This window comes from Microcebus murinus, chromosome 8 (genome assembly GCF_040939455.1).
Source record: "Microcebus murinus isolate Inina chromosome 8, M.murinus_Inina_mat1.0, whole genome shotgun sequence".
In the NCBI taxonomy this organism is placed as follows: Eukaryota; Metazoa; Chordata; class Mammalia; order Primates; family Cheirogaleidae; genus Microcebus; species Microcebus murinus.
This window is the reverse complement of record NC_134111.1, coordinates 105924202-105994789: the sequence shown is the minus strand read 5'-3', so window position 1 is coordinate 105994789 and position 70588 is coordinate 105924202.

Genomic DNA, 70588 nt, shown 5'->3' with positions numbered 1-70588 from the left:
GCTGCAGCCGGCCTGGACTGTCCGAAGCTGCCGGAGGGGCGGGAGGGGCGGGAGCCTCTGTCATTGTCACGCCTCACTGGCCCCTTACCCTGTGTAGGGCCGAGCCTCCGTCAGTCCCAGGACTCTAGGTCCCTGTGCAGTCCCCAACCCTCTCTGCTTCTGGTTGCACCCAGAGGGACGCACCATCAGGAGGCCCAGGGATGCCAGAGGGGCAGGGCTGTGCCTGCCATACGTATGCCACACGCGTGGCATGTGTGCCCCATATGTATGTCATATGTGTGTCATACGTGTATGCCATTCGTGAAGTCACAGCCGGGGCAGGAAGGTCTCAGGGCCTGGTCTGTCTGCTCCTGCAGCTGAGGAAGCCGGGCTCGGTGTGGACGCCCACCTCACAGCGACGTCACGTCAGCGGGGTGCTGTCACCGGTCACGGGCAGGTGGCGGTTACAGGTGTCACCAGCAGCACCTCTCCTAGGAAAGGCCCCCCTCTGAGGGCAGAATCACCTTGTTTTCCCCGCCCGCGCCAGGGCCACAGCCTGCCCCTCCAAGTCCCCCTGTGGGGTGTGACGTCAGAGCCCTGGCACCTGGACCCCACACTGCCCAGGAGCCCAGGCTGCAGAGCCCCCCCACCTTCCAGTGCACCCCAAGCCTTTGCTGAAATCCTTCAGGTGACGGGGAGCTCTCTGCCTGCCACGGCTCGTGGTTCACGCTGGAAACACCACCGGAACCTAGTTCCTCCCACCAGCTGCTCTGACTCGCTGACGCCGGCTCACAGCCCGCCCAGTGAGGATGCCGCACCGTGCCCCGCCCCCGCCGGCCTCCGAACCCTGCGTGGCTCGGAACAGGCGCTCCAGAAATAGCGGTTGATGATGCGCCCGGAAAAGCCATGGCGGTGCCCTCGCGGCTGCGATCCTGCCCCTCCCCAGCTCCCTGCAGCAGCCCAGCCTCCTTCCTGGTCGTGTCCCTGCCGGGCGGGCCCTCGGGAAGGTGTTCACCTGCCACCTCGACCCCGCAGACGTCGCTGGAGAGGCTGCCTGTTGGGGTCTGATGTGTTTTCCGCCCACCACCGCGCTTTCGGTCGGTCGACAGTGACTTCAGCGTCGACTCTGTTAAGACGAGCCCGGCCTGTTCCATGGGCCAGACACGGATCTCACTTCACTTCCATACCCAGGTGTTTCACACGTGCGGACAGGTGTGGGAGGCACGGCGTCCCTTGCGTGTGTGTGCCCATGACCAGGCCCGCAGTTTAGGGAGCACCCGGCCACCCCGTGCCATGGAGCTGCCAGGCCCTCCCAGGCGGTCAGTGGCGGGGTGACCGCGGGAACGTCCCTCCCAGCGCAGGCGCCCTCTGGGGCCAGACCAGGCTCCCGCAGCTGGCCCGTGTCCTTGCCACCTGCTCTGGCCATCAAGGGACACTGGGATCCGGCCCAAGGGACCCCTGAGTGCTCTTCCGCCTCCATGGTCTGGAACCTTCTGGAAGAACTGGGCCGAGCTGGGCGCGTCGCTCCCGCTCCTGCCTGTGCGCCCGGCTGGCGTGGCCGTCTGGGGCGAAGCTGTCGCCGTGGCTGCGGGAGAGGCTCCCCGGGCTGGGAGCCGCCACCGTGCGGGGCGGGGGCGGGGCAGTCGTTCCTCCTCCAGCAGCTGCACGTGGTTATGATCAATGGAGACAGATCCGCCCGAGAGAAGCTAAATTTAACAAAATCTGAGCCCCCGCTTCCGCGCTCCGCCCCCAGCCTCGCAGAGCGCGAGTTTCTGTTGGCCGGAGCTCAGATAACATCAAGAGGTGGAAAACAATCCCCAGGAATCTGAAACATGTTGAACAAGGAAAGAGAGTGTTCGATCTACCAAAACAAACGGAGATACAATCTCACCCCCCTTGGGTTTTGTACCCCTGGGTTTGGGGGGAAGAAAATGAGAGGCTGCGTCAGAAAACGTGCATTAAGAACACAAAACTGACTGCCGAAGACAGGAACAGCGAGAGTCAGTCACAGAAGCAGGGTGGGGCCTGGAGAGCCCCCCCTGCACACCCGTCTTGGGGGCAGGGCAGGGTGTCCCCAGTCCCTGGGGGAGGGGGGAGGGGGTGGGGGCAGCCAGCACACCCCCGCCCTATTCCTCGTGCTCACCGGTGCTCAGTCCGACCACTGCCGATTAAATAATCCCTGAGCGTTGAAATCACGTCCATTCTCCCGCCATTCCCCCCATAAAGCTGAGCTGTGCCGGGCACAGGCAGGGCCTGGACAGAGGAAGAGGAGTGAGATGGTTCCTCTAGGACTCAGGGTCCCTGGGTGGGTGGCCTGGGGGCAAGAGGGCCGGGGGCCGGAGTGGCATCAGGGCTGCTCTCGGGGTCTCTGTGAGTTGGGGGGCTCTGCCGGCCACTGCCCCTTGAGTGTTGTTTCTGGCGGGCTCCGTCTGGGTGGTGAGGGGCCACCGGGACCCACACTGTTGGCCCGTCTCACTCGTCTCGGGCCAGGCATGCTTAGGGAATGCTCCGGAAGCCGCTGAGCGGGCTACAGAGGAAGCACTTTGCCTTCACTAATCACCGATTGTGAATTTGGCATCCAGGAGCCCCCGGTGTAGCCCGTGCCCTCAAACTTTTTAAACAGGGGGCCAGTTCACTGTCGCTCAGACCGCTGGAGAGGGTCATGTGCACTGTGGGCCCAGGACGAGTCGGCTGCTAAGCAGGACGCGCAGCGGCGGCAAAAACACCCGGCGGGCCGGATGAATGTCCTCGGCGGGCGGTAGTTTGAGGACCCCTGGCTAGAGAGGCAGCATTGCGGACATGCTGGAGCGTGGAGCTTGTGCTCCAGGGCTCACCCTGTGCTGGCGGGCGCCGGGGAGTGACCCGTGAGCAGCAGGGGGGACAGCGAGGTGTGTCGGGCCACCGTCCCTCTCCAGGCCTCGGGTGGTGCGTCGTGATGGGTGGGAGCGCAGACCTGAGTCTCGGGTGGCCTGGGGGCTTGGGCGGTGGGGTCGCAGGCTCTCGGGCGTGGTTTTAAAGCTCGCTCTGGCTGCTGCAAGGTTGCCAAGGGAGACGGGCAGAGAGACGCAGGCGCCGGCGCACGTGGTCAAGCGGGAGCGAAGCGGGCTTTGTCGTGACAGCGTCCCCGGACTTTTCTCCTCAACCGAAGCTCAGTGAGCCGAGCGTGTTCATCTCACAGCCGGAGCAGGCCCGGCTCCCCGTCCACGGAAGAAAACTGTGCTTCCAAGCGTCTCCGGCTGTGAGCCGGCGCGCACGAAACCCCCGTGAAGTTGCTTTCTGGGGCGCGAAACAATCCCGCAGGACGGCACCTGCTGGGTCTCCCGTCCGTCCCCGCCCAGCTCCGGGGACGGGACGCGGCCACTCAAGACGTTTCCTTCCCAATGAGCTGCGTTTACAAACCACCATCCTGAGAGCCGGAATTCTGCCCACTTCAGTGAGAGCAATAGTGTCATCACTCGGCTACAGCGGTGAAATCGAATGGGAGAAAATTCAATATTAGCTCATAAGAGACACAAAAACTGGGTTTCCGGATCAATAAGAGACACTCTTTAAATCACAATGACAAAAACATTCTACTTGCACCGTCTGGAAATCAGATAGAAGATGTGATAATTTGGTAATGAGATTCGCGCATTTATACAGCACACATTTATAAAGCACTGCCCTAAAAACCATAATCTTATTGAGTCTCCATTTGAGATATGGTGTAATCACATACATAACAGCAATAAAACCAAAAGAGAAAAAAGAATCAAATTTATTTCAGAAGACAACATGCTCATGTATTTCTGGGTTATTTTAGTGAGCTTATTAGCAATAACAAAGATACTGTAATTACACTACTTATAAATAGGACGGATGTAACTAACATATGAGTTGCTTAAATATTGTGCAGTAATGGCACATTATCTAAGAATGATAATATAGGCAGTTTCCACTTGAGCCATTGAATAATCACTTAGTAATAAAGCTCGAAGAGAAAAAAAATTAAAGTTATTTTATTTATTTATTTTTTGAGACAATCTCACTCTGTTGCCCGGGCTAGAGTGCCGTGGCGTCAGCCTCGCTCACAGCAACCTCAAACTCCTGGGCTCAAGCGATCCTCCTGCCTCAGCCTCCCGAGTAGCTGGGACTACAGGCACGTGCCACCATGCCCGGCTAAGTTTTTTCTACATATTTTTAGTTGTACAGCTAATTTCTTTCTATTTTTAGTAAAAATGGGGTCTCACTCTTGCTCAGGCTGGTTTTGAACTCATAACCTCGAGCGATCCTCTTGCCTCAGCTTCCCAATCAAAGTTATTTTGTCAGGAAGAGAAAAAAGTGCCTTGCTGTGGGTCCAGACCTTCAGAAGGGGCTCACTGGAAGGTGGGGTTACTTGGAGGTGACTCATTTCTGCCGTCAGGCTGTGTGGACAGCGCCGGGTGTAGACACATTTCTCTGCTCCTCCGTGGAGGAGGTTCAGGGCAGGGCACCTCGGTGGGGAAGACTCCCAGGCAGTATCTTCCTCCCTTTCTGGAACCAGGGCAAGGACAGAGTCCCCTTCCCAGGAGCTGCCCCTGGGACCCTCGAGACCCTCTGATGTCTGACAAGGGGACGGGGAAAGGGTGGAGCTGGGACAGGACACCCTGCTCCCATGGGGGTGTTGGATGGAGGTGGCCCCAGGGCACCCTGCTCCCATGGGGGTGTTGGATGGAGGTGGCCCCAGGGCACCCTGTTCCCATGGGGGTGTTGGATCAAGGCGGCCCCAGGGCACCCTGCTCCCATGGGGGTGTTGGATCAAGGCGGCCCCAGGGCACCCTGCTCCCATGGGGGTGTTGGATCAAGGCGGCCCCAGGGCACCCTGCTCCCATGGGGGTGTTGGATCAAGGTGGCCCCAGGGCACCCTGCTCCCATGGGGGTGTTGGATCAAGGTGGCCCCAGGGCACCCTGTTCCCATGGGGGTGTTGGATGGAGGTGCCCCAGGGCACCCTGCTCCCATGGGGGTGTTGGATCAAGGTGGCCCCAGGGCACCCTGTTCCCATGGGGGTGTTGGATGGAGGTGGCCCCAGAGCACCCTGTTCCCATGGGGGTGTTGGATCAAGGTGGCCCCAGGGCACCCTGCTCCCATGGGGGTGTTGGATCAAGGTGGCCCCAGGGCACCCTATTCCCATGGGGGTGTTGGATCATGGCGGCCTCAGGGCACCCTGTTCCCATGGGGGTGTTGGATGGAGGTGGCCCCAGGGCACCCTGTTCCCATGGGGGTGTTGGATCAAGGTGGCCCCAGGGCACCCTGCTCCCATGGGGGGGTTGGATAGAGGTGGCCCCAGGGCACCCTGTTCCCATGGGGGTGTTGGATCGAGGTGGCCCCAGGGCACCCTGCTCCCATGGGGATGTTGGATGGAGGTGGCCCCAGGGCACCCTGTTCCCATGGGGGTGTTGGATCAAGGTGGCCCCAGGGCACCCTGCTCCCATGGGGATGTTGGATGGAGGTGGCCCCAGGGCACCCTGTTCCCATGGGGGTGTTGCATCAAGGCAGCCCCAGGGCACCCTGTTCCCATGGGGGTGTTGGATCAAGGTGGCCCCAGGGCACCTTGCTCCCATGGGGGTGTTGGATCAAGGTGGCCCCAGGGCACCCCATGCTTAGGGGAGGGTTGGATGGAGCTGACTGAGCCACAGGCAGCGCCAGGAGCACAGGGGGCTCGGCTCCGACTCCGGCACAACCAGTGGGGCACCTGGCAGAGGCTCTCACTACGGGGCCTGATCCTGGCGGGGCGTCTGTCCCCCCCAGGGACCCTGGACCCCCACCGGCCACGGCCTGGTGCCTTCGCTGGCCCGGTCACTCTGGAGGGCGTCTGCCCGATGGCCCCCAGCAGCAGCAGGGACACAGGACATCTCGGAAGCCCCTCCTCCCCCTCGGTGCCCAGTCCCGGTGCTTGCTCTTTCCCTGAGCTGCACGGGTGGCTCAGCCGGAAAGCCCAGCGCATTATCCCGAGCTTGTCCCACTCGGAAAACGAGCCGCCTTCCGGGACAGCCAGGGCCTCTTCCCAGAGTTTCTGGAAGAACTTCTCCGTGTGTCTTACGGGCGTCCAGCCTGGCCACGTGCTTGGTTAGGTTCTCCTCCACCTTTGCAGGGAAAACTCTAAACCAGGTATTGGCTGGACTCTCTTTTCCTTGATGCAGGTCGGGGGACGTGAGGTTTCCAGGGAGCTGTGTCCGCCCTTCTGACGGGGGATTTCAGATTTCAGCAAAGCGGTGGGAATCACGGGGACATCTCGTGTGATCTTTCAGGGCGTCGGTTTCATCTTCTGCAGCTAATTCTTTCTTCAAAAGCTCTAAAATGGGTATTCAACTCAGCCACGTCACCTGTGTCTTGGAACCCTTCTGATTCACTGTCCCTGTGGTCTCTGTGCCCATGAACTGGTTCCGTCCAGTCCCGAGCCCCCGGCCCCATCCACGCGGTCCCCATGCGGTCATCTTCCATAGGTGTCCACTCGGGGCCTCTCCCTCGCTTCCGAGGTTTCCGACGTCCTCCCTGGAGCAGAACGAGCTCGCTCCCTCTCACGCCCTCTCCCAGCCCTCTCGGAATCGGCCCGGGCTTCCGTGAAGGGGTTTCCTGCCACAGCGCCCCGCGGAGCTGCCTGGACCTGCTCTGCCCTGCTCAGCTGCGGGATTCCGACCAGCAGGTCGGGCAGGATCTCTGCATGGTGTCGGCCATCGGCGCCAGTCGTTCCAGATGTCCGGAACCGTCTCCTGCTCTTCCTTTTGGGAGAGCATCCCTGCTACGCCCAGGGGACAGGCTGCCCTGTCTGGCTTCCTGCTGGTGGCCTCAGTTTCACATTTCTGGCAGCGTGTGGCCTGCAAGCCTGGGCAGACCTCAGTGACAGACGGGCTGAGAGTGACCGTCAGTAGCGCCACCTCCCAAGGCGGTCGGCGTCCTGGGGTCCCCTGGTAGCTCCTCAGCCACCTGGCACCGCCTCCCCGGGACCGAGTGACGAGGACCATCAGGACACAAGGGGGCTTCCCACGGGGTGGCCGAGCTGCAGGTGTCAGAGACGGGAGGCTGTGGACAGACGTCGGGCCGATGTCACATGGGTGACGTTGCTCGTACATCAGTTCAGGTCTCTTATCTTTACTGAGTCTCCATGTGCTTGTTTTTACTAATTATTGCAAGAAAGTGTCAAATCTCTGACTAAAGTGTGCATTGGTCTGTTTTCCCTTCAGTTTTATCAGTTCTCAGCTGCTGTTTTGTGCATTTGAAGCTCTATTAGTCATATCCATATTTACCACTTTTCTCTCCTGTTCATGGTTTAATCCTTTTATGAGATTACGGTCGTGACATAGTCCTCTTTTTCTATGGCATTATTTAGTGCTCTAAAAATCTTCTTTGTGTGATAGCAACGTAGTCATTCGGCTTTCTTTGAAATGTTATTTACTTGGTATATCTTTCCCATCCTTCCACTTGTGTTGGAACATATTTGGGTATTTTTTAAATTCAATTTGGTAATCTCTGTTTTTTATTTTTATTTTATTTTTTTAAATTAAAGAACAATTTTTACTCCTTTTATAGGTGACAAGAGTATTGTAGTGTTATTAGTAGTGAATAATTCTACAATATATAAATAGTTCACTTTATAAAAATATTTTAGGTGATAGAGCCAGATCAGGATGGAAATTCAAACACTTAAAACAACTGAACTTCCCATCAGAAGTGAGTGGCCAAACTAGCCAGACGGGGACAATCTGATAATAAAACCTTTTTGACACTTGAGAAAAGTATCGGCCGGGCGCGGTGGCTCACGCCTGTAATCCTAGCACTCGGGGAGGCCGAGGCGGGCAGATTGCTCAAGGTCAGGAGTTCGAAATCTCTATTTTTTAAATAGAGTGTTTAGAGCATTTACAGTTAATGTGATTAGCAGCATGATTGGTCTACAATCTACCATCTTGCCATTTATTTTTTGTCTTTTCCCTTTTCCCTCTTTTTTGCCTTCATTTGAATTAATTTTTTTTTTACTTAAATCATTAGGGTTTAAATAAAATCTGTATTTGAATTATCACAGTCTACCATCAGACAGGGTTACCCACTTTTACGTGTACTGTGAGAACATTATAGAATATACTTCCATCTCCCCCTTCCCTTCTGTGCTACCATTGTTCTTCATTTTGCTTCTACAGATCTTATAAACCCCACACTATATTGTTATTAGTTTTGCTTTAAATTGTCAATTATATTTTAAAGAAAAATTTTAAAGGAGTTTTTTTTTTTTACATTTCCCAATTAGTCACCATTTTTGGTGCTCTTTATTGCTTTGTGTAGATTCAGATTACCAGCTGGACAATATTTTCTGTTTTCTGCTGTGACAAATGACCACAAGCTTAGTGACTTTAAGAGACCCAACAAATGTATCGTCTTACAGTCATGTAGGTCGGAAACCTAACGTGAACCTCACCGGGGTGAGATCAAAGTGTTGGCAGAATGCGCTTCTTTTTGGAAGTTCTAGGGGGGATCTGTTTCCTTCACTTCTCCAGCTTCTAGAAGTGCCCTGTGTCCCTCGGCTCACGGCGCCCTTCCTGCATTTTCAGAACCGGCGACTTTAGGCTAAGTCTTGCTCCCAATTCCAAATCCCTGGTTGGCTCTTCCAGTCGTGAGGGCTCCGGCGATTGCACTGGGCCCCCCGAGTGGTCCAGGGGAGTCTCCTGTCTTAAGGACGTCTGTGGGCAACCTCAGGTCCATCTGCAAACTTTGTTCCTCTCCACCACGCCCACTGGCATATTCACAGGCGTGGAGAATCGGGACACTAGCATCTCTGGGGCGGCATCACTCTGAGCATCACAGTCAGTCTTTCCAGAGGTTTGTCGTGCTTTTTGTCTTTCCAAACAAACATCTTTTTGATTGATTGATTTTTCTGTATTGTTTTTCTGTTTTCAATTTTATTGAATTCAGCTCTTCGTTGTTTTGTTCCTTCTTGTTAGGGTTTATTTTGCGTTCTCTCTCCCTCTCTCTTTAGGCCCTTAATGAAGGAGGTAGATCATTAATTCCAGTGCATGCATTTAGTGCTATACATTTCCCTCCCAGCACGGCTTTAGCCTGTCACACAGGTTTTGATGTGTTGTGTTTTCAGCTTCATTCAGTTCAACGTACTTTAAAATACTTTTACTTGAGACTCCTTTTGGGACCCATGGATTATTTTGGAGTGTGTTGTTTAGTTTACAGTTGTTTGGAGAGTTTCCTGGTTGTTGTTGTTGTTATTGATCTGTGGTTTGATTTTATTGTGGTCAGAGAACATACTCTGCATGACCAATTCTTTAAAATTTGGTGAGACTTGTTTCGTGGTGTTGTATATCTTGCTATGTGGTCCTTGGACACTTGAAAAGCACATGTCTTCTGCCGTGGTTGAGTGGAGTGTCCTGTGAGTATTAATAATATCTCATTGGCTAATGGTGTTGTGAGTTCTTCCATATTCTTACTGAATTTTTGTCTAATTTTTCTATCGATAGTTGAGAGAGAGGTTTTAAAGTCCCAGCTCTACTTGAGAGTTGTCTATTTCTTGTTTCACTTCTATCAGTTTTTGTTTCATGTATTTTACAGTTGTTTTTGTGCATACACATTTAGAATTACTATGTTTTATTGTTGAATTAACCTTTTACCATAATGTAATGTCCCTCTCTGTCTCTGGAAGTTTCTTTGTTCTGAAGTCCATGTTACCTAGTATTTACGTGGTAACTCCTACTTACCTTTGATTCAAGTTTGGATAACACATATTTTCCAATAGTTTACTTTCAAACTTTCTATCTCATTATATTAAAGTGAATTTTTATAATCAGCTTATAGTTGGATCTTGGCTTTTGATCCGCTCTTCCAGTCTCTGTCTTTTAATTGGCATATTGAGACTATGTGCATGGAATGAAATCACTGGCATGTGAAGGCTATGGTTTCATTTTAATATTTGTTTTCTGTCCTGTTTTTTGTTTCTCTGTTTTTTTTTCTTATATATTTCTTATACATTTTTTCTTATCTATTTCTATAGATTACTTGAACATTTTTAGCATTCCATTTTGATTTATCTATAGTGTTTTTGAGTGTATAATTTTTATTGATTTTTAGAGGCTGCTTTAGGTGTTATATATACAAACTCGTCACAGTCTACTTGTGTCATTATTTCAAGTAAAATATAGAAACCTCACCTTTTATGACTTCTCTTCAGCCTCCCCCATTTATAATATAGTTGTATTAAATATTCTCTCTGTATGCATTTAGAACCATATCAGGGAATTGTAACTTTTGCTTGAATTGCCAACATATTATAATGTAGAAAACTCAAGAAGAAGAGGAAAGTGTGTTTTATTTAACCACCCCCTTTTTTTTTTTTTACTTATCTATTGTTTCTTCACTCCTGATATCCTGAAATTTCTCCTTTACCTTTTTATTCCTGTTTAGAAAATTTTGTTTAGTCATTCTGTTAGGGCACTTCTGCTGGCCATAAATTCTCTTGTTTTTTCTTTGTCTGAGAATGTCTCGATTTCCCTGAAGGTTATTTTTACCAAATACAGGACTCTGGGTTGATGGTTCCTTTCTTTCAGTATATAAACATGCTTTGCCACTTTTTTCCTGGCCTCTGTAGTTTCTGATGATGAATTCACCTACACTTGACTTGCTTCCTTTCTGCCTGAAGCTTTCAAAAGCGTTTCCTTGCCTCTAGTTTTGACAAGTTTGACTATGATGTGTCTGTGTGGATTATTTTGGGTTTATTCTCTTTGAGATTAGTTCAGCCTTTTGAATCTGTGGGTTTATATCTTTTGCTAAATTTGGGAAATGTTTGGCCATTATTTCTTCAAGTATTTTTTTTTTTTTTTGTCCCATCGTCTTTCTCCTCTTTCTGGGATTCAGATGACACAATGGTGGATGTTTTGCTATAGTCTCGCAGGTTCCTGAGGCACTGTTAATTGTTATGGTCCACTTTTACTCTGTTGCTCAGATTAGCTGATTACTGTTGTCCTGTCTTCTAGTTCATTTATTTTTCTTGTTTCCTCCATTTTTTCTGTCAGGCCCATCCAACCGAATTCTGTACAATTTTGGTTGTTACATTTTAAAGTTCTAGAATTTCCATTGGGTTATTCTTTGTATCTTGTATTTTGTTGCTGGACTTTCTATTTTATTAAGTCAAACTATCTATTTTTTTAAAAATTTATTTCCAGCCTATTTATAATTGCTTGTGGAAATATGTTCATGATGGTTGCTTTGAAATCTTCGTCAGGTAGTTCAGACATTCTGTCTTAGTGTTAGCATATTTTGATTTTTCTTCATTCAGCTTGAGGTTTCCCTGGGTTTGGGCATGACAAGTGATTTTTAGTTGACATCCCCACATTTTATGCATTCTGCTAAAGCAACATTGGATCCTATTCAATCTTCAGTTATGCCCTACTTCCTGTGACATGTCTCTTGCAGGGGAAATGGGGAGATGCCTCATTGCTGCCAGGTGGGGGTCAAAGCCCAGTTTCCCTACTTGGCCTTTGTTGGCACCAGAGGTCAGGGAGGCTCCTTGTTCATGCTGGTGGGGAAGGGAGTTTCTGATGTGACCTCTATGTGCCAGTGGTAGTGTTTGGTGTGTAGAAATTTACTTTATAAATGATACATCAGTTAGAGTATTTGTGCCTGCAAGTAACAGAAAGTCCAATGACATGATTTGAATCATCAGGTTATTTATTATGATGTTGGCAAGAATTCCAAGGTTGGGTGGTCTCAGGAATCGTCCGTGAGCTCAGTGGTGCCATCAGGGATCAGCCGTGAAAGCTTCTCACCCTCACTTCTACGCCATACCTGTCCAGGAGCCACATCTCCATCCCACAGCAAAACAAAGGCAAGAGCAGCACCAGGGAACTCTGCTCTTGCTCCTGTGCTTCGTATTAGGAGGGAAAAGCCTTTTGCAGAAGTCTCTCTGCAGTCTTCTGCTCACATCTTATCCGGCATAGGGATAAGATGCCCAACCTTGCTGCAAGGAGGGCTGGGAGGATGAGTATCTGGGAAAGAAGATTAGGATTTCCAAGATCAGCTGAGAAGCAGAGTTTGTCACCAGAAATTAGCAGAAGAATGTGCTTTCCCTAAGAATATAGGATCTTCACCTGCCTCCTGACCCAGCAGGGCCTTGGCAGGAGGGAAGAATAAACAGGTTGGGTAAAACTCCTGGGAGATGGAAAACCATCTGCCCAGAAGAACTGTCAGCAATGCACACATTTTCCATTTGGAGTAATTTATGTGCCAAGTATCTCTTCTCCAAAATCAAAACCTACATACATGCCTCACTACCCTCCTAGTTAACCCCTCCCCCTGGGTGCCTGAGCACACCGTGTGTGCACCAGACAACCGTGCTTGCTCTGCTGGGGGCTTATGGACACCTCCAGTGGCTCCACGTGGGTCCAGGTGGGTCACCATGTGGACGTGTGTCCGACCCCAGCCAACAGTGATTCACATTCTAAGACTTGGAACAGCCCAGCCTGGATGAGGCACCCGGGGCTTGGGTGCAGGGACAGACACGGAAAGGCCCTGCTTCCCGCAGGTCAGTCTGGGGCACGCCACCCCTACAGGTCAGCCTGGGGCGCACTGCCCCAGGGGTCAGTCTGGGGCATGCCATCCCCGCAGATTTGCAGGAGCCAGTCCTGACGAGGAGACCGGAGAGCTGGGCCACCACTTCACTCCTCATTTGTCTCCCTACTGAGACTGACAAGGTCACAACCAGCACCTGTTTTCTCCAGCTACGTCCAGATGTCTCCCCACTCAGGACTCCGGAGAAGCCACACAGGCGCCCTCGCCACTCTCGCTGCTGGTGCCAAAGGAGGATCGTCAGCTGAGCTGGGGGACGATGTGCGAGGAAGAGGAAACAGATGGGAGACGAAAGGATACAGAGTCCAAGAGCAGCGCCAGGGAGATGTGCAGGGAGGAGGCGCTGGGACCCATGGCTGCCCCGTCTGGGGAAGGGAGATGAAGAAACAGACCACTCGGGAGAGGCCAGAGACCCGTCCACCCTTCCTCCTGTCCACCCTTCCTCCCGTCCACCCAGCTCTGCACACAAACTAATTTCCCATGTCGAAGTGCAGAAGTTTCAAGGGCCCAGGAAGAGATGAAAGAGGAGAGCTCAGGGACAGGGACAACAGCACAATTTTACTGTAAGTCGAGGTATAATTATAAGTGATATGGGAACATAAGAAAGGTACTGCTATTTGAAGGGACAGGACCATTTTGCCCATATTTTGTAGAGGAACACAGCACTTGGCCTGTGTCCGGTGGAACAGCCCCATCAAGGCTCCTGGAGTTATAACCTCCACCCCCAGAGGCAATGTCCCTAGAGGAGATGTCCCCTGGAGGTGATGTCCCCCTGGAGGTGATGTCCCCTGGATGTGATGTCCCCTGGATGTGATGTCCCCTGGATGTGATGTCCCCTGGAGGTGATGTCCCTAGAGGTGATGTCTACCTGGAGGAGATGTCCCCTGGAGGTGATGTCTCTGGAGGAGATGTCCCTGGAGATGTCCCCTGGAGGTGATGTCTCCCTGGAGGTGATGTCCCCCTGGAGGTGATGTCCCCCTGGAGGTGATGTCCCTGGAGGTGATGTCTTCTTGGAGGTGATGTCCCCTGGAGGTGATGTCCCTGGAGGTGATGTCCCTGGAGGTGATGTCCCTGGAGGTGATGGCCCCCTGGAGGTGATGGCCCCTGGAGGTGATGGCCCCCTGGAGGTGATGTCCCCTGGAGTTGATGTCCCCTGGAGGTGATGTCCCTGGAGGTGATGTCCCTGGAGGTGATGTCCCCTGGAGGTGATGTCCCCTGGAGGTGATGTCCCTGGAGGTGATGGCCCCCTGGAGGTGACGACCCCCACATGTGATGCCTCCTTGAGATGGTGCCTTTGACCAGCTACTGAGTAAGCCTGGGGCTGCAGCCCTCCGTGGGGCCACAGGCTCCGTGGAAGAGCAGCTTCTGGTCGGGCGTTAGCACTACTGGAGTCACTGCCCAGGCAGCCAGGTCCTCTCTCTGGTCGCCTGTCCTCCTCTGGAACATGGTGGCTGGGTGCTTGCAGGTGACCCTGGCTACTCTTTCCAGCAGGCGCTCCGCCCACTCCCTGCAGTGCAGACCTCCTGGCTGACATCCCTGTCTGGACCCTGCCCACCCACACAGCCCTCCCCAGGCAGGGAGTCTCACCTGTTCAAGGCCACTGAGCCTCTTGTGGGGCCCCCAGCTGAGTCCACCCTGGGGCACCTCCTTACCTGGAGCTAAGCCCCTCCTGCCCAGGCCTGAGCATGGGCTCCGCTTCTCTCGCCGGTGGTCTTGGGTCTTTGGAGGCCATGGGACCTGGAGCAGAGAGGACCCAAGTGAGACCTCTCAGCCCTCACGCAGCCACTAGACTAAATAAACACCTTATATAACATCAGCGCAGTACTTGGATGGAGAAGCTAAGGAAGCTGGACATTCCTTCCCTTTTCCTCTAAACCGCAGGGTCAAACAGGAAAGCTAGAGCTGATCAGAGTGTCGGGGACACCCTGGCCTCACAGATGCAGGAAACCCAGCCACCAGGGCTGGGACCAGCCAGAGCCTCCTGGGTTCCTGAAGCCACAGGGTGGGCACTCTGGAGCTCCAGGCCCGAGTCCAGGTCCCACCCCTGCTGGCAGACAGGGCAGTCGTGGGAGGAGCCCACTGCTCTCGCACCAGGATGGAACGTCCCCCGTGATCCTTAGCAGCCCTGGAGGCCCGTGCTTTCCCCACGTTATAGACCACGCGGGCTTGAACTGTGCCCCCAAATCTGTATGTCGAAGTCCTAACCCCCAGCTCCTGTGAACGTGACCTTTTTTGGAAATGGGATCTTTGCAGATGATCAAGTTGACGACCTAAACAACAGACTGAGAGATGCTCTAAAAGAAAATGGTATTTATTCAGGAGTGGCCACATTCAGGAAGGGAAGTAGACAAGGGTTTTAAAGGGAAGATGAGGACGATTACGTAATTGTTTGAAGCAATTATCCTTGGATGCGGGGATCAATAACAGGGAGGTGTCATTAGTCTGACATGGGACAGGCAGTGACTGGGTAGACGTGCTTGCCAAGTATTTTTCTGCGTGAGGTTGCAGTGGTCTGTGTGCTGGGCTGTGGTTTTTGCGGTCGTTTGTGACCATTCTTGTTATCAGGTACACAAGCTTCACCGCCTTGCCTGGCTCCATTTGTCAGGGCTCCACACAGCGATGCGTCTTGAAGCTGACAACTTTTACAACGGTAGGACGAGGTCATTAGGGTGGTCCGAAATCCCATACGACTGGCGTCCGTATAAAATGAAAAGTGTGGACGCAGATGCACTCCCCCAGGGAGATGCCGCGTGAAGGTGGAAACAGAATGTGGGGAGAGGCTTCTACGAGCCGGGGAAATGCCAACGATGGCAGGGAAACCCCCAGAACTGGAGAGGAGCCTGTAGCAGATTGCCCCCCACAGCTCCGGAAGGAACCCACCCGGCCGACACCCTGATCTCGGACGTCCAGCCTCCAGAACCGTGAGACATAACTGTTGTGTCAGACGCCTGGAGTGTGGACCTCTGTCACGTGAACCCAGGACTCTGACACACACGCCTGGCAGCACAGGGCCACGGTTCGACCCGGGCGGCAGAGTGCAGGGGACAGGCAGCTGCCACCCACCCCAACCCTCCAGGCCTGTCTCCTGAGTGAGCTCTAGACCCCACGGACACGGCCCCGGGCGGGGTGGGGGGCTCCTGAGAGCCGGACCTGGGCCTCTCACCTGTGTCTGCAGCATCTTTGTGAAACGGTAACTCTTAGAGCTGGAGACACCGGGTGCTCTCACGGCCCCTTTGCCCAGGCAGGTCAGCGATCGCACGCGCACGGCCGGTTGCTATGGACGCTGCTGAGCCTGCCCAGGAGCGAGCGAAGCTGGGGCTCCGCTCAGGTGTGCGGGGGTTGGAGCAGCCGGGCCACGCTGGCTCGCGGGGCTTGGGTACCCGAAGGAGAGCGGAGGGAGCGCCTCCCCGTACCTAGATGGGCACGTGGTGGAGCTGACTCTGCAACAAGCTCTCTGGGGTCTGGGTTGAAGGCGTTGTTCACTGTACTCTCCAGATGCTCTGCGGAGAGATGCGCAGGGACAGACATGGCCCTGGACCGCAGTGGGCGAGCGCAGAGGCCACGCCCAGCACCACGGGCACCCCTGCAAGATGCCTGGAGGCCCCAACACGGGCGCATGCGCACCCCGGGAGGTCCTAACACTGACGCACATGCGCACCCCGGGAGGTCCTAACACTGACGCACACGCACCCTGGGAGGCCCTAACACGGGCACATGCGCACCCCGGGATGCCCCAACATGGGCGCACGCGCACCCTGGAGGCCCCCGCTGGCAGGCGGTCGCAGGGCGAGGCGGAGCGTGGCCCCGTGTGGACTGTGTCAGACCCCAGGGCAGCGGGGACGGCAGCAGATGCATTCTGTGGACAGCGCGGAGCGTGCGGCCTGTCTGCTCGGCCAGGTTCCTTCCCGCAGGCGAGGGGAGCGGCCGGCTGTGGCCCCACAGTGGGAAACGCCACTGCTGCGGCACCAGCACAGTTTGTCCCCAGCCCCAGGACTCAGTGTGGGCCCAGGTTGCAAAGAAGACGTTGGCAATCCCCGTTGCCAGCCAGACCCTGTTGGGAGCAGGGGGCACGTCGTCATGGACAGCGGTGAGATTATCCCAGATCAAAGCGCAGTGTGAGCAGAGACCTCGCGTCTTTAAGGAACAGCCAGCCGGACCAGACTGGCAGCCGCGACGCCCGCTCTGGAAGGACACTCAGGCCGCGGCCCCGAGGGGGTGGCAGGGCCAGTGCCCCCCAGCCCGTCCTGCTGCAGCGGGGCCCCACAGGGCACGGGTCACACACCTGGCTGCTGTCCCTTAGGCGGGGGCTCAGGAAATCGGGAGGCCGTTCGCGAAGTGTGTTGAGGTGACCCCCCAAGACAGCTGAGACTTGCGAGCAGCGTCCTTCCCTGACTCCCTGGAGAGGCGGCGCGCGGCGGCAGCAAAGTGAAGCCAAGATCTCCGCGGCCTGTGTCCGGTGCGGCCACTGCGCCTCACTCACAGCTGAGACAGAGCCACGGCCCGAAGCGCGTCCCTGGGAAGCCTGGCCAAGGACAGAGGAACCCAGCGCGGGGGACACGCAGGACAGAAAGGTCGGCCGGGGTCAGGAAGAGGCAGGATTCTATGCTCAGGTCACCTTGCAGGCATCTAAGCCTCCGTTCCAGGCTTTGAAAGGATGGCGGGGAGAAGCAGAGGCGCAGCAGCCCTCGGGGGTGCCCAAGAGCAAGTCCTGCCCTGCCAGCCCCGCCCCGCGCAGAGGGGAGCCAAGTGCTGGCGGGCAGGTGGGCAACTTCCATGTCTTAAAATGAAATTTCAGTGCATACGTGGACATTTTTCGTGACTCCCCCGTGGTGTTTCTGAGCAGCCAGGACCCATCCCCGACTGGCCGTGTCCCCGTCACGGAGCCGTCAGGATCCGGCAGAACGGTGGCCGGGGGTGCCCAGGCGGCGAGTGCACTCACTGAGAACCCAGCGAGCCCCCCTGTCTGGGGTGAAGGTTCCCCGGGGAACTCGGGGAGGCCCCGGCTACGCCAAAGGGACTGGCAGGGAATGAGGGGTTCCGTTGGGGGACCAGGCCCAGGCTGCGCCCCCTCCCCCACCTTCCCCCAGCCCTGAAGGGCCCCGAGGAACGTGTCACACTTGCCATCAGCCCGGGGCAGCAATCCGAGCCCTGACCGTGGCTTCCTTGGGCCACTGACCTCTGACACCCCCGGCTCAGCCCCCTGCTGCCTTTCCAGGCACTGGGCGCTAGAAAGATTTTACGTTGTCAGAATACCAGCAAGAAAATAGGACATGGCCTGGAGCACAGGGACACGCAAAACCATGGTGTGAGGAGCGTGAGGCTCGGATGGCAGTCCTGGCCGTCCTTGGAATCTGTCGGTTTAGACACGGGCGGGAATGTGCGTTCTGTGTCGTGGGAGGGACACAGCGGGGGTCTGCTCTGAGTCCCTGGGTTCTCTACGAGAGAGACTTCTGTGGTTTTCTATAGGACTGGGGGATTTTAGGGCTGGCTTTACAGACACACTTACCCGCGGAGTGAGATACGCTGGAATTAGCCGTGGGCGTTTTGGTGATGAGAGTCGGGCATGGCCTGGGCAGCTGGGGCGGAAGGTGACCCGGACTCGATAAGACGTCAGTGTCCCTGGGAACAGCGGGGGGCTGAGCCCTGACCGGCCGGGTCGCCACAGGACGGGGCCTGAGACCCCTGTGCTCAGAGCAAGGAGTGGGGGTCCCCAGACCCCAGCAGAGGACGGAAGAGGAGGGTTGGGGAAAGCACAGAGGCATGTGCAGAAAGACAGTTTTTAAGGAGCCGTGGATGGGGAGCTGCTCTGCAGAACTTTGGCCCCAGACGGTTCGAGCTCTCTGCAGGTGGGCACGCCCACCAGGGCCCGTGTCCTGCCGTCCGGCCTGCTGTTCCTCCCCTGCGTGCTACGTATGTCAGTCTCTCTGCTCCCTGCGTTTCAGGACGTGATTCAGGTGCCGCCTTACCCGAGAGCCTTTCCCGACAGACCTCACAGCCCCTACCCTCTCCCACCCCAGTTCCATGTTCCCCACTGACCTGCGACACAGCCTGGCATGGGAATATTTGCTTCTTTTCTTGCCGTCTCTCCTCCTGCCCTGGGCCAGAGCTACACACTGGGTGCCTCAGATGACAGGCACCTGTTGTCTCAGTCTGGAGGCCGAAGCCCGAGGTCGGGTGTCAGCGGGGCTGGTTCCTTCTGAGCTGCCAGGCTTTGCTCCCTACCGTTGGTGCCCGTGCCCTGCGGCAGCACCACCCGTTCTCTGCCTCCACCTCTCCCGTCTGCCTGTGTGCAAATGTCCCTTTCCAAGGACCCCAGGACTCCTCCCTCCAGTGAGACCCCATCTTAACCAGCAGTACTGGCGGCGGCCCTGTCTCCAAATAAGGTCACATCCCAGGACGGGAGGACAGGACCTCAACACGAAATTCCACTCTTGGCAGCTGGACATTGACGTTGGGCTTTGTCACACTGTGACAGTGAGTTTCGGGACACGGCCTTGCTCTGTTCTGAGGCTGCTCACACCCAAGTGTGCAAGATGTCCCACCTGTGGGTCTCCCTCCCACGTCCCAGGAGCTCCGGGACCTGGCCCACCACCTTCCCACCCGAGTCTGGACACCACTCCCGATCGTTCGGGAGCCCCGTGGGCCACAGGCTCAGCGTTTTAGCCCCAGGTCCCTCGACCTGCTCAAAGCCACTGGCTCATCGTTGCTCAACCAGACCTGCTGTGACCAGGACCAGTGCCTGGGCACCCCCAGGACGGCTCCATCTCTGTAGGGTTGGTCTCCACCGTCTGTCCCTGTCCCCAAGCTCCCAGCTCCCTCACCCTTTGCCCTGTGACACCAGCTCCATGACCTCAGTAAGAGGTCGACTCCCGAAGTCTTCAGGCTCTGGTCACAGGTAACAGTGGCCCGATCTCAGTACCCCTGGGCTCCCCGACCCAGCAACACCCAGTGCCGACGGCTTAGGCACAGCTGAGGGCTCCAGGGACGCAGTCAGGTTTCTCTACCTTCCCTCGTCTCTCCAGCCCAGTTGGGATCGGGTTGTTCTCCACACGGGCACCTCCACCTGCCCGGCGTTTCGTTTTTGTTTCCAAGGTGAGTGCTACAGACCCCTGTGGCTGGGGACGCAGAAGGAAGAAAGTCCTCTTTCTCGCAGGGTCCGAATAGTAAACCCCACGGAGGGGCTCTGACGGGCGCAGGTGGACAGTGGCCGGGGATGTGGCGCGGTGACACCCCCCCAGCGCAGGGGCAAGGCTGGGCCCCCGATGATGGGGCCGCACCGTTGTGACCACTGACGTTTTTGTCCTTAGGGATTTTTCGAGTCCAAGTTCATGAGCCATCGTGTTAATCAGTGTTGTACCAACAGCCATTGGCGTTTGTCAGGGAAGCGTTTTCTGAAAGTAACTTCATCTATCCAGTTGCCTCCGGATCCATTTCTGCACGGCGCAGTTCACCGACTTGTTTCCATTTTCATTTTCCAGTGATGGCTTGACTCATGCTCTTGTGGGGGTTTTGTTTTTGACTCACGTCTAGTTTCAATAAGTCAATCTTTGCTCTAATGAGGTTTTTTCTTTTTTGTACGTGTGTTGACGTTATTTTCACAAAGCCAAATTTCTTGAATAATTCACACAGATCTAAATTTCGTTAAGAATTTATTACTCTTCTGTCAATATAGATCATAAATTTAACATGTATATTTTTACATACCATCAGTTTCGTTTTCTATTGATAATCTCTAATTTTTCCTAGTTCAATTTTAATGACTTTCAATAACAATGACATTTCATTCAATTTTTTATCTATAACAACTTCTGCTATGTGCAGCTTCAGTTTTTATTGGTTTCCTTTTGTGTTATCTCTGCTGCAATATTAATTTTGGATTGAAAAGAAATCGATAGTTTGTATTTCCTTGCTCATCCTGAGAAAATGGCGTGTAAGTACTCTTGGTTGTGATGACGCTTGTCCCCGGCTGCTCTGCTTTGGGCTGACCCAGTTGTCCCCTAAGTGTGTAACAACCCCAAGGGCTCCCGAGCAACCGTCTGTTCCTCCACAAAAGGCGGAGTCCTCCCCAGAGCCGACACACCTTACAGGTACAGGTGGCAAGGTCACAGGTGACGAGGTTGCACACTCCCCTACGCGCCAGGGCCGTGGGGAGGGGGCGGAGAGCCGGTGTTGATCCTGCAGGAAGGGCCAAGAGAAATGACGCCGGGGAACGAAGTGACAGGCCACGCGGTCTCGCCACCCACCTCCCAAGAGCTCCGGTCGTCGCTGCGGGCTTTGCGCCTCCCGGCCATGGCCACCTCCTCACCTGCCGGTTCACGGCGCACCCAGCCTGCCCGCCCCCAGGCAAGGCTCTCGGGCAGGTGCTCGGCTGCCACCACTGGGGTAGGGCGCTCGGGGTAGGCGGGGCCCAGGGTGCTGCAGCCCTGTGCTGCCGGGCCCCCGTCCGGTCTTGAGTCCTCAATGGAGACAAGTCTCCTTCCCTGCACGCCGAGCTGACGCCCTGGCGCCCCGCTCCTCTGCGCACACAGAAGCTGCCCCCAAGATCCCCGCTCACCCTCCTGGGACCCCTAAGCCCCGCCGGCATCCACACTCCACCCTGTCCCCTGCGCCCTGGTTATTGGGGACCGTCCTCCACGCTTTTCCCTTCCTCCTCTGTCGTCTCCGGGCTTCCTGTGTGAGGGGTGCGGCCCCCTAAGGTGCTCCCTGGTCCTGCCCCCCAGGGACATGGCCGGGCTCTTTCCAAACGCCCCTCGCTCCCCCCCCCCGGGCTCCCCCCTCCAGGGGCTCACAGGGAGAGAGGGGCCAGCCCTTCCCAGGCCCCAGGGCAACGCCTCACGATCCTCAGGCGGCCACACGGAGGGCCAGCGCCTGCCCCGGAAGGGCGTGGGCACCAGCAGGAGCCCAGGCTGCCCTGGGAGCAGCCGAGGTCCAGGCGGGGCCCTGGGGCAGGAGGACGGGAGGTGAGGTGCTCCCACCCCTCCGGCCGTGCCTGGTTGTCGGTGCTCTCTGCGGGAGGCTGCCAGCTGCTTGCTGCGTGCCCGTCTGCAGTCGACACGGCTCGTGCCGGCTTCTTCAGCCACGGGGAGTGAACGCAGGAAAGCCGGTGGCCAGGGGCTCCTGGGCGGGGCCTGGCGGGAGGGCTGCGGCGGGAGGCAGGCCCGGGGAATTTAGGGTCCAGGTCAGCAGCTGGGGACGACGCCACAAGGGACCGGGGCAGTTGGCATCTTGGTGCCTCCGTTCCGTCACCAGCACGGCTGCAGGACGAGGAAATGGGACACCCTCTGCAGCGTTACCCCAGGACACGGACACGCGTGTGCCTGGGAACACGGGAAACACCACAGGAGGGAAAGGAAAGGCCCAGGACAAGCCCGCACGCCTCCTGTGCCAGTCCTGGGTCTCGAGGCCGAGTGCGTCCAGCTGCTGCCTCCCGGCACGGGACCACCATGCGGGCTCAGACATCCCTGCAGCTGCTGAGTCCGGGGGTCACGTGCTGACCGCGGGGGTCACGTGCTGACCTCGGGGGTCCAGTGCTGACCGTGGGGGTCACAGGCACCTCGGGGTTAACTACCTTCGTTTTCCCAGGCCAGGCCTGGGGGTGGGTCTGGGACCAGGCTGGGGACCCCGGGCCCCTCTGTCCTCTCTGCTCCCAGACGAAGCTGCCCCTTCTCCCTGTCCCGCCCCGCCACCGCCCCACCCAGACTGGATCCCAAGCCAGGGAGCACCGCATCATACCCAGTTAGCGTGATCGAGGGCCCACTGACACGGGGCTCTAGAAATCAGCTGTCCTGATGGGCAGTGGCCTGGCCACTGGGGGACCTTCAGAAACAAGGGGAAGCTCCGGGAGCACAGACATCCCGTGTGTGGCCAGGCCAGGCCAGGCCACACACCTGTGACCCCGCATCCCCGAGCCTGTTCTCCCGTGTGGACGGCGGGCCTCACGCGCGGGGGCTTTAGCGTGTGTGTGGAGGTCTGCGCCGGCGTGTGCTCTCACGCTGGATTTCACATTAGATTTTTTTTTGTTTGTTTAATTCTTATTATAACTGAAAGTGGAAAATAACACACCTCTGGAATGGCATTAGCTGAACCTTCCACCGCAATAAATCTGCGCGCCGATGGTTTGTTTTCGTGCTGTTTGGTTGTTATGGCGACGGGTTGCATTAACTCATACGTGAGTTTGTTTTGAGAGTTTAAACGCCGGTTTGCCAAATGTTCTCTTTCTGCTGCGGCGGCTTAAGCTTTTCCAGTTCTCACTGATGAGACTTGACGTGGGTTCTGTGTCCTCCCAGCCCTGGAAACGGCCAGAACCTTCGACAAACACTGATCGAAAAGCCCGAGAAGAGGTGTCTGCAAACACACGTGAGGGCACCAGGGCCCTAGAGATGCTATGGGGGAATAACCAGCCCGCTGTAATCCTATAATTTGGACACAGACCCGGGAGGAGGACTTCCACGGAGACTTGAGGGTGGCCACCTCCTCCCGGCCACCTGGGTCACCTCCCTGTTCGGCTCTGTTCAGAGTTTCCTGAATTTCATGAAGAGCGCAGAGCAGATGCTTTGTAAAAACCGCCTGTTCTCCCGTGGTGCGCAGCGGCTCTGCGCCATTCACATCCGTGTGTAAACACACGGATGTGCAGACAAGGACCCTGCAGCTCCGGGCGCTCGCTTGCCCGAGCCTGTGTAGGATGTAGTGTTCCCGGGCAGAGGGGGTGGCCCTCTGGTTCTTTTCCCTGTCCACCCGGCGACAGCGAGGGCCTTGCCCGTAGCTCACCTGTGGAAGGCGTTTACCTGCCCAGCCTGAGACCGGGGTCTGGGCCTCCACCGCAGCCCCCCGGCGGGACTGAGCTCCCCCCCATCAGCGGTCCCACGGGGGAGAGTGGAACCTGCTTCCAGGTGACTCGAGAGCTTATCCTGACTCTCTTGCCAGGAAGAAGGAAGAAGGTGCTAGAAGCCCCGGGGTGCCGGGCTCAAGAGTCCTTCCCGGCTCAGCCCTGTCTTCGGCCAGCTGCAGGTTCCCAGGTGAGGTGGGACAGAGGATGGTGTCGGTACAGGTGTCGGCACAGCCGGGCTGCGGCCGGGTCTCACGGTCAAGGCCCTCTCTGACTTGGGACACGCAGGTGAGGAGCTTGACAACGACTCCCACCCCTTTACTCCCCTCGTGGCTGTACCACTGTCCCACGCCAATGACCACACTGTGGACGGCGAACTCCACTGGCAGAACGCCAGCCGGCCTTGCTTCTGAGGCTTTTCCAGCGTGTTCCATCTGGGAGATGGTGGGGGCCATGGGCAGAACGGGGTCGAGCAGAACGCAGGTGCCTCCTCCGAGCCGCTTCCCGGCGGTCCCGCTCCAGGGTGGAGGGCCGTGGAGCGGGTCGTCCGGGCATTTCACTTCCGATGTGCAGCGCGCCCGGTGGGCGTGTGGCCGGTCGCAGGACCAGCAGCCCCGCTGTGGGGGGGCCCTGGCCTCGGGGAGCAGGTGCGTTTTCGCCCGGCCCTTTGCCGAGCCTGCTCCGGGCGGGTGGGGGCGGCAGTCCACAGGGCGGGGGCGTCATCGCCGGCGCAGAGAACACAGGGAGGGGCCGCACACCGGATCTGCTGAGCAGTTCGCCTCTCGGGCGTGCCCCACCTGCGGCTTGTCCTGGCACAGTTGCTCGAAGAGGTGCCGAGACCGGAAGCCGGAACACCGCGTCGGCTCGCAAGCTGTCCGGCTACAGAGTCGAGGGAAGCATCTGACCCGCAGGGACAAGTTTCAACGACGTCTATTTTCTAAACACTTTCCCGGTCCTTGACTGCTTGACCTCAGCTCTCTGGGGTCAAAGGCGCAGAGCCCTTGCTTTGTTCTCTAGGTGAGGAGGTGGAAGCTCCCACAGACCCCACCCTTTTAACCCTTTCCCGTGTCCGCGAGTGCGTGTCTGGGGGTGGGTGGCAGGGAGAGGGCTGGGGCTCGGGGAGCAGCTCTGCAGCCCGGACTCTGACTCCAGGCCTGCGTAGGGTTTGCATCCTGGCCCTGCTCCCCGCAGGCTTGGGGGCATCTCGGCCGACCTCCATGTCTGGCACAAGCCCCCCTGGTCGGGACGCCGTGGTGAGACCTGGAGACCCGGCGGACCCTGCAGGCCTGTCCTCCTTGGCGAAGGCACGAGCTGCTCGCGTCTCCCCCCGACTTCCGAGGTGCTGGGAAGCTGCTGAGACGGAGACTTATTCTCTTGATGAGAAAAGGAAACGAAACGAGGGCTCTGAGGACGTGCTGCTCGCCTCAGCGGGGGTGGGGGGGGTGGGCGCAGGAGTTAATTGCTCACTCAGGAAACTTAAAGAGTGAAAAGAGGTCAGGTGCGGTGGCTCACACCTGTAATCTTAGCACTCTGGGAGGTCGAGGCGGGCGGATTGCTCCAGGTCAGGAGTTCGAAACCAGCCTGAGCAAGAGCAAGACCCCATCTCTGCTATAAATAGAAAAAGATTAATTGGCCAACTAATATATATAGAAAAAATTAGCCAGGCATGGTGGTGCATGCCTGTAGTCTCAGCTACTCGGGAGGCTGAGGCAGGAGGATTGCTTGAGCCCAGGAGTTTGAGGTTGCTGTGAGCTAGGCTGACGCCACGGCACTCGCTCTAGCCTGGGCAGCAAAGCGAGACTCTGTCTCAAAAAAGACAAAAAAAAGAGTGAAAAGAGAAGAAACGAGGCCGAGCGGTGGCTGACCCGGAGACAGGAGTCCTGGCAATGCTCTTTTATTCTTGCACATTTTAAACTCTGTGCTGTGTAGGATTTGAAGCATGCACAAAAACGAGCGGAATGTGGCCCCGTGTTTTCTCGTTCCGACGCCAGCTTCGGGCTGCCCCGTGGACAGTCTTCGTTTTGCTCCAAACTCCCTCATGCCTCCTCCTTCCTCCCTGTTCTTTAGAAGCAAACCGAGACGTCGCAAAACATCTCACGTAAATGCTTCTGCACGTATTTCCGAAAGACCGGGGCTCATATTTTTCAAGCAAGATAACGGTTTTGAGGTCAGGACAAGAGAATGTGTAATGTCAAATGTCAAGTCACCGTTCAAGCTTTCCCTGTCTTGTAAAAACGTCCCCGTCACCCTTTTTATATTCCCTTCTCTGGGGTGGGAATCCGAGCAGGGCCGACGCTGGATGGGCGGGTGCTGTCCTGGTCTCTTTCTCCCTGCAGACTCCCTTTCACGTGATTTCCTGCACATCCCGCCCTGCGGTGCATTGTCACACTTCTCACCGAGGAGGACGGCAGAGAGAGGGTCCCTGGGGCCAGTGTCGCTCTCCGGGGTTCCCCATAAATGTGGCTCCTGATGACTCCTTTCAAAATGGGGACACACAAGAGCAGTTTGGGGCGTGCGTCCTGTTCTTCCTTTGTTCCTGCTTAGAGCTTGTATTTCACCTCTCTCCTACGCTCTGCAGAAAGGGTTGGGATGCAGGCAGTCCCCACCTTTCCAGAAGGACTTCGGAAGATGAAGGACCCAGTGCAAAGGAGGGGGCGGCGGCCGGGGAGGTGTGTGGAGACGTCACCAGCAGGGAGGAGTCGAGCGAACCCGGAACCGGGGCTGCGTCAGGAACCGGGTCGACCTCGACCACCGTCGCCGCTGCTTTCTGTCTGACAAAACTAAACGCTGCCACCTGAAGCTGCCTAGAAGTTGCCGGAAAGCACCGCAGCTTCTGCGTGACAATCCGGACGCTCCGAGGGAAAGGCGGGCAGTGAGCCGTGTGCCCCACCTCCCGCCCCGCGCAGCCCGCGGGCTCCTCCCGGGGGGCCGGCGAATGTCCTCCGCCCGCGGCCTGTGACCACGACAGTCTGGGAAGAAAGGAAAGAAAGACGTGAAGTGTGTTTTTATCACTCAGCTGTGCCACAAAGGGCGTGACACGCCACACACGCCAGCAGGACAGCTGGCGGACACGGCGGGAGCAGGAGACGTCCGGGCCCGAGAAAACGCGAGGCACCGTCCACTCCCACGGCTGCCCGCGGGCAGAGCGCACGGCGCAGGCCGGGAGGGGTTCTGGGCGGGGAGGCCCGGAAACCCGGGGTGCGGGAGCTCTGTCTGTCTGCGCGGGGACGCAGGTGCCGTGAGACCCAACACGCCACGCACGCACTCACCGCTGGGCACGTTTCCGTGCGGAGGTTCGGCTTCGATCAGAGGATTTATTTAGACAGATGAAAGAGGCCAGGGCTGTTTGGGGTCGTGGCTATGTAATTGCAGATGTTGCAGGAAGCTCCTATCACAACCGCGGTCTAGAGAAAAGACGCTGTGTTTCCACCCAGACGCCACGCTGGGGCAGGCGGCGGTGTCCGCAACCGGAATGCAGCTGGCCAGAGCCTGGTGTGGGGCACAGGGGGCCAGGGTGCTCGCCTTGGTGGCCCCCACCGGGCCTGGGTGGGTGTGGGGCAGCCGCAGACCCCAACTCCCTTCATGGCGGCCTGGCCGGCACGCGCTCCCAGCTGGGGTGGGGGTAGGCGAGAACGGCCCCTCCTTGTCCTTGAGGAGCCAGATGGTGACAGCGGGACACGGTCCACATGCTGGGCTGGACTCCGGCCACGGCAGCGCCCTGGGCACATGGCCTCACCCCCTCATGTGTGTGCTCGGGGCTGCCGGGTGGGCTGATGGCGCTTTTCCCAGATTCGCTGACTCAGTGGGTCCTAGAAGCCCACTGGGGGCCTGGGCTCCTACAGGAAGGGGGTGCCGGGCTGGGCACACGCGGTCTCTGCTCCCGGACTCGCCTCCCAGATACGTCCCCCCGTCCCCCCACAAAGGAGCATGGGGACAGAGAGAGGCCAGGATGCCCACGAGCAGGGCTGCAACGCTGCGGACAGGGGCGGCTCCCTCCCCCCAGCATCCCGGGCCCCACCCCCCTCCCCCTGCAAGGAGAGGCCGGACCATTGCTGCAGGGACACCCAGGGGAGCAGCAAGGAATCTGGTGGCACCAGGGCCGTGTCCTGGGGACCCCAGTGAGCCCCTCAGCCTCCACTTAAGGGGGCTGGATGCCTGGCCCCCATTCCCGCTCTACGTGCTTGATGCCCGGCAGCCGCCCGGTCCCACGTCCCCGCCTCCCCACCCCGTGGGGGCCCCGCTGCTCGTAAGTTCTGTCCCCGTCCACACAAGGGCAGCAGCCACAGTGGCGAGGACAGGCAGACCCTGCGTGGCCGTGTGCGTCGCGGAGCTCCGGAAATTGCTAGAACAGGGGTGCGGGCCCTGGCCGGGTTCATGGCCCGGGTCGCGTTCCCGAGAAGCTGCTGCAACCGTGACAGCCTCCCCGGTAAAGGCGCTCCCGGGCGGAGGGGGGGGGGTGGCGGTTTTAACGGCGCCGTTTAGGAAAGAGCTTTAATTAGGCGGCGTCCCCTCGCCCGCAGTGCTCTGCCGGGTCCCGTCCTTTGGACTAAGCGGCTAACGGTGAAAATCGCCTCTCGCTGCTCTCCGTGATGGTTTTGCTCCTGGGGCGCAAGCTGCCGCGGCGGCCGATGGAGTTGCGGCGATGACGGGCCTGCGCCCCGAGTCGGCCGCTTCTCTTCGCCAGGACCGTCCCGTTTCAGAAAGCAGCCCGGCTCGAGTCGTGTCAGACCCACGTGGACACGCGGCTCGGTGTTTTCTAGGGTTGGAGGAGGGGTGCACGGGGAGAACGTGGCTCTGGTTCAGGCGAGGAAACTGAGGCACAGAGGAATCACTTGCTCGGGACGCGTGGCATTTTAGTCCAGTTCCTCCGGCTCCGTGGAACCTCTCGTGGGCTGGGAGGAAACGCGTTTGCGGGGAGCGCGGCCTCGGGCATGACTCGGCTCCCAGGCCGCCTCCATTGCCAAACCTTTTGACGGGTCGATGCTCCACCCACCCCGGGAGCCCATGAGGGTGCTGGAATCCCACAAGCTGGGGCTGCGCGGCGGAGAGTACTCACCGAGGAGAAGCCACGGAATTAAGGGTGAGCTGGACCACAGTCCGAGAGGATCCCGTGCTGCTTTCCTTCCCTTCCTTTCCTTTCCTTCCCTTCCTTTCCTTTCCTTCCCTTCCCTTCCTTTCCTTTCCTTCCCTGCTGGCGGCCCGAGCTGCCGTGGCCATAGTTCTTGGCAAGAATGCGTGTCTGAGCGTGGGCGGGCAGAGGCCTGGGGTCTCGCCTGGGGGGAGCGGCGCCCGGCAGACCCCCACAGTCCGTGAGCCCGAGACGGCCCTGGTCCAACTTCCGTGACCTCTCCGAGTTTTATGTGTCTCCTACCGGGGTGTGGCGGATGTCACCACGCTGGGGCCACAGCCAGCCCTCGGCTCAGCCCAGGAACGTGGAGGGTGCCGGGCTGCTCACTGTGCGTGGCAGACCCTGCCGGACACGTCTCCAAGTCCACTTCCTCTCCCCCTCTGATGGTCTTTCATCCCAGCGCCCTCCTCCTGCTTCCAGCCCACCCGAGGTCTGGCTGGACCAGCTGATTCCTTGCTTCTGCCCCAACAAGCTGGCTGTGACCTCCCTGATCATGGGTGGGGACCTGCAGAGAGAGCTCATCCCTCCCTTCCAGGCTTCCCGGGACTCGGCCGGGAGAGACTTTGCAGGTCCCCATTGTGCCCCATCATGTCCCCGACCAGAGACAGAGGCTCTGAGTGCCCACAGAGCCCTGCTGCCCGCAGAGACATGAGGGCAGGTCCCCTGGCGCTGCCCCACCCGGCTCTGGGCAGGGTATGAGGGTGCAGGCCTGGAATCGGGCCCTGTCGTGGCCTGTTTACAGGACGGAGGATGAACATGGAACACAAAACACAAACGCAGAACACAAAGAAAAACAGAGACACACATACAAATGGTTGACTCGAGTAATAATACACCAGGTCAGTTTTATTTTTATACTCTAAAAAATTAAAGTTAATTCCTGTACGTAACCACCCAGGCATTGCAGCAATGGCCATATATTCCGGAATAGCCTTAGGGAAGCAGATGTCCCCTGACTCAGAATCTCCAGGTGGTTGCTCTAGGTGCCAGGCATAGGTCACGGACCGAGATTAGCAAGGATGGGCAAGGTGAGCCACAGGGGGCATTTCTCATCCCCAGCTTTTCTTAGGGTGACCCCCTAAGATCTTTGGCTGAACCCCTGTGGCTGTGCCTGGCTTAGGTTGCCCCTCCTTTGAGGGGTCTTACCCGTCATTGACTAACCAGCCATCTTATGGGGTGTTTATCATGTGGCCTCCAGATCCCCAATGTCGTGAGCGGAGCAGCTCTTGCTTACTTGCAACTCAGGTCCTTTGTTATGCCTCTAGGCAGCACCTTGTTTTTGTTATGCCTCAAGGCAACAGGGGCCTTGTCTGGAACATATTACTTTTAAATGCTCTGGGCAGAACACGTACATTACTCACTAACTTTAATTCTTAAACTAGGAAAATATGTGTCAGTCCCCTACAAGGGCCCAGCCTCCCAGTCCCAGACCTGCCTTTCCCTGTTGAGCCCCAGGGCGGGGTCCTGCAGGTGCAATTTGACATCATCTATTAGTCCTAAAGTTCAGAACTGCAGAAATTCCAGAAATACGACAACAGCTTTCTCTCTTAGAAGAGAATCAACTTGCACAAGAAAGAACTCTGGGCGCGCTAGTGAGCTGGTACCTCAGGACGGAGCTGGGGACGTGGGGGCAGGTGGCCCCAGGAGGACTTTCGGTCTTGGGGCCCCCAGAGCGGGAAGTTCCGCCTTTCTGGGCTTGGGCATCTGCAAGGCGGGCCTCGTAGCACTGCCCGGGATCCTTGAGGTCCGATCCGGGACACCCGCGGGGCGTGAGGGCTGCGGCGGCCGAGCCCTCGCGATGAGCCAGGACCGTGCTCACGCCGTGCATGCATGTTCCCTTCAACATTGACGTCCCCGTGCCCTAGGGACACCCGGGACCTGGGGCGTGTGTTCCTGGCCGTGGGCCACTCAGCCCCGGGTGGTCTCGGGCTTCACCTGGGAACCCTGTGGGATTAGTTCAGGCCACTGTCAAGACACGTGGCACTGACAACATGTAAACTGAGGCACGGCAACTAAGATGAAGTAGCTTGATGTCGGGGGAGCCTCAGCTTGGCTAAAGTGTTAGCTCTTATCTGATAGACTTACGCCCTGAGGTCACTTTCAGCAGCAGTTGCTCTGTGGGTGCAGAACAAGGACACCCTCACCCGCAGAGCAGTGGCTGCTCTCGAGGACGCTGGGTAGTACAAGGTGCTTCCTTCCTCCTCGGCCCTGAAGCTGCTCCTCGGGAGGGACACGGAAAGGAGGGGGCGTAAGAGGGTGTTTGTGCTGAGACGATCCATCCATCACTTTAATTAAAAGTCAAAATTCAACTGAAAACATCTCCCTAACGTCCTGTCGGTTGGAGCTGGAGACGCGAGCTGTTGGGCGTTGCAATCTGACATTTGCCGCCAGACAGTCTGCAAAGGGTAAAGGCAGGAAAAGCCCTGAACCCAGTAAACTGCTGCTTAATATTCCAGGCGGGCCGTGAGCAACCTTTCCAGACAACCGGGCCGGTGCTGGTGACGAGGGGAGCTTTGATGGGGCGCCGCTGCCTTCCACTCCCTGCTCTGCGTGCACGGCCCAGGAGCCGGGTCCAGTGACGGGGCAGCGTCTCCCGTCACTGACGAACAAGACCACGCACGTCACCACGTCGCTTTCTCTCTGTAGCCCTGCCACCTCGGTGCCACCTTGTCACCTGCCTGGCCACACTGACCTGGGAGCTGTGGCACCTTATCACCTGTCTGGCCACAATGACCTGGGGGCTGTGGCATCTTGTCACCTACCTGGCCACACTGACCTCGGGGCTGTGGCACCTTGTCACCTGCCTGGCCACGCTGACCTGGGGGCTGTGGCATCTTCTCACCTACCTGGCCACAATGACCTAGGGGCTGTGGCACCTGGTCACCTGCCTGGCTACGCTGACCTGGGGGCTGTGGCACCTGGTCACCTGCCTGGCTATGCTGACCTGGGGGCTGTGGCACCTGGTCACCTACCTGGCCACACTGACCTCGGGGCTGTGGCACCTTGTCACCTGCCTGGCCACGCTGACCTGGGGGCTGTGGCATCTTCTCACCTACCTGGCCACAATGACCTGGGGGCTGTGGCACCTGGTCACCTGCCTGGCCACAATGACCTGGGGGCTGTGGCACCTGGTCACCTGCCTGGCCACAATGACCTGGGGGCTGTGGCACCTGGTCACCTGCCTGGCCATGCTGACCTGGGGGCTGTGGAACCTTGTCACCTGCCTGGCCACGCTGACCTGGGGGCTGTGGCACCTGGTCACCTGCCTGGCCACGCTGATCTGGGGGCTGTGGCACCTGGTCACCTGCCTGGCCACGCTGACCTGGGGGCTGTGGAACCTTGTCACCTGCCTGGCCACGCTGACCTGGGGGCTGTGGCACCTTGTCACCTGCCTGGCCACGCTGACCTGGGGGTTGTGGCACCTGGTCACCTGCCTGGCCACGCTGACCTGGGGGCTGTGGCACCTGGTCACCTGCCTGGCCACGCTGACCTGAGGGCTGTGGCACCTGGTCACCTGCCTGGCCACGCTGACCTGGGGGCTGACAGGCAGAAGCTGCTCCCTGAGGGGTATCCCCAACCAGGATCATCCAGCCCCTGCTACTTCCGGGCACACCTGCACAGTCACCCCAGATTCCTCCCACCTGCTCCCCCGTGAGGACCACGGTGCCCTCTCCCGGGACGCACCGTGCCTCATCCTGGCTTGCACCATCCCAGGAGCCCAGGGACGCCGAGCACAGGGACCACTGTTCACACGGGCACAGTTCCGAGAGGACAGAGGATGATGCTAGAAATGATGAAAACACATAACTTTTGAAATATTTATTCATTTACCAACACATTGATAGCATCGCATGGCTGAATCCATAAAATAGTTCTATGGATAAATTTCAAAAATAAAATTTTGCTTAAAAAATAACTCATGTCTGCGTTCGTTAAAGCAAAATAAACTTCGTTGCATTGGCTGTCCGAATACCAAATAAATAACGGAAGCAGATTATTCTTGCTGTGTATTCATGTACCATATTTCAGTGTGTTGCTCAGCCATTTCTCTTTTCATGAAATTCATCTTTTGTCTTTCTTATCTCTTCATAAAATTACCATCTTCTTCAAATGTTTGTTTTGTCATTAATAAATGTGAAATTATAGATACCATCCCATTGGCTCTTGTCCGCTGACCGTGGCACGTTTGAGAAAATATTCTCTCTAATGATGCTGAAGTATCACATAAGTTCAGCATCATTTCAGCTAAATGGAGAATAACCTTAATTCTATTTTTCACATATAGATGTGTAAATATTTCAGTCCAAATGTTTCCATAGATACTATCTTTATGCCTCCATTCAGAGTACATTTCTGTGGTGAAGATAAGATAAAACTTGTCAAAATAAATTGTATCTATTTATGGTTCTTTTGAATCTTTCACCATATTTAGATCCTGCAAAATCGTAAGACTTCTGAATTTAATTCCATTCTGGTACAGACTGTAAATTTATCCAATTAAAAATAGGTGCTCCCTCAAAAGGTTTTCCCCACAAATTGAGATATACCAGAGCAAAGCCAGAACATTTCAACGTTAAATCTTGTACGTGAACACAATGCGGCTTTCGTTTAATGTGTCCAGTTCCTCCTTAGATTTTGTTGCATTTACATTTAATGCAATTACTGGTAAAGTCTCACTACTTGTTTTCCGTTTGCCCCACCCGTTTTGCCTCCCTCCTTTTTTATTAATCAAGTGCTTTTTGAGTTATTCCATTTCACTGGACGTTTAAATATACATTTTTGTATTTTTCTTTTAGAGGTTGCCTACAGTTGCAGTATGCATCCTTGGCAGGTCACATCCGCCTCGAAGTGGCACTGTCACCAAATGCAAAGCTACGCAGACCTGGTGGTGGCCGGGGAGGTGCCTTGGGGGGGGGGTCAAGAGAACCGGCTGCAAGGACCGCAGGTAGATGACAGGCTCCTGCTGCTGCCCTGCAGGTCTGAAAGGCGTCACAGCGTCACGTGGCGGCCACGGCCCCTGCCCAGCCTGCTCCCTACCCATGAGGGAGCACAGTGAGGGAGCACGGAGAGTGCAGAGCCAGCTCCCTCCTTCGACAGGTGACTCTGCCTGGGGTCCCCCGCCGCCTGCCCAAGGCTGGCCAGGGCCCTCTCTGAGCTGCGCCACCATCTGAGGCTCTTTCCACCCATCCTTCCTCCCCTCCTCTCCTCTCCCTCAGGCGTCAGACCAGCATCTCGGGCGGCGTGAGCTTCTACGCACCTGCCCTGGGTCCTCCCCCTCCCCGTCCCCAGTAGATCTTCAAGTCTCATGTGGCTTTGGAGTCTGCTTCTTGCTGCCAGAACTGACAATAAAAAAAACTCCCATAGGCATATATATGCCTCCACGTGCCCCATCCGGCTCTGCTGCGTGTTTTGCAAGCCCGACACACGCAGTTGCTGTCGTTGCCGGCAGTTCACGTTCCCTCATCCTTACGTGGAGATGTTGCATTTCCTCTTTCTCCAGCTCTTTATTCCTCTCGGTTCTGACTTCCGATGGGAGCCGTTTCGGTCTAAGGAAATTCCTTTAAAGGAAGGGGAGGTCCCTTAGAACTTCCGACGGCAATTAATTCTCTCCGCTTCTGTTTGTCTGAAAATGTTACTGTTGCCTTCGTCCTTGAACAAATTTTCTGGATATAGATTTCTAGGCTGGCGGGACCCCCCACCCCTTTATTTGACAGTATGGTCCCTGCCGCCCGACATCCCCGGGACCACGGAGTGTCACTCCCCGTCTCGAGTGGTCTGTTCCCTCCTCGCTTTTCTCCCTGTTTCTCTGTTCGTCTTGGATATTTCTACTGACGTATCTTCCAGGCTGCCAGCTCCATTCTCAGCGGAGTCCAGGCTAATTTTTAAATCCGTTGAATGACTTTCTCGTTTTAGATACTGTGTTTTTCAGTTCCAGAATGTCCGTTTGACTTTTTTTCTTTTATAGATGTCCATTCTCTGTTGAAGTTCTCCATCTTCCATTTTGTATATACTTCTCTTCTACTTAACGTGCTAATCACAGTTATTTTAGAGACTTTATTTGCTCGCTCTGATATCTGAATTAGCAGTGAGTCTGATTTTCTTGTCTGTGGGTAAAAAATTATAGAGGAAGGCATCATTTGCCTCCAAAGGGTTTAAGGTTTGCAGCGTGCGTCCCTGTATTTCAAGGGTTATACCCCTTCCGGGTTCTGTTTGATATAGTTTCTCTCGAGATTTCAAATTAATTAATTAAAAACCTATTTTTTTCTTTTAATATTGTTATTGGCAGGAGAATCAGAGCCATAGAAGTTACTTCATCGTGGCTGACATGAAACTCTGTCCCCCTTTCTTTCAGATAGTTATGTTTTAAGGCCTTCCTGTTTGGGGCTTTGCTTTCAATAATCGTACTTGCTTCGATCTTCAAAAGCTGAGGTCTTTCTTTGACACTCCCATTAGTCAACACTAAGCAAAGATTTCAAAATGGTTTTTGTAACGTGCCATTAGTAGCATTTTAGGGCATTTATGTTGATTTGCAGAACTCAAATATCACTGAAGTTAAATTCATGGTAGGTGACAAAGAAAGAGAAAATGTGTTGCCATGGTATGTGTTTTTATTCAACATCAACTTAATCACAAAAAATTACAGTTCAGTTTCTGTCTGTGTATGTGTGCGTGATGGCTAATTCTGTGTGTGTGTGTGTGCGTGTGTATGTGTGAGTGATGGTTAATTCTGTGTGTGTGTGTGCGTGTGTATGTGTGCGTGATGGCTAATTCTGTGTGTATGTGTGCGTGATGGCTAATTGTGTGTGTGTGTGCGTGTGTATGTGTGCGTGATGGCTAATTCTGTGTGTGTGTGTGTGCGTGTGTATGTGTGCGTGATGGCTAATTCTGTGTGTGTGTGCGTGTGTATGTGTGCGTGACGGCTAATTCTGTGTGTGTGTGTGTGCGTGTGTATGTGTGCGTGATGGCTAATTCTGTGTGTGTGTGTGCGTGTGTATGTGTGCGTGATGGCTAATTCTGTGTGTGTGTGTGCGTGTGTATGTGTGCGTGATGGCTAATTCTGTGTGTGTGTGTGCGTGTGTATGTGTGCGTGATGGTTACTTCTGTGTGTGTGTGTGCGTGTGTATGTGTGCGTGATGGTTACTTCTGTGTGTATGTGTGTGCGTGTGTATGTGTGCGTGATGGTTACTTCTGTGTGTATGTGTGTGTATGTGATGGTTACTTCTGTGTGTGTGTGTGTATGTTGGTGTGTGTGTGTGTCTATGTGTGAGTGAGATGGTTGATTCCGTGTATGTGCGCATGTGTGTGGGATGGCTGATTCTGTGTGTGTGTGTGTATGTGTGCATGATGGTTACTTCTGTGTGTATGTGTGTGTATGTGATGGTTACTTCTGTGTGTGTGTGTGTGTATGTTGGTGTGTGTGTCTATGTGTGAGTGAGATGGCTGATTCTGTGTATGTGCCCGTGTGTGAGATGGCTGATTCTGTGTGTGTGTGTGCGTGTGCATGTGTGAGTGTGTGAGATGGTTGATTCTGTGTGTGTGTGTGTGCGTGTGTGCGTGTGTGATGGTTAATTCCACCAACCAACGTGAGCGGGTCCAGACCGAGCACTGTCTCTGATGAGGCTGTGAGCGTGTTCGAGGTGAGCTCAGCGTTGGCATCGGCGGACGGGGTCAGGCAGAGCCCTCCCCGGCGTGGCTGGTGCCCCAGGCTGTGGAGGGCCCGAGTAGAACAAAGGGAGCAGTAGGGAGGAACGAGCCCGTTTTTCCTGCCTTTCTGCTCTATCCGGGCCATCCCAGCGCGTCTCCTCTGCCCTGGACGGGGACCTGCCGTCACCCTGGTGCTCAGGCCTCTTTCCAGAGTGGATTATGGCACCAGTGTCCTGGGGCCGCGGCTTGCAGACACAGGCTGTAAGATCTGCAGCCGCCGTGATCAGGAGAGCAGACCCTCGTAGTAAATGCCTCCCTCTCTCTACATACGTGTGTGTATGTAAATGTGTACACACACAGAGTTATACATATGCAAATATAATTGTTAGAGTTTGATGGCCGCGACCTCCCTGTGGGCTGGCAGACCATCACGACTTGTTTGACCGAATTATGAATGGCATGTGTGCCATAACCAGCTCCAGGTCTCTGTCCTGCTGTGCCTCGAGTGTGCTTCCCCAAGTCCCTGTGCTGTCAGCGGAGACGCAGGCCTTGGCACAGCAGTGTTGGGAGGAGAGACCTTCCTTCCAGCGGTGGTTGGGTCACAGGGGCTCTGCCCTGGCGGAGGGATAACGCTGTCTTCGCCAGAATGGGGTCCTGATAAAAGGGTGGGTTCGACCCCTTCCTTCCTCTCTCTCACACATGCCCTGTGGCCTTTCCGATTTCCACCGAGTGGGGACACAGCTGGAAGGCCCTTGCCGGATGCGGCCCCTTGACCTCGGACATCCCGGTCTCCAGAACTGTGAGGAACCGGTCGCCATGCTCTGGAAATCGCCCACTCTCAGGAGTTCTGTTGCAGCAGCACGAAAGGACCGGGACATGTCCTTAGGCCGTTTACTTTAGCAAGAACATCAGCACGGCGCTGGGCTCCACCAAACGTTGCATGCGTGTTATCGCCGCAAAGCAACTAACTTTATTTCAACGTTGAATTTTTTTGACTGAACGGCGTTCACGGTAATATCAGATGTTTCGCTCCCAAAAGGATAAATCTCTCAAGGTTTGACTTTGATTCTGTGAATTAAAGTTTAAAAGCTGGACTCCTTTATCGGGATTAGCGCCACGGGCTTGCTGTTCGCAGCATCCGACGGCACTGATCAAGTGGCTGGGAAGTGGCCGGGGGCTGCGGGTCCTCCCTCTGCTGACGGGTCTCACGCGAGCCCCTCTCGCCTCGCCGCTCCCGTGTGGAAGCCTCGAATTTGGAATGAGCGCAATTAATTTAGAAGAAGAATGAACCGATCTAAATAAAAAGTCACGCTCCGCAGAGTGTATGTAAATGCACCTTCTGTGTCTGCATGTGTTGCATTGTGATTTTTGGTCGCAGTTTTTTATGAATAACAACCAATGCTGCTGGTACATTTTCGTCGGATTTGTGTTCTGGTCTTCGTAAATTCAGGACTGTCACCACGGACGGCCCCAAGGCGGTCGGTGCCTGCCAACAACCGTTATCACATGGTCGACGTGTTCATCCTCAGCCCCATTGAGAGATAAAAGCCCTGGAACTTTCCACGTTTTGAAGCCTGTTCTGCAGGAAGGACCCATGGCAAGTGTTCAGAGTATCAGCAGATAATAGATCAGACTGTGGAGATGAGCTCAGTTGGGAAACGGCAAAGCCAGCGACGCCGGAGGCTCTGGACTTCTCCCCGCGGCAGAACCGCTGGCCTTCCTTCCCTGCGTGTGCGTCAGCGTCCCAGAGCGTGTCCGGACAAATCCCCACGAACGGGGGCGCCCGGAACAGCGGGAGTGTGTTCCCTACCCCAGAGTGCGAAGCCAGAGGGCCGAGGTTGACCTGTCGCAGGGCTGGTCCCCTTGGAGGGTCCCAGGAAGCGTCCGTGGCCGGCCTGCGTGCAGTGGCCTTGGTGCTCCGTGGCTTGTGGACGTGCCACTCTCCCCTCCGCCTTTGTCTTCACGTGGATCTCTTCTCTGTGCGCTTCTCTTTGTGTTTGCAAATGCCCCTCCCCTTTCTCTTATGCAGACGCCAGCGTTTGGATTCGGGGCCCAACCTACTGCGGTATGACCCGTCTCGACCTCATTGTAACTGCACAGACCCTGTTTCCAACTGCGGTCAGAGTCACGGGCGTGAGGGGTCAGGATTCCGACACATATTCTTTTTTTTTTTTTTTTTTTTAGACAGAGTCTCACTCTGTTGCCCAGGCTAGAGTGCCGTGGCGTCAGCCTGGCTCACAGCAACCTCAGACGCCTGGGCTCAAGCGATCCTCCTACCTCAGCCTCCCGAGTAGCTGGGACTACAGGCGTGTGCCACCATGCCCGGCTAATTTTTTTCTATATATATTTTTAGTTGTCTAATTAATTTCTTTCTGTTTTTAGTAGAGACGGAGGCTTGCTTTTGCTCAGGCTGGTTTCAAACTCCTGACCTTGAGCAATCCACCCACCTCAGCCTCCCAGAGTGCTAGGTCAACAGGCGCGAACCACCGCACCTGGCCTGAACATATATTGTTGGAGGACACAATTCAGCTCAGCACAACGTGTCTCCTGTTTACTTGTTGTCCCCTGTGTTTCCCCCCAGGGGCAGCCTAGTGGCGCCACATCTCACGGTCCTTGGCAAGGGCCTCGGGTCACCGCAGCCGCCTGCCTCGCCGTGTGCCGGCGGAGCCCCGAGGACCATCCCGCTCCAGCCCAACGCCACACTGCTTTCCGACGTAAGAGCTCCTGCCGTCCCGAAAGGGGTGTCGCTGGCCGTGATGCAAAGCCTGGGGCTGGAGAGGCGCTGTCCACAGGTTTTCTCCAGACCTAGCCCCTGCTGCGGGGCTCCCTGCCCTGCGCGTGCGTCTCCCGCCCCAGCCTGCCTCCTAGGAGGCCTGGCCACGGACTTGGCCGGCCCGACCCCGCAGGGACCCAGAAAACATGACGAGGGAAGGGTCAGAGGGGGAGCATGGCCACGGCCGGCACGCTTGCGTCCCCCACGTCCATGTGCTGAGCCCTGGTCCCCGTGGGTGTCAGGAGGCCGGGCCTGTGGGCGGTGGTCGGCGTAGGGCTGGTGGCCTCCTCCCCTCCCTAGATGAGAAGGACAAGGCTCACGAGGACGGACCCGCCAGAAAACAACGGCCAGGCCCTGCTGAGACCAACCACACCCGGATCTTCACCCGGATCAGAAGGTTTCCGTTCCCAGAGTCCGCGGGTACCACCTCCCCCCCTCCCGGAGTCCCCGGGTACCGCCTCCCCACCTCCCGGGGTCCGCGGGTACCGCCTCCCCCCCTCCCGGGGTCCGCGGGTACCGCCTCCCCTCCCATGTCTCAATAACAGACAAAGGCCACAGTGGAAAACCCTCAGCTCTTCCCGCCAAAGTCGCCTGCCCACCTCGAATGGCATCGAAGCCCTCACCCCCTTCAAACGGGCGCGACTTCCCTGGCCCCCTCTCTCGGGACCCCTGAACCTCGCCCGGGAACGCTCGATAACGCCACCTTGCTTGGCCCTACTCTGTCTTTTCCTCTCGCCTCCGAAAACCGTACACTCGGGTCATCGGGAGGAACCCTGGTGAATGCGAGCACTGTCCTTATGAGAGAGGCCCCCAGGGCTCCCGCGACCCTCGCACCACGTGGGACACGTGAGCACACACTGAGGACACCCCGTCTTGGACCAAGAAGGGGCTCAGCAAGCACGAGTCTGCGGCACCTTGAACTTGGACTTCCGGCCCCAGAGCTGTGAGAGGTACGCGGCTGTGGTCAATGAGGCGCCCAGCGTTCCACTCTGTCATGGCAGCCTGAGGGGGTGAGCCTCCCGTCCCACTGCCTCCCGTCCCACGGCCTCCCGTCCCACGGCCTCCCGTCCCACGGCCTCCAGTCCCACAGGCTCCAGTCCCACGGCCTCCATTCCCACAGCCTCCATTCCCACAGCCTCCAGTCCCAGAGCCTCCCGTCCCACAGTCTCCAGTCCCACAGCCTCCAGTCCCAGAGCCTCCCATCCCACAGCCTCCAGTCCCACAGCCTCCCGTCCCACGGCCTCCCGTCCCACAGCCTCCCGTCCCACAGCCTCCAGTCCCAGAGCCTCCCATCCCACAGCCTCCCGTCCCACGGCCTCCCATCCCACAGCCTACCGTCCCAGCAGAGCCAGGGGATGAAGAGGGGCTGGGGCGTGGCGGGCCTGGCGGGTCTGGGCGGGAGCTGCCGCGTCCCAGCACAAAGCCCCGCCAGCCCTCGCGTCTGCCCCGCAAGGCGGCTCCGTCTCCGAGCCCGCCAGGCCGCTCGCTGCAGCATCAGCGCGCCGGGGCTCCTGGCGCATCCCGGCCCGCAGGCGTTCCCAGGTGCTGCCCGGGCCCGGGACCGTCTCTGGCGCGTTCGTGAGTGCCTGTGCCGGGGTGCGGGGCCACTGGGAGCGCGGCATGCGTCTGCCCAGTGGCATCTCCTCGCCGCCTGGTGAGCCCGTCTGCAGAACCCAAGTGGTGCCAGGGTCCCGGGTGCGGTCTCCCGGACACACCTGTCGAGACAGCCTCCGGAGCTCAGATCACGGGCGGGAGACGCGTGGTGTCGGCCTCACCGCTCAGCGCTCACTGTTGGGGAGCTGAGGGGTGGGCGGGAGACCCGGGACCACGAGCCGCCTGGCCGCGCTCCGTCCCAGGCCTGCGTGGACGCAGAGGAACGGCAGGTGCGAGGGCGGAGCCATGGAACCTAACACGGCACCTGGGGGTGGGAGAGGCCGGAGCACACGGCCACCACCTGGGCTCCCGCAGAGAGGCGGGAAGATGGCCAGGGCGGGGCTGACCCAGGGACCCCCACCGGGGCCTGCGGAGCTTGCGACGTCACCCAGAGCAGCGGGGGTCCCCTTGGAGGCCATGGCGCTTCCTAAGCCATCCTCCCGAGACCCCAGTCCCTTTGCACAGAGCAGCAGGGGAGGGGACAGAGCTGCGAGGGGCACTTTCCCCAGCAGGGCAGGGGGGGACTTGTGCAGACGGACCAGTGAGGCCAGGCCTAGCAGGGCCGTCCCCGTGGCGGGAGACAAAGCCGCCGTGCTGCCTGGGCACGTGAGCGCGCTGGGAAGAAACTCGCACCCCCACCACGCACCTGTCGTGAGTGCGCAGTGACAAGAGGTGTTGGGATAAAAGTAATTGGTTTTCATTCATTTTGAAACCTCCCTCCCCGCAGACAGTATCTGCGGTGGCTCTGTCTTGGCCTCACGTTACACTTGCCGTTTCCTGTGCCGATGGCCAGCGTGGTGCTGACCCGGCGGCACTCCCTGGGCCCCGGGGGAGACGGTGCAGGCCCTGCCATGCCCGCAGGTCTCAGGTGGGGCTGTCTGCCCTGAGCCCCAGCGCCGGCCGGTGGCACGGGCCGTTTCTACTGCACGCAGCTTGTCCCTGAGTCCAGATTCTGTCTTCTCTCGGGATTGCCAAAAAAAGTGTCACCTACAGCATCTGCCCTTCTTTTCTTCCGAGTGCACTGGCTGCCCCCCCGCAGATGCACCTGGGGAGCAGATGGGCGCAAAGGTGGGCTTTCTGGGGGGCCCACTCGGCCAGGGCAGGGCGGCATGGGAGGAAGGACGGTGGGGACGGCAGGACAGCGCGGGGCTGGCCTCCACAGGGCAATGACCCAGGGAAATGAACGCTCGCCCCCAGTCCTGCAGCCCTCGGCACCTCTAAGAACGAACTTTTACTCCCTCTTTTTTTCTTTTTTTTTCCTTTTGAGACAGAATCTCACTCTCTTGCCTGGGCTAGAGTGAGTGCTGTGGCGTCAGCCTAGCTCATAGCAACCTCCAACTCCTGGGCTCAGGTGATCCTCCTGCCTCAGCCTCTCGAGTAGCTGGGACTACAGGCATGTGCCACCATGCCTGCCTAATTTTTTTCTATAATTTTTTTTAGTTGTCCAGCTAATTTTTTTCTATTTTTTCAGTAGAGATGGGGTCTCGCTCTTGCTCAGGCTGGTCTCAGACTCCTGAGCTCAAACGATCCTCCCGCCTCGGCCTCCCAGAGTGCTGGGGTGACAGGCGTGAGCCACCGCACCCGGCCTGTTCCCTCTTTGAATTACGAAGTTGCTGTTTGCTGAACTGGCCATGGTGGCACTGACGTCACCGCTCCAACACCGCCGAGGCAGACTTGACCCTCCGCTGCCCGTGCTGTTAACAGCCGGCCTGTCCCACACTGGGCTCTGGAGGGGGCGGGGTCCCTGCGCACCACGCCGGGCTCTGGCTGAGCAGGGGTGGGTCCGGTGCAGCCCTGCGCGCGCACGGCTCCCGGACTGGCCCAGAGACAGGCACCCGGCACCAGCACGTGCCGCAGTGGCCGGTCCCGGGCAGCCGACCTCCGCGCCAGCTCACGCACCTGCCGTCCCCGAGACCGTCCCCCGCAGAGGCCGCAGCTGGGCGTCCTCGCCTGCCAGGCGGCGAGCAGGCCGGGGAGGGCTGCCCGGCTGCCCTTTAACAGTGGAGTGGTCCAACTGAGACACATCCGTGTCGGGAACCGCCGCCCAGCCGTGAAAAGAACGTCACTCGGCGCCGCGGCGAGCTGGCCGGGCCTGGGTGGCGCCGGGAGGGAGGCCCGCGTGGGAGGCCGGCGCTGCAGGACTCCCTCCCTCCGCGGCCCTTGCAAACTCCCTGCGGGGCCGGGGGCGGGGCCGGCGGTTCCAGGGCCGGGTGGGGACGGCGTGACCGCACAGGGGCGTGGGGAGTGCAGGGTGCCGGGCGCTCTGCGTCCTGCCGTGGTGGTGGCCACCGCACCTCCGTGTCGCAGAACTGCGAGCGCACACGCACACACGCGGCCCCTGGGGAGCGGGTCCCCCTTCCCTGGGGGGTTCACGGCGGGACCCCAATGCCGGGGTGCGGCGGAGACACCCAGCTCCGGCCCAGAGAGTCGGGGAAGGCCGCGGAGGTAGCTCATCGCGGCTACCCGCCGGGTGTGCGGAGCTTCTATTTTTAGAACACAGGTTGTCATGGCAACGGGATGTGTTTCTTGTTAAATATAGCAGCCGTGTCAGTCTCGCGTGTCCTTCGGGCAGGAGCGCGTTTGTGCGGGAGAGCGCGCGGGGCGCCGTGTGCGAGCGAGGCGCGCAGAGTCGGCCGTCCACGGGGCACGAGGCAGCACGCGTGGCGGGCGGTCGGCGACTTCTCGCTGTGGAGCGGGCGCGCGTGTGACCGCGACTGCAGGCCTCCTGCGCGAGCCGGCGCCGGGTCTCTCCTTGCGCCGCGTCCTGCAGCGAAGCGTCTGGGGCCGCAGCGGGGTGTGAAGTTCCGGCTTGGGGCTGTTGATTTCTCTAAACCGGATTTTTTTTTCATCCGCAACGTGGAGATGACGGCGCTTGTTTAAGGGGCGTCGCCGTGAGCACGGGAACAACGCGTGTCCCGCTCTCAGCGCGCGCCGGGGCCTCCGCTGGCTGCTTCATTCGGCGGCGGCGGCGGGCGCCCGCGAGGGGCCGCGGTGCGCGGGTGCAGGGGGACGGCGGGGACACGGCCCGCTACATACGTGTGCACCTGCCTATGTGCGGCACGGGAGCCAGAAGGGACAGGGAGAGGCCGCGCGCAGGTCGCGGGCTGCTGTACGCGGAGGACAGTCCTCTGGGGAAGGGCCCGGGGGGCCACACGGCCAGGGACGGGGAGGAGCCAGGCCGGGCGGAGCCCCTCGCGAGCGCGCGCGGGCAGACGCTCTCCGCCCACCGCCTCCGCGCGCCGGGACGCAGCCACAGCCGGCGCGGGTCCCTGGGGAGTCCGAGAAGGAAAGCAGCGGTGCTGGTCATCAGCGGGGTGAGGTCACCGGCGATGGGTGCCTCGGTCGCTCCCAACGCAGGCGCGCCGGGCTGCGCGTGGAGGCCGTGCAGGGAGGACGGGGCGGCTCCCCGCGGGGCTCTGAGGACGTGGCCGTCTCAGCCACCATTAGGTCCCCGGTGCAGCCAGCAGATCCACGCTGCGGATGGCAGAGCCGCAGGGGAGGTGGGCCCCCCCAGACCAAGGCAGGAGGGGCTGGAGGGCCGCGGGCTGGACCGAGAGGACGGCTTCCTGGGCCTCCGGGCGGGTTCAGGCCTCGTCCCGTCCCTGTGAGCCGAGCGGCCGGCGCAGGGGCGGCCGCGCTCCCTGGCAGGGCGGGGCCGAGGGCTTTGGAGGGACCCCCCCACATGCAGGGGCGCTGTCGTCCCAGCTCCACTTCCTCCCGTGTAGGGCGGGCCTGAGCACGGCTTCCTTGGTGCGTGCTCCCCTGGTGCGTTCCTGAGAACTGAGCATCGAGCACTGGGGCGGGCGCTGGAAACTTCCGGAAAGTGGGGACAAAATGGTGACCACGCCCCAGGTTGTCGCAGGGGCACATGGGTCAGGAGGGGGTGGCCCCACCATGAGGGCCACGTTAAACGGCAGTGACGATAATGCAGGACCCCAAAGAGCAGCCGGCCTCCCCGCCCCTCCCTGCTGTAGCGGCACAGGTACTGCCGGCCCACCTGGCTCCTGTCCACCTGGCTGCAGCTGGGAAGTCTGGCCGAGGCTGCCCACTCTGGGGGCTGAGTCTCACCTTGACCGTGACCTCCCAGAAGCCCAGGAGGGGCTGCCCCGTGCCCAGGCTCCTCAGCCACCCGAGGCGGGGACCATGGCTCTGGCACTGCCCGGCAGCGCTGACCGCCCCGTGCCCAGACAGCCGCCCTGCCTCCCAGGTCCCTCACCACGACAACAGCTGCCGCCGGGCCCATTTCTCCCTTTCGCAGCCCCCACCTGCCCTTGCCCAGAAAGCAGGTGCAGAGATGCCCCGGCCGTCCACGCCTCCCGCTGTGCGCCGGCTGCCGGACTCGGTTATAAACACCCCCGCGGCGTTTGCTATCCCCTCCCTCGGTTGCGCGCACGGTCTTTACGTTACTTCTTCCGCCATCATCACGCAGCACGTTTCTTCCCCCTTTGAAACCTCTTCACCCACGAGTCGCCCCAAGCATGGTGGCTTCCGCCAGACCGTCCCCTGCAGTGCAACCACCCCTGCCCTCAGAGACCCCTCCCCACCCCAGATACACCTGACACCCCGGCCGCGTGGGGCTGGCCGTCCCCTCCTCTCCGGCCCGTGTCCTGTAGGGTGACGTCCACTGCCAGGGGCTGCAGGCGCCACGTACTGTAGCCACACGTCTGCCCGTCGGGCAGGGGCTCCTTCTCAGGCCTCGCGACCCCCCCTCCCCATGGTTCCTGCACCTCTGCTCGGGGGGCCAGCAGGTGCAGCCCCTGCACCACAGCCACGTGCTCGGGTCATGGCCGGTTATGTGGCCCTTCGATGTCACCTGCAGCCCGGGGTCGGTGCCTGGCCGAGGCTGCCCCCCGCAGCCCGAGAGCCCATGATCCCGGGGCTTCGGCTGTCCTGGACGTGCCGAGGCTGAGCAGCTGGGAGGGAGGGGGCGTGGGGGAGGCTCCCTGGGCCCAGCCATGCCGGCTGCCCGGGTCCTGGCCCGCAGAGCCGAGTCGGGCCAGCCACCTCCTGGTGTCCGTAGATTTCAGCCAGTTTCTGTTTCCCACCGTCCACGTACACTGCCCGGGCTGAGGCGGTGATGCCGGCTTTTGTCAGCTTTCTCAGAAATGCCTGTCTCTGCGGGCACAGTTAAGGCTGTCGCCTGGTTACTGAGACAGAGAGACCAGGCGTAGCACAAGGGTAAACCGAGGGCACAGCAACCTCCGGTTACCAACTGAGAGGCTGAGCTGAGTGAGCAGAGGTGAGGCCAGTGACGCAGCGGTTTCCGCTTCTGACCGCCCCCCACCCGCCTCTGCTTCCCTGCAGCCCCCTGAGCCCCTAGACCCCCTGGCCAGGCCTGGGTGGGGCGGGAGAGCCCCAGGCGGCCAACCCCACTTGCTGGCGCCCCAGCCTGCCCTTCCCCTTGACAACAGCATGGGTGTCCGTGTGGGGCAGCAGCTGACCTTGAACATTTTGCACCATTTCACGGGTTTGGACACATGGCAGGGGCGGCTGTGGTCCTCGAGCCCGTCCTTGCTGGTTGCTCAAGTTGTACCTGAGGCTCCGGCAAGTGAGGAAACCCTGCCCCCGCTCTCGGAGTGACCCCGGCCCCGTGCCCACACCTCCAGTCTGCCCACGCCTGACCCCTCTTCGGCCCCAGAGTGCCGGCCAGGCCCGTGGCCGCGTGGAGGACGGGGTGCCCAGTCAAAGTGGCCGGGCCGGTGCAGACGTGGGCCTGGCGCGGGCCGACCGAGCGTGCTTGCGGAGGTACCTGGGGCAGTGCCCGGCACAGGTGAGACTCACATGTGGGATGTTGTTCTCGTGACTATGGCGGTCCAAGCCCGGCCGTGAGTCAGCCGGCCCCCGGGGGGGGGATTACCGTGAATGATGCCGTGTGCGCAGTGAGCTTCGGCACGGGTGAAGTGTCTGCGCTAGTCCTCCCCCCGGGCCCCAGGCGTGTGACCTGGGAACAGTCGAGTCACCTCGTCCCCTCCGAACTGTCCTAGCAGGGCAGGGGGCAGGGAGGGCGGGGGCTGGCCGGGGGCAGCGGCTTTGGGACGGGCCTGGACTGGGGCTCCCGGTGGCCGGACTCACGGCTCTGCTTCCCGTGGGCCCCACTGGTGTCGAAGGATGCCCGCGTCCATGCGGAGAGTCCTCTGGGTGTGCCCTGGGCCGGTGACACCCACACCCCTGGACCTTCCTGCCCTGTGACAAGCCCCGCGGCACGAGGCTCGCGCCCCGTCTGCTCCTGCGGCCCGGCCGGCAGCCTTGCCCGAGTCCCTGAGCGGTGGTGCCGCCACGCCCGCTGCCGTCAGACACACGCCATGTTTGTGTGTTTATATCTGTGCAGGGATGCAGATATTGGAATATAAACAAACACGATCGCATTACGTTTATATACGATCATTGCTTCCCAGAGAAATCACGGTCATAGTCTCCCAGTCTGTCTCCGTGAGTACATAGATACTTAGCTATACACACACATGCATGTATAATACATGCATATTTTATATGTCCATAGTCACATATAAATCATATGTGCTTACGTCTGTATTTGCTTGTCATATTGATATCATAGTTATATAAAACTACACAGTTATTGGCACAGTGATAAACAAGTATGTCTGCGGACCAAATCCCCTATAAAGTTGAAATTTAATACAGGGCAGGAATGGGTGCATGGAAACAGGAAGGGGGTAGCCATGGGAACACCCGCCCCACGCCCGCTGTGCCCGGTGCACCTGCGTGGAGACGGGCCTCTGCTCGGCGCCCTGCGCCCGTACAGGCTGAAGGACGTGGCAACCGTCATCGTCACCAGTAATCAGGGCCCCTGGGACTGCCCTGGCTTTAAAGCTGGATGTCCCCATCCTAGGGCCCACCCTCAGTCCCGGGCAGACCGGGATGGTTGGTGACCCGTCATCCGTGGCCTGGGCGTGGGCCTTCCCGGCCCTGCTGTCCGGATCCGGGCACCAGCACCCAGGGAAGGCGCCCAGCACCCGGCCACGCCCAGGGGCAGGCCACTCGCTGCCGCCCCGCGTCCCCCAGGGGCAGCGCCTGGTGCCTGCCCGGCTCCCTGGGGAGACGGCTACGTCTGCGCACGACAAACCGAGGCCCAGGCGAGCACATAGCCTGCGCCAGGAAGGAGACACGACCCAGGCCTTCCTGCAGAGGCCAGCAGCCCGGCCCCGGCCCCGTGAGCTGGGAGGAGCACGCGGGAGGGGCCGGTTCCCGGCGGGCTCCCCAGGACGCGGGGCTCATCTCGGCGGGACGCGGTGGAAGGGACAGAGCCAGGCACCCCGGGCCCCGGGCGGGCTCTGCCCAGCTCCACGCGTGTGTGGCTGCGTGTTGGTGTTGAGCCATCTGTGGGCATGTCACTCGACCTGCGTGTGCCCCGGCTCTTCCGCCTGTGACGTCGATGAAACTGATTCTATAAAAGTGGAGGAAGTCGAGGTTCGAACGCAGGCAGTTTGAGGTGTGTGTGTGTGAGTGTGAGTGCATGTGCATGTGCCTGTGTGTGTGCGTGTGTGAGTGCGTGTGCATGTGTGTGTGTCAGTGCATGTGCCTGTGTGTGGGTGTGTGAGTGCGTGTGCATGTGTGTGAGTGCATGTGTATGTGAGTGTGTGCATGCGCACGCGTGTGAGTGCGTGTGCATGTGTGTGTGTGTGTGTGCGTGCAAGTGTGTGCGTGTGCGCGAGTGCTGAGTGCTGCCGCTGTCACTCCGGGTCAGTTTCAGAACATCTTCATTTCCAAGGACCCACTTCCCTCAGTTGCCAAAGCCTGTGCTGCTCCGTGGAACCCCGCTTTGAGAAGCTGTCGCATCTGCCCACCGGGCCCCGGAGCAGCCCGCGGGCTCCCTGCCCCCGCCGCAGTGCCCGTGAGTCCCCCGGCGTCCACTCCCCTCCCTGCCCACACACCTCGGCTAGAGAACCAGAACTCTGGCCTTCCAGAAAATTCCCTAAGCGTGCCTCGCGCACCCTCCAGCCAGCCGTGATCACGGCCATGCGAGTGTTTTCTGGACCGCCGCTGTGAGCCTCGTGCCAGGTCACTTCTGGCGGTCATTCCTGCTTGACAACCACGGATCGGGGAGAGACTCCGAGAAACCCCCAGGAGGGGCTCTGAGCCGGGTCTGTGTCCCCGCCACATGCAGCCTCCCCTGCTCTGAGATGTCGAGATGGACGTGTTCGCCGCACTCTTCTCCCCACGGGACGCTGCCCCGTGACCTGGCCGGCCGGTGACTCTGGGGCCCGGCTCCCTGCAGCACGGTGACCTCTCCCGCGCAGAGACCGGGCTTTGCTCACTGACGTGGCTCAAGCTCCTGGGCCCGGTCCACAGTGGGAGACGCGCAGACATGGGCGTGCAGCGAGCAAAGGACACGCCTCTGTGCTCCCGCCGCAGGGAGCTCGCGGGATGCCGAGAGGGCGCCACAGGCAGGGGTGGTCTGCTCAGGACCATTTCTTCGCAGTTAGCGGCGGGAGTTTCCGGGTACGCAGGGGAGGTGAGAGCGCTTTGCAGGGGCCGCCCGCGGACCCGCCGCCTGGACGCGCCCCGTCACGTCTGCCCCGCATGCTCAGCGCCGCTGGCCTCGCCCCGGCTCTCGCGTCCTGCAGAGCAGGTGCCGGGCACCAGGCCCACGCTCCCCACTCGCTTGCGCACGGCCATCCATGACCGAGTTCCACACTGGGGCGTGGGAATCCCGCAGGTCTGCTCCCAGCACGGTGACGGCTCCTTTCTCTCTGCCATTCCCACCGGGGGGCTGTCGGCTTCGCCGATCTTTTCCAAGAACCCACTGTCGCCTTGCTCTCCGAGTTCGGCCGTTGCGTGTTGACTTCATCACCTCCCGCCAGCCTGGCCGAGCCTCCTCTCCCTTTCGTGGCTGCTCCGCCGTGGAGCCGGGTGGCCGACTCACACGGCCCGTGTTTTCTGGCGTGGCCAGGTGCGGCTGTGACTGTCCCCGTGAGCGGTCACCGCCCTCCCTGCTCCTGCGAGTGCGCCGTTTGCAGAGTTTCGGCAGAGCCGCGCGCCGTGCAGCCCCGGGCCCCGGGAAGACGCCGGCCGTGCCCGGGAGCACTCCCAGCCCTCCCTGTGCAGCTGCAAACACCGGTCTGCTGTCTGCACTGTCAGTCACGCCTGCCCGTTCTAGAGCGTCACAGAACTAGGGCCGTGGCGTGCCACGTGTGCTGTGACGGAAGCCGGAGTCCAGTTCACCGTGGCGTGCGTGAGAGCCGCCCGTGGTCTGCCACGGGTGTCAGGGATTTGCCCCCTCCGGTGGCCGAGCGGCATTAACCCTCCGCTGCCCGCACCCCGCAGGGCGGCTGGCTGTCCTCCGCCGTGGAAGGATGCCGGGACCGTGTCCCGTGCTTGACTTTACAAATGCAGCTTCCAGAACATTCTCACCCAGGTCTCCTGGTGGAAAGCTCGGGTTCTAAGTTAGATGAACATTTAGCTTTAGAGGGGTCGCTTTTCTGACAGGTGCCACCTGAGATCTCTTTGCAACGGCTGTTTGGAAACCACCCGGTCCTGTTGCTCTTCAGCCGGCTTGACGCCGGCCCCCGCGGTCCTGCTCGCTCTGAGAGTCGGCAAACGCCTCCCGCACGCAGGAGGGGACGCAGGGGGGCTTGTCCCTGCGTTCAGGGATCCTGGCGGGTGGGGGACCTGGCCCAGGCCCTGACGCGGCCCGGGACTGGCGATGCCGCCGCGCGGTTCTCCGAGCAGCTGAGGTGCCGTCCGAAAGCCGCCTCCGGAGCACGCTCGGTTCTTTGTTTGGGGAGACAACGTTCACGGGCCTCTTGCTAACGCGAAGCGAAAGCAAATACGGGGTCGCACGTCGGAAATCCTCGCAGCGGGGGGCACAGCCGCTCCGCGTAGCGAGGGGAACGCGGCTTCCGCAGGGAGGGCCGGTCTCTGTGGGCTGTGTTTCTTTAGGAGAGTCTCCTAAATGTGGATTTCACCTGCACCGTGTCTGGCAATGGCTGCGTGTTCTCCAACGATGTGAGGGTGTGTGTGTATGAACACGCTTGCATTCATGTGTATGAGTATGTAAGCATATGAATGTGTGGGCACATGTGTGTGAACATGCATGTTCATGTGAATACGCGATCGTATGAGTGTGTGGACATATGTGTTCATGCATGTGAGCATGTAAGCATATGAATGTGTGGGCATGTGTGTATTTGTGTGTGAATATATGAGCATATGAGTGTGTATGAGCATGTGTGTGAACATGTGTGTATTTTTGTGTGTGAATATGTGACCATATGACTGTGCAAGCACATGTGTGAACATGTGTGTGAGTGTGTGAGTGTGCGAGCATATGAATGTGTGTGAGCGTGTGTGTGAATGCGTGTGTATTTGTGCATGTGAGTATGTAAGCACATGAATGTGTGTGAGTGGAGCGTGTGTGCGTCTGTGTGGGGCCGTGTGTGCAGCTGCACCCAGCCCCCGCCCTGCCTGCGTGGAAGCTCTGCCCCCCACCCCTGCGGCCACTGCTCGAACAAGCACGCACACGCGCGTGCACACGCACTCACACGCGCTCACAGTCACAGAGGAGCCAGGCCTCCACTTTCTTGTGACTTTGCTCACAGCAGTTTGAGCAGCTGGAGCTGCAGGGTCAGTTCGTCCCGTTATCGGGTCCAGGGCCGCAGCTCTGCCCTCGGGGTGGACGGTTTCCCCAGGACCTGGGCAAGCCGAGGTGAGCGTCCCTGCAGGGGGCAGCTCCTCGTCTGAGAGGCCTGTTGTGGGGCTCAGTTTGGGAGCCAGGTCACACCTCCGTTCCTACCCCAGGGGAGGGGACTCACAAGAATCTACTGGAAGAGCTCCTGCTCAGAATCACAGCAGCTTAGGGATCCAGGCAGGTGACCTCATGCAGGACCCAGGCAGGTGACCTCATGCAGGACCCAGGCAGGTGACCACATGCAGGACCCAGGCAGGTGACCTCATGTAGGACCCAGGCAGGTGACCACATGTAGGACCCAGCAGGTGACCTCATGTAGGAGCCAGGTAGGTGACCCCAGGCAGGTGGCCCATCCAGGGCCCAGGCAGGTGACCTCATGCAAAACCCAAGCAGGTGACCCCAGGCAGGTGGCCCCACTGGACCCTGGCAAGAAATCCCATCCAGGACCTGGGCAGCGGTCCATGCAGTCATCCCCACCAGGTGCAACCAGGGAAATTCCAGGCCACTGTCCCCGTGACTGGTGTCAGAAAAGGCCCCCAGGCTTGGGGAGCCCCTGCTGCACAAGGTGGGGGACTGTGGCCTGATTCCCGCCACCCCGGGGCTGCCTCCCCTGCTCGGGTCCGTCTGACCTGGCAACACGACGGCTCCACAGGGCAGACCTGCCCCTCCCTGCTCAGGCCCCACTGCCCACGGCCCAGGCCGGCCCACCCACCTGTTCCCGGACTCCAGGCACTTCCGGCACACAAGCGCCCCCCCCTCGCAGGGCGTCCCGCAGCGCCCCCTGGACCCCGGGGAACCGCAGGTGCGTTTTCTCAGGCGCCTGCACCTGGATGCACTGGCTGCAGCTGCAGGGGCTGCTGACTGCCATGAACTCCGGGCCTCCTGGCGTCTCCACCTGCTCGGCCTCTCCTGGCCGGGAGCCAGGCCGGTGCCCACGCAGCTGGCGGGAGGGGCAGGAACAGAAGCGCCGGGCTCCGGAGCAGAACCTCCCAGATGGAGCCGTTCCCAGGGATGTTGGGAAACCGAGGCCGGGCTCTGCCGGGGCTGCTCCCTGCATTCCACGGGGGCCGGGCAGCAGCACGTCCAGGCTGGGAGGACGTGTCACGACCTCCTGCGTAGACCGCCCGCAGACCGCCTGGAGACTGCCCGCTGGTGGGCTGGGAGACGCCAATAGCGCAGCCGCGGTGGCTCCGTCGGCCAAGCCCTGCGGGCGAACACCTGCAGACGCCGCCCGACAGCTGGGGACTCCCTGCCGGCCCGGCCCGGCCCCGGGATCCGGCCACAAGCCTCTCGCAGCCCACGGAGCCCGTGGCAGCGTGGCCGCCCTCATCGGGCTTGAGCTGGGCTGGGGGGAGTCCCGGGGAGGTTCCCGGACAAGAGCAGACCCGCCGCCTCCCCGCTGCCCCACGCGGGAATGTCGGGAGGCTCGGTGTGCAGGGCGCAGCCCCGGCGTGGGGAGCAGGGCGAGCGGGAGCTGAGCAAGGGACCCCGGCAGCCCGGGGAGCCCACGACGCTGCCGCGATTGGACACAGCAGTGGCTCATGCGCCCCAGTCTGGGGCGCCCAGCGTGAGCACGCTCACACACACACACTCACACGCACACCTGCACACATGCATACACACACATGCTCACATGCTTACACACACTCACATGTACACACGCTCACATGCTCACATATGCACATGCTTACACACATGCTCACACGCACACTCATACACACACGCTCACATGCACACACGTACATATGCTCACACACACATGCTCACACATGTACACACACTTACACACATGCTCACATGCTGACACACATGCTCACATGCATACACTCACACATATGTATACATGCTTACACACATGCTCACACGCACACACACATGCTCACATGCATATGCATTTATACGCACACATGCTCACACACACCTGCACAGGCTTACACACATGCTCACACGCACACACACTCACAAGCACACACGTACACACGCTCACAGATACACATGCTCACACGCTCACATTCTCACATGCAAACACACTTATACACATTCTCACATGCACACACATGCATACATGCTTACACACATGCACAAATGCTCACACACGCACACATGTACACACGCTGACACACATGCTCACACACACGCTCACACACTCACACACATGCTCACACGCTTACATGCTCGATGCACACACGCACACACACTTATACACACGCACACACACTCACCCGCACCTACAGTCGTACATGTGGGGCCCTGTGACCAGGGCGGGCAGTCCGAGAGCTGGGCGGTGGCCCTCGGTGTTGCGGGCAGGACAGCTGGGATGAGCAGTAAAGGGTGGCTTGGAGCTGGCGACCTGGAGCCCAGCGCTGTGCTGGCCACAGGCGGCCCCGGGCTGGGGGTGGACACGCCACTGCAGCCCCTGAGTCCCAGGGCCGCCAGCGTCTGGGCCAGGGTGCCCAGCTGCTTCCTGGTCCCGGCTGGTTCTCTGCCGCCTTCTACCTCCCGGGGCGCAGCCTGCACAGGTGCGGCAGAGGACGGGCGTTCCTCAAGCGTGCACATGGCAGGTGGCAAGGTGTGCCTCAGTGGGGGGGCAGGCAGCCCTGGCACCCTGTGATGCACCTCCCCGGGGGGTGCTGCCCCAGGGCCCTGACCTGCAGCTGGGTCCCCGAAATCGCAGCTCTGGGCCGAGGTCCTGGGACCAGCGGTGGCTCACTGGGCACACGGGTCCCCGGCCTGGAGAGCAGACCCATGGCTTGGAAGCGTCCGTGTGTCCCCGCCTTTCCCTGCTGTGCGTTAGAAATGTGGGGCACAGTCTGTCCGCCATGTCACGTGTCTGCGTGTCCTCCGCTCCCCGGCCCTGCTGTCTGCCCGGGCACTCTGCCAGCCCCAGCGCAGGCGGCTGTGCCTCACCGACGCCCGAGCGCCCCTTCCTGATCCCCCGTGGAGCAGGAAGGGGAGGGACAGCCGCCTCCCCGGGCACTGGCCCTCCTGGGTGCCACCCCCAAGGCCCCTGACATCTGGTTACAGTCAAGGGAGGCACCGTGTCACCTGGGCTGCACCCATACGGGACGAGGGCCGTCCTGTATGTGCAGCTGCTGCAGGCTGGTGGGTCACCTCCTAGCCTCGGTGCCACCTGGTCAGGCCCATCCCAGAGCTGAGTGGCCACCTGGCTACTGACCCCCTGCAGGGCCACAGCCAACGCCTGACACCAGGCTGCCCGGGCCACCACCCTCAGGGGGGAGGGGTGCCGAGCACGTGAATCACCTGCACCTCAAGGCTCTGAACATAGAAGGAGGCGGGGGCTTCCTCCCTCGGCTATTGTGGGGGACAAGCGGGTGGCAGGAAGGGCCGTCCCCAGCCCCTGGCGGGAGGGCAGGGACCCCACCGGCCAGGGTCCAGCTTTGGGGGCTGGGAGCCCAAGCCCTACTGCAGCCCCAGCGGCCATGCTGTGTGACCGTGGGAGGAGCCTGCTTCCCGAGACCCCACTGCGCACGACATGCTGCAGGGCTGTCGTCACCTGCAGGGACCGGTGTCGTGGGTGGGTTTTGTCGGGCTCAGTCCACGCTGTGTGACCATCCTGCCAACCGGTCCCCGAGCAGGGGCATGACCTGGCGCAGGGCAGCTTCACTCGCCCGGTGGCGATTCCCAGAAAGGACCGCGGGGGATTCCGACTGCCCGCACTCGGCACCTCACGGAGTCTCCTGGCGTCTGGGGATGGAGCACTGCGCCCCAGCGGTGACCCTGCGGTGCCTGGCAGTGTCCCCTGCAGCACTCCTCCCATCACCGTCACCAACAGGTGTGCCGGAGACTCAGAGCCGACTGGCCACCGCACTGGGTCCCTGGGATGGTGACAGGGACCCTCCACAGCGAGCAATCTAATGCTACTGGGAAGAAAAATCCTGAGCAAATCACACATCAAGAATTCCTTTCCTGGAGTTTTTCAACCATTGTTCTGCTCTTTCCTTGTCTCCGTGTAAAGGGAAAAAATGACGACACCCCCACATGGGCTGAGGACACATTTTAAATCAACACCATGAGTCAGACACCTGTCTGCTCTGCCCTGGGGCAGAAGGAAGCCCCTGCCTGGGCAGGCATCTGCCTCCCCTTACCTGCGCCTCCCCCTGCCTACGCCTCCCCCTCCCTACTCCTCCCCCTGCCTGCGCCTCCCCCTGCCTGTGCCTCCCCCTACCTGTGCCTCCCCCTGCCTGCGCCTCCCCCTGCCTGTGCCTCCCCTACCTGCGCCTCCCCCTGCCTGCGCCTCCCCCTACCTGCGCCTCCCCCTGCCTGCGCCTCCCCCTGCCTGCGCCTCCCCCTCCCTGCTCCTCCCCTGCCTGAGCCTCCCCCTGCCTGCGCCTCCTGTGCCTTTGCCTCCCCCTACCTGTGCCTCCCCCTGCTTCCGCTTCCCCCTACCTGCGCCTCCCCCTGCCTGTGCCTCCCCCTGCCCATGCCTCCTCGTGCCTCTGCCTCCTTCGACCTGCACCTCCTCTTGCCTGCACCTCCCCCTACCTGTGCTTCCCCTTGCCTATACCTCCTCTTGCCTGCGCCTCCTCCTGCCTCCGCCTCCTCCTGCCTGTGCCTCCCCCTGCCTGAGCCTCCCTGTGCCTCCGCCTCCTTCTGTCTGAACCTCCTCCTGCCTGTGCCTCTTCTGGCCTCTGTCTCCCTCGCCTGCACCTCCTCCTGCCTCCCCATGCTTCCGCCCCCCACCCCGCCTGTGCCTCTGCATCTCACCAGTGATCTTCAGTCCCTCTAAGGTGGCTCAGAGGCCCAAAGGGGTCCAGGCCGCTCCCCGCACTGGGGAAGGGGTGCCAGCCCAGACACCCTGCACTGTCGTGGGGTCACTGCAGCCACGTCCCCCAGCTCCCGCCCACTGAGGTGGCCTCATATGGAGAGGGTCTGCCCGGGGTCAGAGGGTCATGCTCCTCTTCTGGAACCCCGGCCAGGAGCGAGGCCGGGGCAGGGTCCACTCTGCACAGGGTGTCTGGACAGGCTGGCACCTTTCCCTTTGGGAGGCACTGCCTCCGGGGAGGCTGGGTGGGTCACCTTGGTTCTCAGCTGGAGTCTAGCTCTGGAACCTTGTTACAGTGCTCCTAACGGGTACGGGAAGGGGAGAGTCGTTGCACCCACCGAGTGTGGCTGCCTCGGAGGCGGCGGCCTGGGAGCGGCAAGCGCTGGCGGCTCCGTGTTCGTCTCTGACTCTGTAGACCTGCCCGGGCCGAGCCTCACAGGGTGGATTCCATGGCCCTGGACCGAGCGCCAGGAGCTCTGCAGGGGTTGCTTTGCTCGTGCTTATTTCTCCCGACGCAGTCAGTGAGTGCACCCCGGGTCACTGCGTGCTGGGCTGCGCCCCATGCCCAAGCTACCCCCTGCCCGCTGCGCCACCCTGTCCCCAGGACACCCCGTGAGGACGCAGAGGACCGCGGCCGCCCAGCCGGCTGCTCTGTGCAGCCCCCACCCAAGCCCCGGCTTCTCCACCCCAAGGTCACCACCACGTCCACCCTCCGCTCCCCCCGCCGAGCACGCCCACCGGCTTCGCTTCGCCCGAGCCGGGAGCCGGGGCCCCGCCGTGCCTGCCGCAGGCCGGGTCGGGACCAGGGAAGGAAAGTCGCTCCGTGTGGCGAGCTCCCGGGCACACACGCATGCGTGCCCACATTCTTTCCTTCCCACCTTTCCTTCCCAGTTTCAGATCTTGGCTGTGTCTTCAAACTAGAGCGTGCAGCCCGTTGAGTGATGGTTCTGCTTGGGTATTTTTTTCCTGGAAACTCTTCAGGGATCTGTCTTTAACCTGGGAGCATCTCAAGTCTTGGAAATGTGCTTCAGGGCTGGGGAGACCTGGGCCCTGCCGCTCACCGCCAGTCCCCGAACCTGGCCGCACCCTCCCCCACGCCTGCTGCTGCCGTGTGCGGAAAACAGAACATACGTCACCCAGGACACCCGCGGGGCAGCTCCCCTGCTCGGCCCCACACGCCTGCCCGCGGTCTCCTTGGCAGCCGTCCCCGCAAGGTGTCCCAGCCCGATCCCATGATGCCACCCGGTGTCCCTCCCTGGGTGTTCACTTCAGGCTGTGCCTTGGGGACGTCCTCGCAGAGCCCGTGGGTGGCTGGATCATCTGCAGCCGAGGGCCGGCCAGGCCTGGCTGGCGGGAACCCAGTACGGACGCCGCCTCCGCGGTGCCCTCACCTGCGCCCAGGTGCCTCGGGCTGGGCAGCGCCTCCCCCGAGTCCTCGGGGTCCTGCCGTGGCCGTCAGAGCGGTGCCGTGTGCAAACATGCTCAGGCAACGTCACGGCGTGTCTGGGTGTCGGTTGCTGTGAACAAAGCCATTGTGGCTGTTATTGGCCAATGTTGACTGAGGGTGGCGGGGAGTCCAGGAGGTCTGAGCCCAGAGCCCGCCCTTACCCCGGGCCCTGACCGTTCCCCGCCCAGGTGGGACTCCGGGGGTGTTGAACTCTGCACGGTGAGGCCAGAGCCTGGTGCAAGGAGCCGTGGCTGGACCTGAGGACTTGGGCTGTGCGTGTGTCTCTCCTCCTCCCAGAGTGCGGCCCTGGGCCCAGGGAGGTCACGTCTGCGCCTTCCCGTGAGGACTGTGTTGTGTCCATGCACCGCTGAGCCCCTGCCGGCCAGCAGACGGCAGGCCCGCTCCTGCAGCACCCAGAGCCATGCGCGAGCCGAGCAGCGTGGAGCGGGCCGGGTGTGCAGCGTGGCCCCCAGACGCAGGCCTGGCCCTGGAGAGAACAACTCCAGAGCATCCCTGGGCTGGCCCGGGGCAAGGCAGAGCTGCTCCGTGTGATGCATCCAAGTTCTCCTTTTAAAGCAATTGTTAAATCCATCTGAAAGTCAAATGAGGTCCCTAAATCAAAACCAGAATTAACGAGCGGGAACGAGGCCCTGCAATTCGATCTGGACGCATCTGCAGGGAGGGACGGAGGCTCCCGGCATCTGGTTAGGTTCAGCCTCCCCAAGGCGCCGCTGGCCGGAGCCGAAACCTCCCATGCACTGGGTCTGGGCACTGGACGTGACACACGCAGCTCAGGACAATAACGACACCCGCCGGCCGCTGTCAGCTTCTTGCGTACGAGACTGTGGCGCCGTAAAGGAGACCAGCCACTGGGCCGTTGGTCGGGCTGGGTCTGTGGGTCTCTGCAGCGCCCGTGCTGGGAGGTCCTGAGGGTGCTGGGCCTCCTTCAGGGAGCTGTCCCCCGGGGGCGTCCAGCGAGATGCTTTTGTACCGAGACCGGCGCTTGCTGCTCCCTGACACCCTGGACGTAGATCCCAACAGGGCCAGGTGGCACCTGAGGATGGGGACACCAAGGTGCCCAGGGACCCTGTAGCTCGCATCCCCACGTCCTAAAGGAATGACGCAGGACAGATTGTCACTTGCCCCCAGTGGCCCTGCGAGCAGCGGCCGTTCCCTCTCAGCGTTGGTGTCTGTGCTGGTCTCGCTTTGGGGAGAAATGTCTCCAGTCTAAGATCCCCCCACTCCCCAACGTTTCCTCAGCCAGCCACAGGCGTGCACGCACGCACACTCCCACCCCCACCGCAGGGCGGAAGAACAGCATCCAGACTCAGCCTGCCTGGTGCTGGCACCGGCGTGGTGACTCAGTCCCCCCTGGAGAGGTGGCAGGGCCAGCAGACACCACCCTCTGTCTGGCAATGTGGCAGGGAACCGGCTCCGGACGTGAGCAAGCACGTCCTCTGCGCCCCAGGCTTCTTGCTGACGTTTTATACTAAACCCTTGCAAAGAGCCGGCACAGCAGGGTCATGGCCCTGCGTCTAGAGAAGCAGAAGGGCCACCTGGAGGGCCCTCCTTGGGCGCCGGCCCTGCTGTTGGCTCCTGGACCTGCTCCTAGGCTGGGGCAGCGGGCGCAGGGTCTCAGCGGGAGGATGGCGGGAGCCTGTTCCCGGGACCCCTCTGGCGAGCAGAGGGCTGGCACCACCGAGGCGGGCTCTTCCCAGCTCCGGGATGCCACAGCAGCCCCGGGGCCCCCAGCCCCTTCCTGTGGGACTGTCGGGCTCCTGACCGTAGGCTGTGACCGCAACAGCCTGTGCACCTGTGGGCTGACAGTTAAATCTTTATTTTTTCCCTTCTTAAAATTTTTTTCCAGTATATTATGGGGGCACAAATGTTAAGATTACGTATATTGCCCCTGCCCCCCTCGAGTCAGAGCTTCGAGCGTGTCCATCCTACAGATGGTGGGCATCGCGCTCATTATGTATTTATATACCCATCCCCTCCTCCCCCCTCGCACCTGCCCGACACCTGATGAATGTTATTCCTATGTGTCCACTTAGATGTTGATCAATTTGCTGGTGAGTACATGTGGTGCTTGTTTTTCCATTCTTGGGATACTTCATTTGCTAGAATGGGTTCCAGCTGGTGCTGTATCACCATTGTTTCGACTGCAAACTGGTTCAGCCTCTGTGGAAAGCAATTTGGAGATTCCTTAAAGCGATACAAGTAGATCTACCATGTGATCCAGCAATCCCACTACTGGGCATCTACACAAAAGAACTAAAGTCACTCTATGAAAAAGACACCTGCACTCGAATGTTTACAGCAGCATAATACACAATCGCAAAGATGTGGAAATAGCCCGAGTGCCCGTCAATTCATGAGTGGATTAATAAAATGCGGTATATGTATAGCATGGAGTGCTATCCAGCTATAGATCTTTATTTTTAAGTGAAACCGCGCTGCAGAGGGTCCTGGCGGAGCAAGGTTTGCCGGCATCTCCGAATGTCTGACGGAACAGACATTCGTTTTGGTCGATCTGCCCTTCCTCGTGTTGGTTGTGCTGTGATACGCAGGAATGTTTGTGTTTATGCGGTCGGACATACGAGTTGTTCTCCTATTATTTTCTCAGTATTTGTGTTTAGGAAGGCCTCCCGCAGGGGCTTAGACACCAACCGTAGTCACGTCTGGTTAATCACGCTGCCCGTGCACGGCGAGGGCTGGGACGCACCTGGCGGCCATCCTGGGCCGGCCGTGAAGGAGACACCTAGGTTTGGGTCGGCCTGTGGTCACGACAGCCTCACTCGGGCATTCTGTCCTGTCTGTGGAACTGCCCTGACCACTCCCTGCCCGCCTGCTCTTCACACCCCGTGCCGGTCCCTTCGGGGAGTCCTTGGTGCCGCCACCTGTGACCACAGGCCCCGCCCTGAGTTCTGTGTCCAGGGTCCCCCCTAGTCTGAGTTCTGGATCCAGGGCCACCCAGTCTGAGTTCTGGGTGCAGGGTCCCCCACCCTGAGTTCTGGGTGCAGGGTCCCCCACCCTGAGTTCTGGGTGCAGGGTCCCCCACTCTGAGTTCTGGGTGCAGGGTCCCCCACTCTGAGTTCTGGGTGCAGGGTCCCCCAGTCTGGCTTCTGTGTCCAGGGTCCCACAGTCTGAGTTCTGGGTGCAGGGTCCCCCGACTCTGAGTTCTGGGTCCAGGGTTCCCCAGTCTTAGTTCTGGGTGCGAGGGTCCCCCACTCTAAGTTCTTGGTGCAGGGTCCTCCACTCTGAGTTCTGGGCCCAGGGTCCCCCACTCTGAGTTCTGGGTCCAGGGTTCCCCAGTCTGAGTTCTGGGTGCAGGATCCCCCACTCTGAGTTCTGGGCCCAGGGTCCCCCACTCTGAGTTCTGGTTCCAGGGTTCCCCAGTCTGAGTTCTGGGTCCAGGGTCCCCCACTCTAAGTTCTGGGTGCAGGGTCCCCCACTCTGAGTTTGGGGTCCAAGGTCCCCCACTCTGAGTTCTGGACCCAGGGTTCTCAGTCTGAGTTCTGGGTAATATGTCCTGTTTTCTGCCAAAGTGGTAGAATGTGGCCCACGGGCTGGTCTGGGCCACAGACCCTCCGTTGCTGGTCTGCAATGAGTTAAGTACAAAAACATGCAAGTTTTAGAAACTTTGTGTGGCAATTTGACTCTGCTGGGCCATTTCTGCTGAATGTGTGGGAGTGCCGGTCCTCGCAGACTGGGGGCAGAGACGGCCCTTTCCGAGCAGAGCTGGAGAAGGGAGGTCCCTGTCGCGACGCTGTTTTCTGTTGGCCGCACCTGGCACAGACGTCGGTGCTGCCGTGACTCTGTTTCTGTCTGATTCGTCCTTGTTCATTTACTTCCTGCCTGACTTTGAGATGGATGGGGAAGGAGTTAATAAGAAGACAACCTGCTGTGTTACCGCCTCATCTTTCCCGCCTTGTTTCAAAAACCTTTAATGTATTTGAACATTCAGCCTAGATTTTTCTCCCATTCAGTTTTTGGGTTTTTTTTTTTTTGCTTTTTTTTTTTTTTTCCTCAGAGATGAGGTATCACAGTGAGATCATCACAGCTCACTGGAGCCTCCAACTCCTGGGCTCAAGCATCCTCCTGTCTCAGCCTCCTGAATAGCTGGGGCTGCAGGCGTGAGCCACCACACCTGGCTTCCAATTTCTAATTTCTATAATACTTTTAACTTATTGATTCCCTTTGCTAAAGCAATAACAAAAAAGAAAATATTCCTAATAGCAAAGGGCAAAGGACATAAATAAATGGCATTAAACATATCAAAACAATTTTAGCATCATTAAAAGTTAAATATCAAGGCAGGAGCATCACTTGAGCCCAGGAGTCTGAAGTTGCCGTGAGCAAGGTTGATGCCACAGCACTGTAGCCCGGGCAACAGAGTGAGACTCTGTCTCAGAAAAATAGGAAAATAAATACAAGGTAACACACACCAAAACGGATGATACTTTTTTTATCTGTCCTGCTGATACAAGTAATTGGAAGGGCATTGCTCACTGCTGCCATGGAACAGGAATTCTCGTTCCATCTCCTGGAAGCTGACTCAGCAGTGCAGGAAAACCTGGCGCCACAGCCCAAGGGCAGGAACCAGGTGCGAATGTCCTCATCTGGCATTTCTGTTTCAGGAATACGTGTCAGGAAAACAACCAAAGGAAGAGACACAATGTTAGTACAGTGAAGTCCTTGGGGTCTGGGGTATGATGGCAAAACCGAATCATCCTGACGATTACAGCCAAATCTGCAAAGAGCCTCAACGTCCTACAACAACGAGGTAGTTAAATCTCGGTGCACCAATTCCAGGATCTAGCGTGTAGCCAGTAAACGTCATGTACTGCGTCAAGCTATGTGGCGCTCAGTACCGTGTTTCCCCGGAAATAAGACCTACCCATAAAATAAGCCCTAGCAGGATTTCTAAGCATGTGTGCAATAGAAGCCCCACCCCGAAAATAAGCCCTAGTGACGGGCGTGGCTACCCAGTGCGTCTGCACAACCCGTGCGTATCGTCGCGGAGCGGGAGAGAACACGAGCAGCCCTTCTCATCCGCCCCGTGAGAGCTCTAGTGCTCGACAGGAGAGATCAGGGCCAGTGGTTCTAAAGGAAATAGACTCTAAGAAATTCAGGATGGAATTCGGGGTTTGGAGAGTTATGACGATGTTCCAGAAGAAGACAACTTCACTATATTTGAATAAATGTAGATTGTTGTACCGTACTTAAAAAAAATAACACATCCCCTGAAAATAAGCCCTTAGGGTGTCTTCTCAAGGAAAAATACATATAAGACCCTGTCTTACTTTCGGGGGGAAACATGGTAACACTTAGTAAATAACACAGTGGTGAATTTCTGGACACACACACACATGCACACGAACCCACACACACGCACATGCACTTGCACGTACACACACGCACACCCTCGCACACACACACGCACACCACAACAGACACAAATACGGAAGAGCAGAAAACAGCACTTTCTTAATTTTTGCTCACTGGGACTATTTTCTGACTCCCATGTTTCATTCCTATTCACTTGCTGATAGAAATGCAAATTCGACCATCGAACCCCAGTTTTCCTGGGGTTTGTCTCTAAGAACCCTCCCTCCTCTGTCATCCCCTGTCATGTGCCTGGGTTTGCAGGTGTGGTGTCATGCGTGACATCCGGATAACGTCCGCGTGGGTGCAGTGGAGATGCCTGCTGCTGCCCCGCTCTGCCCGCTGGGCCAGAAACGGTGACACTGCGGTAGCCATGAACACACGTGACGCCCGGATCCGGTTTCTGATACCGTCCTCCAGTGACGGAGCCAGCGCCCCTCCGAGAAGCGTCTGGGGCGGGGGCTGCACAGGACGAGCCTGGAGAAGTTTGCAGTGCCAGAAGGTGAGAACACGCTCGAAATAAATGACAAAAACACACAACGTGGTGAAGGCACGCCCGAGGGACAGAGGGCCCACCGAAAGCTCCCGATGGCCACGGATGGGACGCCGTGAGACACAGCGTGGACACGGCAGCATCGGATATAGCCCAGGGTATGGATGAATGTTCCTGCGTCCGGACTGACAGAAGAAACGGTTACAGAACCACGTGGTCGGGGAAGAATTCCAGACATTCCGTGCGGATCCTTTCCCCCCAGCGCTTCCGTGTGGGCTGGGCACGGAGACGTCCCCTCCCGGCTCCGGTGCGGACACGCGGGAAACAGAGCGACTGACTGTCAGTGGGCAAATCCGACAAGTCCCGCCCCAGCCGGTGGCCAGGGGCAGCTCAGCGGTGACCGTCCTGCTGACCGTGTGCCCCCCGGACGGGACGGGACGGGACTGGCCCCCGACCGCCGGCTCTCCCTCCAAACACGCGTGATCCTACGGGTGAGAAAAAAACATCAGACACACTCAGGCCGAAGGAAATCTTGTAACATTCCTAAACAATCCTCATGGAAACTTTAACGGCTACCAAAAACAAATGAGGTCTGAGAAATCGTCACAGCCAAGAAGAGGCTAAAGAGGGACGTGACGACCAGAATCCTGGGTGGGGTCTCGAGAGAGAACTAGGACATTGGGGGAAACTGAGGCACTGCGAAACCAGCATGGGCTTGGTCACTGACAGTCTATGACGCTGATCGGTCAGCGAGGCAGGTGTGCCGCGCCGGGGAGGCGTGAGTGGCAGAGGGCCGGGCCGGGTCTGCGCGGCTTCTCTGCGCTGTGCCGTCTCCACGACTTTCCTCGGAATCTAACAGGGTTCTGGAACGAGAAGTTCACTTTTTAAGCAAACTAGCTACAAATGGCTACTCCCCAGCAGAAGGGTGTTGGTGCTTTTCGGAAGCAGGAACGAGACCTGCGAGTGAAGAGTGGCTGGCACAGGGCGAAGGCACTAGGTGTCACCGTGGGGGGCGGGGTCAGGAGAGAGGGGCGTGGGGACAGCTGGGGGGAGGCCTTGGGCCAGGGGGTGGGGCCCGGCTTCCCCTTTGGGTCCCTTCTCCTGCGGTTCCTCCCTGTCGGTCCCTCAGCCACGCCTTCCTTCTCCCCACCCTCCTTCCTGTCCCCCGTTCTCTCTCCCAGCCCCTCCGGCCCCTGCGGCCTGGACCGAGGCTGCACCCCTGGGGGAAGGTGGGGACAGTTTGCAGTGGGAGTGACGGCCACCACCTGCCGCAGGACTCTCGTGACTAATCACTACTCAGTGAGCGGAAGTTTTCCCCTAGAAAAAGAAAAAGGAAGGAGTGATGAATTAGATTGAGCAGTAACTAATAGAAGTTGCTAATTGGATCGATGATGTATTTATTATGTGCCTAGGTACTTAGATTACCATATCGTGGGTTCTCTTGTAAAACAAAATGAAGCTATTAGTAAAGGATGAGTTACTTTATTTTATTTTATGATAATGAGCAGTAACTTTTAGGAGAAAGGCATAATGATTCGGGTTATATGTTCATACGTTCCTCAAAAATCGCTAACATAGGGTGCCAGCTCGAGAGTGGCGTGATACATAGAAAACCCTAAGGAATCCACCAAAGACTAATAGAACTAATATCACAGCAAGGCTTCGGGATACAAGATCAATACACAAAAATTAATTGTATTTCTATGCACTAAGCGGTGAACAGTCTGAAAACGGAATTAACAAAACAAATCCATTTACGATAGCATCAGAAAGAATGTGTACTCAGGAATACATTTATCAGAGAAATACAAAACTTATATTCTGATATACGTTGTAATATTCAAATTATGAAACGCTGCTGAAAAACTAAAAGAAGACTTAAATGAACGGGAAGGCGTCGCGTGTTCATGGGCCAGAAAAGTTAATACTGGCAGAATGGCGGTGACGGGCAGTTCTACCCGGCAGCTCCTCTAGGCTGCAGTCCCCGAATATTCAGCGGAACGCTGGCCCACGTGCCACATCGAAGGCTTCTTGCAGACGTGATTGAAGTCCATAATCAGTGACTTTAATCAGAGAGAGTGCAGACAACCTGGGTTGGGCTCTTCCAATCTGTTGAAAGACTCACAGCAAAACTGAGCTTTCTCCGAAGAAGAAGGGCAGCTGCCTGTGCCCAGCAGCTCTGGGCTGTCGTCCCTGCCGCCTTCCCTGCAGATCTCGGACACACACGCTACCCAGCCCCCACGACTGCAGAGCTACCGCGTTACCCGAAAATAAGCCCTACCCACAAAATAAGCCCTAGCCGGATTTCTAGGCATTGGCACAATAGAAGCCCTACCCCAAAAATAAGCCCTAGTGATGGGCGTGGCTACGCAGCGCATCTGCACAACCCGTGCATGTCGTCAGGGAGCGGTAAGAAGACGAGCAGCCCTTCTCATCTGCCCCGTGAGAGCTCTAGTGCTCCACATGAGAGACTGGGGCCAGTGGTTCTAAAGGAAACAGAGTCGCAAGACATTCAGGATGGGATTCAGGGTTTGGACAGTGATGACGATGTTCCAGAGGAAGACGACTTCACTATATTTGAATAAATGTAGATGGTTGCACCTTACTTGAAAAAAATAACACATCCCCTGAAAATAAGCCATAGGGTATCTTCTTGAAGACAAATAAATATAAAGCCCTGTCTTATTTTCGGGGAAACATGGTACTTCCTTGCAAGAAGCCTCAGGGCGCAACCCCCTGTGACTTGTTTCCCTGGTGGGCTCTCACTGACACCGTGGCCATGTCCCCCGAGCGACCTACAGGTCCAGCGCCGTCCTTACCAAAATCTCCGCTGGGCCTTTCGTGGAATTTGGCGGAAATTAAAAACCGATGTGGAAATTCAAGGGGCGCAGAGTAGCCAAACCAACGGTGGGAACGGTAGAAGACCAAGTTGGAGGACTCACACTTCCTGACTCCAGAACCCGCCGCGTGGGGGCAGGAGCCCAGCAGGTGTAGGGCCGTGGAGCAGAGCTGAGAGTCCAGGAACAACGAACTGACTTTCAAAAAAAGCGCTAAGGTAATTCAATAAAGAACGAGTGGGCTTTTCAGCAAGAGGTTCCAGAACAGGTGGATATTCACATGCAAAAGAGCGAAAGCCCCTATTTTATGGGACATTAGAAGAAACTAACTCAAAGTGGATCAAAGATGTATCTGAAGCCTGGTGTCTAAGACTCCCTCCTCCTCCTCCCAGAAGTCCCCTCTGGCTCCGTCTGGTCTGCCCCCTAGTTTTGGGGCCCACCCGGGTGCTCCCGCCTCGAAGCCTGTCCACCCGGCGTCCAACCCCAGCTGGGTGGAGACAGGCTCAGAGGTGGGGTTGGACGCAGACCGGGCGGCGCCGAGTCCCTGGATTCCACGCCTCACCGGCCAGAACCTGCTCTTGGCAGCCCTGGGGTGGGGCGGGGGCAGAGAGAGCCTCTTGGAGAAACGGGATCCCAAGTGGGATGTTCCCGCAGAGTGAGGGCTGGACGGCTGGAACCACCCTGCCTCAACTCAGCCACGCCTTGTGGGGGGAGAGGGAGGGAGAGACGGGACAGGCAGGGGAGGCCGTGGGGTTCTGGCCTCCTATTTGGGGTCCTCTGACCCCGTGTCTCCCCCACCCCCGGCGTGTGCCTTCTGGGGGGGGAATCCTGGTGCTGGAGTCGGGGCTAAGGCTGTTCCGACCTAGCGGATCTGCAACGCCACGGCAACAGGGCCCCTCTCCCAGCTGTCCCCGAGGAGACGAGCCTGCAGAGGCGGTGACCTGGGGCCAACGGCTGGAGCAGGTGGAGAAGGGACGCCTGCCAGGCGTCGCCTCACGGGTTTCGCTCCTCCCCTTCGGAGCCAGCGAGGCCTTGCAAGGCTTTGTCCGGGGAACTGCGAGCAGACGCAGACCTGTCGTCGCTGTGTCACTGAGCTTTCAGACGAGCTGCGTGTCCCCCGCCCCGCCCGGCCCGGCCTCAGGGACACGGAGAGCACACGCCGCCCGCGCTTTCCCAGGGCGTTTGTCTCATCACAGAGAAGGTCCAACCGTTGCCATTTTTCATTGAAGAGAAGGGTCACGCTGAGCGGCTCTCCCACCCTGCACCGCCCACCTGGTTGTCCAGTCCCGGGGCTGAGGGCGGGTCATTGTCTCCTAATTAACAAAAAAGAAAAGGGACTTGTGCATCTGCCATGGATTCAAATTCCGCCGTGTGACGCCCATGGGGGAAAAGGGTGCACTGACAAAAGCTCCGTGCCCCAGCCCTGTGCAGCCACCCTGGGGCCTGGGCCTGGCCCCCTCCCCGAGAGGCAGCCCCCCTCGCACCCATGGACCTCCCCTCTCAGAGCAGCTCGGAGTTGGTGGGGGGTTCGGCCAGCCCAGCGGGGCAGTGGGTCCCCTGGGCTCGCACCCTGGGAGGCGGGCAGGAGCCTGGGCAGCATCCCTGTGGGGGGCTGGGCCCCTCGCTGTGCACGCAGACCACACAGACGTGTGTCGGCCTCACAGCCCCTCCGTGGGGCCCGGCTGCAGCCCCGGGAGCCGCCTCTGTCTCCCCAGCCCGTCGGGAGCCTCTCCAGGCCTGCACCTGGCCCGTCCCCGCCCGCTGCACTCAGCCCACTGGGACCCCAGCCCACCACCCCAGGTAAGCTCCGCTCCGGCCTCCACCCCCTGTGCCGCAGCTGCAGCTCCACCCTCAGGTCCCACCTGGACACACCTGTGGGCTGACGGTTGCTGCCCTGGACACAGAGCCGGGAGGGCGGGGCGTCCGGGCAGAGAAGGGAGCCTCCGTCTTCAGCTGCTCAGAGCCGAGAGACGGGAGCAGGAGGGCCGGGCTCCCAGGCGCGGGTGCAGGTGGCCCGGAGAGGGGCCATGCAGGCGGCGGGTGAGCTCCACCAGGCACCTGGGCTCTGCCGGAGCGACTTGGAGACAAGGAGGGCGGTGCCGGGCTTCACGGTCCCCACCTGAGAGGGGCCTCCATGCACGAATCCGAAAGTCCTAGGAGCCCCCGTGTGCGGCAGGACCCCCGAGTCGCTCGGACCCCCGTGCAGGGCTCTTCGCTCCTGAGCAGCGCAGGGCAGGGGCCGCAGCCCGCCAGGCAATGGGGGACGGCAGTGGCTCTTGGGCACCCCCGTGCTCGCTGCTGGGGTGCAGCTGGAAAGAGAGATTTTGCTCAGATGGGGAACTTGGGGTACCAAACGGTCCAGGTGAAAAGAGGCAAATGCAGCGAACACACTGAGCCAGCGTGAGGGCAGCTCAGCTACTTGGCGATCGATCGTGTGACCCGGGGCACATCATTCCACCTCTCTGGGCCCGGTTCCCAGAGGGGAGTCTTCGGGTGGGGGCCAATGGGGGCAATTAGGGCAGGTGTCTCACAGGACAGCGGGGGGGGGGGGGAAGCACCAACATGGAAGACGCCTGAACCCCGAGTCCCCCAAGGCCCCCCATGTCCTCTCCTGCCTGTGGGCACGTGGAACAGGTGCCGCTGGCTCTACTAAGCACTTGGGCTCCAGCTGGCGCTCGCCCGCTGGGCCCAGCCGTCTCCTGCCCCCACCCCTCCTCGAAACTGCCCCAGCCGTGCAGACAGACCCACAGGGAAGACCCTGCCCTTATTTCCAGCCACGGGGGTGAGCCCTGCCCACGCCGGGGCGCCTGGAGCTTGGCGCCAGATTTAGCCTCCGCCTAACCGACGGCGGCCCACCCTCTCCTGCCCTCTGTGTTCCTGAGTCAGTCTTGGTTGGCAGCCTGGGCATCCTGAGGCCACACCTGTGCCTGCAAATGTCACGAGGGCAAAACGAGGACCACCCGTGTGACCTGTTTGGCAGGTGCTGGGACTCGGGTGTGAACACCCAGGTCTGCACAAAGGGGTGATGAGCACCAGAAACGGCAGCTTTGCAGCCAACTGTAAAATACATCTCTTCTTGTTTTTTAAACTCTTTAAAAGATATTTGGCCACTTAATGTGAAAACAATAAAAGTGCATTACAGGGGTCAAGGCATCGGTAGAAGTAAATTTAACAGTTACAGCAAATATAAATGGTCTAAACACTTGAAATGCAAGGCGCAAACTGTCAGGCCGGATAAAAGGACATGACACAGCTACAAGCTGTCTGTAAGGAATGCACTTTACATGCAAAGACACAGACCAAAAGTAAACGGATCTGAGAAGATAGGCCATGTGAGCTCTACTCATGAGAAAGCAGGGACATCAACATCAGACAAGGTTGACTTCAGGACAGGGAACATTACCAGGAGCACAGAGAAACGTTTTACGATGATAAAAGGGCCAACTCATCAGGAGGATATAACAAACCTAAATACACGAATCAAAAACTGGCAGGACTGAAAGGTCACGTAAACAAACCCACAAAGACAGCTGGCGCTGCCAGTGCCCCTTGCTCCCGAGGACGGGCCGAGGGGCAGAGCCAGCGAGATGCAGGAGCTGGAGCAGCCGTCAAACAACTTGTCCCCCTGTATTTGCTGAGCTCTCCCCCCACCGGGAAAAGTTCTCCAGGTACGGGAAACCTGCCATGGGATAGGGGTAGCACTGCAGGTCACCGGAGAAAGAACTCAGTAAATGGTGCTGGGAAAGTGTTATCCACATGGAGGAAATAAAATAAAATTAGATTCCTGCTCACATGATACCCGAAGATAAGGTCTGGATTACATTTAACTGTGGAAAGCACATCTTTAAAACTTTCATTTACAAAAAAAAATAGATATTTTTTGACTTTGAAGTAGGGACGGATTTACTAAGGGAGTCGCAGAAAACACAGACCATAAAGGACAAGAATGGAACATGTGATCGTATCAACAGTACAAATCGCACATTAACGGACGAGATCACAAATTCACAAAAACATCCACACGTGGGAGACGTCTGTGCCACACCAAAGGATCAAAGGAGTAAAGTCAAGAATTCCTACAAAAATATTAAATAATAAGGGATAGAAAAATTGTAAGAGATTTGAAAAGGCTGTTTATGGAAGAAGAATCGCAGTGGGTGAATAAACTTAAAAGCGGGACCAATCTCACTGATAATCAGAGAAATGCTCCTCACCCGGCAGTGAGGCCCTGTTGCACACACTCTCGTGAGCAACAAAACTGTGGCACTCTCAATATTCCGAGTGCTTCAAGGATATAGAGAAAAGAAAAATTGTAGAAAACTGTTTGTGGCTAACAATATTGCATTTAGTTTAGGAATACGTACATGTTTGAATAAAAGCAGTCAGAAACTCAGGGTGGGGATCACACTCAGTTCA